The sequence below is a fragment of the Pinus tabuliformis genome, chromosome Q (assembly GCF_031772625.1).
Source record: "Pinus tabuliformis cultivar Carrire ecotype Pingquan chromosome Q, CPIR1, whole genome shotgun sequence".
NCBI lineage: Eukaryota > Viridiplantae > Streptophyta > Pinopsida > Pinales > Pinaceae > Pinus > Pinus tabuliformis.
Genome location: NC_142296.1, coordinates 711,349,923 through 711,422,011, shown reverse-complemented (window position 1 = coordinate 711,422,011; position 72,089 = coordinate 711,349,923). Strand labels below are relative to the sequence as shown.

General features: G+C 36.0%; 2 pseudogenes; both read left to right on the top strand.

Annotated features, from left to right (window-relative positions):
* Positions 1-28,328: 28,328 nt before the first annotated feature.
* On the top strand, positions 28,329-29,194 carry LOC149221521 (putative aquaporin PIP1-4 pseudogene; annotated as a pseudogene).
* Positions 29,195-32,737: 3,543 nt separating this feature from the next.
* On the top strand, positions 32,738-37,724 carry LOC149221520 (putative aquaporin PIP1-4 pseudogene; annotated as a pseudogene).
* Positions 37,725-72,089: the final 34,365 nt, after the last annotated feature.

Below are 72,089 nucleotides of genomic sequence, written 5' to 3'. Positions count from 1 at the left end.
TACACACATTTAAGAGAAAATTAAGAGGAAATATATAGCAACAAGCCTGGAAAATCACCAATTGGATAGTTGTCAACCAACGAAGCATGCTCCAGTGGAGGATGATCCATAGGAGAAGCTCTTGCATATGTAAGATAATAATGCAATTTTCATCAAAGAAAATAATGGCATGTAAAGTAATACACACATCATAATATTGACTACATGAATTAGGAATCCCATCCAATGCACCTTGAATGATGTGATAACTAGATCAATGGTGCATCTGTCTATGTGCTTGAATTGAAGGCACACTGGTGGGATGTTGCACATCTATAAACATTCAGACACTACATTAGAAACATCAATAACATCTAGTACACACATTTAAGAGAAAATTAAGAGGAAAGATATAGCAACAAATTTGGAAAATCACCAATTAGAAAGTTGTCAACCAACGAAGCATTCTCCAATGGATGATGATCCATAGGAGCGAACACACTAGTGGGATGTTGTGCCACTGCAAAAATTTGCATACTACTTCATTAAGAAATGGTTATGTCTATATAAACTAATCTAAACATGTTGATTTCGTCACTTAATGGAACTTACCCAGGATAATAAAGGATGCATTTTTGGAACGAGGATGACCTCGCTTGTTGAGATGTCGAAATTGAAATGGTTCATAATTAGATGCAGGGACATTCAAATCAATTTCCAAGTTTCCACTTTGTTTGCCTCGTTTGGTTTTTTTTAGGTCTAAGGAAACTCTTTTTCCTCTTCAAAGATGACTCATAAGCACCCAACCCAAGGGTGAAGTCATAGTCCATAATATGAAGTTCATTGGCACCATCCATCATTTTTTTAACCAAACCTATCAGTTGTTTTGTCTTGCTCAAAGTAGCAAGAGGGTTATTCCTCAATAGGTCGACGTAGCCAAACAACTCCCCTCTAGCCAACTGAAATTCTTCAGATTTTGGATCTACATTGTTATCAACCAAGATAGATGTGTCGACATATGTATCAAGGTTTGGCACCTCTTTAGCTATCTCAGGAGGGGCATTGAATGTATTGGGTTTGGTATCATGATCCAATAAATAATTTCAATTAATTGAAGGGGAATACAACCAACCTACCTTTATGGCATGCTTGCAATTGTTGCCATGAATAGACCATGGGCAATCACAAGTGAAAAAAATTGTGTGATGTCAAGTAATAAGATATCGCATATCAAGTAATAAGATATCGCATATCAAGTGTACTTTGACTCCTCACCCAATAACCATGATATATGTTGTCATGAGGGCTTCAATCACTATCTGGAGTTCTTCTAGCATTTTCCATTGATGATTCAAGTTGCTTCTCTTTCTTGTGGTTGTTTAAATATCCTTCTTTTCTTCAAAATTTCCTTGAATCAGTAACACGGTTCAACATTTGTGAGGAGAGTATAAAATAGCCAATCCATCCTACAAGAACATTTATTTCTATGATCAAATAGAAAGGAAGCCTTGAGATAATAGTGGTATGATTCCACATCATTATTTGTCTCCTGATTTGCATGAGGAAAATCTCGATAGCCTTTTACCCACATCCCTAAATGTAAAAACTCAATTAGTAAATATATATTATCTTTATGAAACAAAAAAAGTATAAACACAAGAAAGAGTATGTGAACTTACTAAACTTATCACCGACAACCCAATTCTTGTGGAAATAGTCCAAAAACTTCACCTCAGTTGCAAATTTGGTGAAAAATCCATTTATTGCATTAGTCACTTCATCGTTCGAACAATTTTTCATGATATGGCCTAGTTCATTGAACATCTCTTTTCCTTTTTTTGGACTACTAGCTAACTGGTTAACATTTTTGAGCCATGCCCTCCTTACATGCCAAACACACAATATTACTTCACACCTGGTGATGCTCCTACCATATTTAATTCATTTTAAGTGAGAAATATTTAGATTGAATACAAGTTGAAATGTAAAATAAGAAGATTGAAGTTACCTCAAAGAAATAATTTCAGCCAATGCATCATCAATCATAAAGGCAGTGACCTTCCAATCATGACGAAGATGATAATACCTATGAATTGGGTGCTAAAAACATAGTGATATATCTTGTGATGTACTATGTGACATCACCACCCATGCAACTGGGACCCTGCTTTGTTTCTCGTCAAACACCACGAGTGTACACAACTGATATTGTCATATTAAAAAAATGAAGTTAATTTTACACCGTTAATCATATTGAATCATTACAATCAAAATGATTTCACTAAATGAATCATTGCAAAAATACTAACCCCATATTTATTTGTGTTGAATGTTGAATCCATGGCTATTAAGCTATTATGGGATAGCTTAACCATAGTGTCCAACATCCATTTTGTTTGTATTCCAGCTATAAAAGGGACATTTTCACCATTCAACTTTTGGTAAAAGAAGAAATCATTTTGGTGTTTTTCATACCAAAGATTCACACTCATTTCATCTTTTTTATGAAGTTGGTAATTTCCTTTCATCAAATGATTATAGATGTTTGTGACATCTTTTCTGCATAGGAAAAAAACCCTATCCCGATTTGTGGCATCTATGTCAACATATTTTTTAATATGCATTTTACAAACTGAGTCAATTAGCACTTGTAGAAAAAAAACAACTTTCAACATAAGAAATCATGTCCCTTGAAAGCCCTGGCTTATGCAAAGACCTAAAATCACCTGAAATTTCATGTTTCCCATGACAGGGACATCCTTCCCCAACTTCATGATCATACATGTTGTATGTTATTATTTCTATATCAGGGGTTTGAACTGTAACCTTTACAATAAAGTGGCACTGACAGCCCTTATTTTTCACAAATGACTGCTTTCATTTGGTTGTACATTTTTCTCTATTGTCCTATGAAACATATGAGCAAGCATAGCTGCATAAAAAAAATTAAGATGTCAAAACATATGAGAAATAATAAATCACTATTAATGCGAACATCTAAAGAAGGCATTTCTAAAATACTTATAGTTCCCGTCATAGGGTAGCACTACCCCTTAAGCTTGGATCTTCGGTTAAGCCTGAAGTTTTGGTTTTTCATCGGGCAAAGGTACATGGAGCCTATGGATTCATTTCCTCTCCTTTAATGAAGTCATCAATTCTATGTACAAGAATTTTTACAACTCGATCAATACTCTTGTTGACCTTAGATACTTCAAACTAGACTAGATATTTACCAGAAAATATGATTTTCTTTTTAGGGTCTTGCACATCAAGGCCCATTATAGTATTCCATTTCTTTTCCATGTCTCACAATTTGCAAAAAATGTGCAAACATATTAGGAAAAATATTGTCCCAATGAACATTTAGAAGTAAAAAATTCAATAAACCCAACTCCCTCACATCATGTTCAAAATATTGCACTTTAGCTTGCAAAGAAATAGCACAAAGGGGAGATGAATCTTCTCTATTTTCTGAAATGTATGGAATAAGAGAACTCTACATAATGGAAATAGAATCTATTAATAAATCAATATCATGTAGATTTGAATGATGGAGCTTGGAACAACTCTAGAATGTGCTTGAATGATGAAAAATATCTCAACTATCTACCCTATAAACACATATTTCTGAGTATTGTGAACAGATAACCCACTGGAAGGCACTCAGGGCCATGCCTTTGCAAATGGAACTAGTCTTGATCCTTTTGCTAAACATATAGTTTTGTTGATTAGATTTCTTATCGATACTTTTAAGTAGTAATTTGTATATATGGGCCACTGAAATGAAATGGCTATTTATTTTTTACACTACCTTTCCTACTGGGTACCACTGTAGCCCACATTGGTTAGGGTTTTTTAGGTTGCTGAATTTATCTTCCTAAGTTAAGTATAGAATTTTTTTGGATCCTACATATCTTGAATGCGATTATTCAGAAAAATCAGATAGCATTGAGCATAACCGCTAAGATGTAGATTCAAACTACCATTTTTTCCCATGGCTTTTTTTTTAATATTTATGACCCTTTTTTGCCATGGATTTTATAGTTCATTTGAAGGCATGGATTTGCATTAATCCAACATTTTGAATGTAAACACTTCAAGTTTACAATCCTGCCACCTTATAATTGTGATTTCATATGTTCATGAGTAGTCTAAATCTATATTAAAATTTCAATTTGAAGCATGAAAATTACAACCTAAGGATTTCTTGGTTTGACAGATTTCGACGCAAAACTAAAAATATTTGAGTGTCAAATTTAAGTTGGAGAATATCACCTATCTTGAAACTCAAGATAAAGAGTACCATGTAATCATCTAACTTTTGCATATCACAATTTGAAATTTAATGTGTTAAATTTATAAACCTAAGGCATATACATCAAAGTTTTGCAAAATCCGAAGTAATAATCTCATTGAACAATTGTTAAAACGTTATCCAAGAATACTAATCCATCGCAAACCAAACTTTGAGATCTTCAAATATGGGCATGCAATTCACGGGCTTCGTTACTCCGCCAAGCATTTTGTCTTTCTTTAATGGAAACCAAAACAATTTGGATTCAATATTATAACAAGAAACATTATAAAACCAAAGTTTTCACTCCTTTTGAATGGACAACCATAACTAAACATAAGAGAGATCTGTAGATCTTAAGGAAATGAACTTTGTTTTCCATGAACCAAAGGCCAACTTAGTGGAAAAAAATTCTTTCAAGGTATTAAAGTATTTGTGTTACTGCTTGTAAATTTGCAAGGTTTAGGTCATTTCTTACAGTTCAAGTTAGTCAAACATCCATTTAATTTGTAATGTTACAAATTTCACTTCCAAAAAACTTTGCAAGCCTCCTTCAGAAAAACACTGGAAAATGATTTTCTAGTGCCGACAAGAGTGTTGGAAAATGATTTTGTAGCGCCTACAGGAGTGCTGAAAAATCATTTTCCAGCACCTACAGGAGCACTGAAAAATCATTTTCCAGCGCCTATAACAATGTTATAAAATGATGAGATTGAAGTGTCAATGTGAAGTTATAGTTTTAGAACCTTGAAAAAACATTATTATTGAATTTAAGGGGTCAATAAAGTGCTTCTAGGTAACCTTGTCTTGATTTATTTTCGATTATAGTGTTTCAAGTGAGTTGCATCACCCCTCACCAACACTAAGAGAAAAATGAGAGATATGAAGTACTTATATAGATATATTTATTAACTTAGAGGAGAGAGATAATAAAGATTGATCATTTAGAGTATCTACATGAAAAGGCAATGAAAAAAGGTGAGTTAGAAAAAGGAAAATTGGCATGCCAACAAAAGAGAGACAAGGGAAGGATCAACAATGTCCAAAACTCTAGTTTGGATTGGCCACATTTTTTTAAATCTTCGTGAGAATGCCAACTCAAGTCACTATCACTTTGTTCACGACTACTTTAGATTATTACTAGTTCACAACTACAAAACTAGGTTTAAGGAGGGGATTCATGTCCAAAGACATCTCCTATTTATTGGAAAGCAACTAAATTCATCTTGATAAGATAGTATGTCATTTATGAGTAAGCCACTATGTGGTCATTGTTATGCTAGTGTCATGGTGTGTCGAGGAGAGGAACACCCTTAGAAATGGAATTCCTCCTCTCCTTTTTCTCCATAAATGGGAGTTTTCAATGTTAATTAAGTGATAAAATTACAGATATAGGGGGTTATTGAATACATTATTCATTACAAAACCCATGGTCTTATATCCATATGTAATGGATTTTATCCTTTCATAGTAGTTCTTCATGATTGGCTTACGACAACATGGTCCATAAATTTTAACCTTCTTCTATGTTTTAAATATCCTTACAAGAGGGGTTATGGTTTATGGGCAAAGTGGGTGTTTTCATTACACCTAGGTTATCATAATCCAATCCAACAACCATGGCTATAACTATCATTGTTGTGAGGGTGAATCTATTTGATTTACCCCTTTACTTGTGGACTCCACATGTACTTGGGAAGAATTAATGAAACTCAATCAGGAATCAAACCCTTTGTCCATAATCATCTGGATCTTGGAGGTGGTCGACCATCTGTGTTTTTTCACTTAGAGAGGAAGTGCTCCACGAAGTCAAAAAATAATCCTTTACATGCGGTGAGGGGGGAACTGCCCCTGGTTTTCAGTGTAGGGGAATGCTAGGAGAACATAGAATGCTTGAGGAATAAGGCATTGCTAAGGAGGTGGCATCACCTTCACATGTTGGGTGAAAAAATGAAAACATGGGCAGAAGAGCATTGACACCTAATGTTGAAATATTGTCCTAAAATCAGTATTCTATTCAATGGATGGGTGGTTTTTCATTTCTTAAATTCCAAAGATGCAAACAAGATTCTGAAGTAACGTGGGTTAAAGGTAGAGTGTTTTTTATTATGCAATGATGGAAGGCAGGTTTGGACCCCTTCATTAAGACACCGCGAAGAAATTTCATTTGGGCAAAATTACTGGGCCTTCCTCTAGAGTTGTGGAATGCAGGAGAAATCACTGAGATAACTAACAAAATAGGGAGGTTTTACTACTGTGATTAGGGTTCATTTGGGAAATTACATAAGAGGATGGTGTGGGTACTGGTGGAGGTGGAATTGGGTAGGGGTTTGATTGTGGAGTTGGAAATTAAGTGGAGTAGTTTCTCAATTACACTTTCTATTGATTACTGAGGAGTGTGGTTTAAGGCCTACAATGTCAAGAGACTGGGCACCTCATTGCTGCATGTCCAGGTTTGATGAATCAGGGGTACAAGTTCACGGGTCTCGGGAGTTATATAATAATCAACTGCATATTTCCACTGATGGGGGCATGGAAAATCAGGTGGATAAGGGCTTTGAAACAACTTCTTGGGACACGACATTGAGGCTTGTTGCTCGAGTAATAATTCGCGACCTAGACCCAATTATTTGTGTTTCACCAAGTATTTCGTTCCTCCAAGATGCCTTTGATGTTCATAGCTTAAACAATTCTATAGTTGTATCCAATTATTATGATAAACATTTTTCTTTGACTATTGATAGCATGAAGCATAATGATTGCATGAGTCATGAATTTACTGGACTATCGACCACTTCCACATTGTGGAGAAGTGCCTTCTGCAACACATTATTGATTATGTTGATCCTTTGGTATTTGGGGAAGAAATTGACCCTTTTGGACATCCCCATACATTTCTCGATTTGGACTGCCTGGCGGCTAACCCTCCATTACAGGGTCGAGTAGAAGGCCTCAACCCCTCTTCCCTTCCTCATGGGAATGCATCAACATCAACAACTATTTCACCTTACAAAGAGTTGGAAGCTCTAAATGGTTATGCTGATTCTCTCAAACCTATGACCATTAAGAGGTATTTGTACCAGAGTCCTGAGACCCTATCTGGTCTTCTTACCCGGCATAATGTTACTATCTACAAAAAAAAAGGGCTCCTAAATACAAGAAAGTGACTGACTGCACTTCCTCGAATACAGAATTAGGAGGGTATTCTTTTATCATTGACACTGCATTCACCATTGGGAGGATATCTATTATTGATTTCCATGGTTCACGGGTCCTTAGAGGAGATACACCCAAACACGGGGTTCCCCCATGACCATTATCTCATTAAATGTCAGGGGGTTAGGAGCGCCCCATAAAATATGCTCTCTCTAGGGTTTGGTTAGGGTTTGGTTAGAACACATCAACCTTATATGATCTTATTTCTAGAAACCATGACTGAGTGGGAGAAAGCATGGGAGACAATGCTCACTATTTTTCCACAATGGCATGTCCGTGTTACTGGCACTAAAGGAATTTCGGGGGGATTGGGGGTGATGTATAACCCCAAGATATATGATTTAAAATCATATTATTCATGTTCAGGTATCATTATGTCAAGTTATAAATTGGGTTCAGCTCAAAGAATCTACATAATTGACTCTTATGCTCCATATTCCAAATGCAGATTATATTAGGATAGGGTGTCAAATTCTAGACAGCTGGGGATGAGTTCACTTATTATAACTGGTGATTTGAACTTTTATTTGGGTAAGGTGGAGATATGGGGGAGCAGGGAAAAGGAGGATGTTCTCACTACATATTTCATTGATATGATGGAGACACATGCTCTAGTTGACATCGCACCGGAACCCCTTGGTCCCACCTGGAGGAATGGGCGGACTAGTGGGGAAGGTATTTATAAGAAAATCAATAAATTTATGATGAGCCTATATCTATCCCAAAATCTCTTTGAATTGAAATCAATGATAATCCCTGGCAACATCTTAGATCATATGTTGATTTCTCTATCTGGGGAGAGGAGCTCCTGAGGCGTTCATATCCTTTTAAATTCAATCCTCGATGGTTGGGAATGAAAGATCTCGAGTTTCTAGTTAACTCTGTATGGAAAAGGCCTTTGCTTCCTGTTGACCACTATGTGTCAGTGACCCATAGCAGTACACCCCCTTTTTCGTAAAAGGTATAGCACTTGATCGATGTGTCAGTGCCGTCCAACTATCATCATCATCTTGACTTACAAGATGTTATGTAAACCCTTTCTGCATGTGTATAATGTAAATAATCTCAGCAGATTCGTATCATGTATGTAGCGACCTAGGTAAGCTTACTTTTCTAGTGACAATCTCCATTCTGGGAGGTTTTCTGTCTCACCGAGCCATTCTCGGATGGTCAGCAGAGTTTTCCTCCAATGTTACCCCAAAGCTGGAATGGATTTTGTCGCTAGGATCCTAGGCGAGTCCAAGTGTTCTAGATTGAGTCTATGTAAAATTAATTTGGAAATAATCCTAACTATTTGGTTAGGTTATTTTATTACAAATTGCTTGATCTACTAGATTATATTTGTGTTGCAGAAGTGGGTAGTCTGTGAGGGTCTATTACAAATGAGTTTTCCTCCTTATAATGTAAAAAATATGAAAATCATGATGTAAAGTATCTTGAGGGTTAGAAAAATAATTTATCCCCTCATAGGTTAATTAATTAAATTTTCTCACCAAAAATTAATTAAAATCCTAAGCCAGAAACTTAATTAATTCTAAGTCCAAGGTAAATTTAAATTCTCCAAAGGCAAAATTCGTCGATCCTTAAAAAATAAATTTTAAAAGGTCCCGGGACTAAGGTAAATTAATTATTTTTATAAGTTTTAAACCTTTGATCCCTAGGGTTAAGTCAAAGTCAATTTTTCGAGGAAATTAACTAAAATTTTAATTTTTGAGTTACTTAAAATGCATTTAATTGAAAAAATCGAATTTCCTCAAGAATTAAATATTTCGATGGATGAGATTAAAAGAAATTTTAATCTTCATCAACAGTCAAGACTTCTTTGACGAGGATCACTCGAACTAGCTGTTGGAGGATTTATCATTAAATAAGAAGTCATTTGTCAATTGATCTATCCGACCTTTGAGTCGCGTGCTTAGTAAGAATCTCTTGTGTAATCTTTTTATGGATAATAAAGAAAGACTTTGGGGTTAAGTTCTTCTGGTGTTACTCTTCATGGAAATACTATAAGATGTGTTGTTTTCATGCATAATTTTTTCTAAAGCCATTGATGATAGATTCTAAAGAGTGATTTGAGTACATGTATCTTGCTCAGTTGCTGAAGTTTGAATAATAATCTAAATTTTGATCGTAATAGCAGGTATCTCTATTTTTCTAATTATTATTATTATTTTCTTGCTCTATTTTGATGGTGAGATTGAGTTTTGAAAGGAAATTTTGATTGTAGATCCTTGGGCGTTAGGGGAAGTTTTTAGTTGGACCAGCCAACTCCTGATCTGTGTTCCCAGAAGAGCCTAGCTATATTAGCTCCGAGCTTATTATAAGAATTTTGTTGGTATGCACGAAGGGTTTCGAGTTAGCACCTCCTTTAAAATTTAAAAAATTTAACTTTTTGTGCGACATAATGATAGATCTAGCCGATTAGAGCCTGCAGTTTGTAAATTTTGTAATTATTTTTCTAACGTGGTTTTTTCTGGGTTTTAGTTTTTATCATTGTATATATCGTTTGGGTGTTTTCTTGTTGTCATGCAACTACAGATCTTAGGAAGAAATTTGTGTAGATTCCATATCTAGGCCCTAGAGAGTAAGATCTCGATCTCTAGGGTTTTATCAACATAATCTTCCAGAGATATTATTCAAAAAAAATTGCAAACCAAGGGTTAAAAAATTCTTAGATCTGGAAATTTTCATGAGGATTTCAAGGCTAAATTTGAAGCATAGAAAATATGTTCATGTGGAATTCGATTTTTCTAGGTTTATTTTGGATTTCTTTAGGCTACCATGGGCTGCTTGGAAATGCTTCCTAGGTTTTTCTTTTTATTCTTCTTATTGCAGAAAATTTCGGTTTTTTTTTTTTTAAAGAAAGGCCTACATCCCTTTGATGTTGCTTGCATTCTCCATTAAACCTGCAAAAAACCCTCATCTCATTGAGCCACATTTTCTCCTCCATATGCTGCTCCTCGACCTGTCAACCTGCAGCTCCTCGCTGGCTTACCCTCGGGCTCCTCTCCTGTCATAATTGATCCTAGCTCCTGCCATCCGCAGCTCCTTATACACCTGCATTTTTATCTCTGTGTGCTGCCCTCCTCCCTAACGCTGCCGTGCTCCTCCCTTTCTTCCTGCATAAGCTCCATCTCCCTCCTAACCCGCAACTACCTTCCTTGTTGCGGCTCCATCTCTCCCTCGCTGTCATCGCTACCATCCTTGTAGCTCCTCGTTTGTTGCAGCTCTTCTATCATCCTTGCCACCGTCAAGCCCCTGCCAAGCCTGCACACACAACACCAAACGTTCGATTTTTTCTTTTTATTTCATTTGTATTGTGTATGTGTTAAGTTAGGTTTAGGTCTTACTTTTTTATTTTTTTAGTTTAGTTAGTTTCCTTTTGATTTCGATTTTATTTTTTGATTTTTTTTAACTTTGGTTGAATTTTCAATGTTTTATAAAAATAAAAGAATAAAAAATCTACTTTTTGGTTTAGGTTTCATTTTAATTTGTTTTCCTTCTTTTATTTTTGTTTTGTTTTCATTTTAATTTTTTTGTTGTTTTTTTTTTGTTTAAATTATATTTTTGTAAAAACATTTTAAAAATCTAAAAATTTAGAATTTTCATTTATGTGACTTTAAAATTCCTAAAAGAATTAAATCAAAAGAGGATTTGCGCTTTCACATTAAATTTTAATGTGGCCTATGGCCCATTAAAATTTCAATTTATTAACCCTTTTAATTTGTTTTACTTTTATCACATTTAAATTTTTTTTTTTTCATTTGCCACATTAAATTAATTACCTAAGGAATAATTAAATTGTTAATCTAAAGTTCCTTGGTGTCCTTTCGTGGTAGTGATTTCTATATTGTCAGGTGCGATTAATGTTTTAAAATCATTAACTATTGGAGAATGATAAATTATTCTAGATCTGGGTTATTAATAAAAATCATTTTAAATCTGGAATCATTGCTTAGCATTTAAATTTCATAAATTTTCACAAGATTTAATTGCTAGAAACTCTTGCATGATAAAATTTTGGGCATTGATCATTCATGATCATCACTATTTGTCACATTTATAAATTTCCCTGGATAACTTGTTTTTTTATTTAGTCTATGGTTAATTGAGTATAAAGGCATTGGTCTATAATCATTTATATCTTCTGGTTGTGTCTTATTTTATTAAGATTTATCCATTTCGGTTAACCAGGAACTGTTTACATTCATCAAGTTGTCCATCTTTAAGTCTCTTAGAGTCTATGTTCCACAGACTATTCTCATTCATTCACTCTGGGGACTACCCCCCTTGACTTTCCTAGGAGAGAGTCTATATGGAGTGAGTAAGGATTAGAGTGACAACCCTTACTCTGAGTGTTGTCACAGTGCCTAGACACTTTGTGCGACAACTTTTTTTGGCATTGTTGTCGGGGATATAGTTTTTCTTTCCTTGGTCCTCACGACATTTTTTTAATCATCTCATATTTTCCGCCATTCATTAGCCCATCAAGCAGCATAACATTTTTTGGCGCCATTATCGAGGATATTTTATTCTCGACATTTCCTCATCACTCTTCTCATTCCTCATCTTTCATTCGATCCGGCAAAGCCAAAAATTCTTGGCATTTCCACCAAGGACCAATTTATTGGACCTTTTCTTTACGACATTCCATCTATTTTTTCTAACGTCATTTTGTCTCTTCATTTCTCACCATCCTAACTATCGTCATCTCTCTTATCTAATCCTTTCATCTTCACTTTCTTCACTTGGAAATTCTGGTTGGTTTCCTATTTGGGTGGCAACTCCACTTATTCATTCATTTAATCCCAGAAAAGGAGCCCTCCTTGAATATCCATCTACCTCCATCCACTAACTTTTCAGTTTCGCCTTTGGAAACTTTGTGAGAAATTCATGCTCAAGTGGTGACTCCACTTCTTCCATTTCTTACAATAATTTCTGCTAGAAGCTCGCTTCTTGTAGATGTTTTAATTTTCTTGAGCAGGGATCTCTCTTTCTAATATCTATTTGGCTCATCCTTTTCCCGTTAAGAAGATCATCATGGATTTTAACTTGTTTTCTCCTTGTGATTTTACTAATATTCAGGGAGCTCTGCATAGTTATTCTTATGTTTTGGGTGAAGCCATCAATGAATTTCCTCCTTTTCAAGGTAACAATGCTTTTACTGCCGAATCTCACCATTAGAATGCCAGTGTTTGTATAAGCAAGTGTCACCCATATTCTGAAATATGAAGATGTGAAAATGAGTATTTTTGTTCTCACCTTATCTGTAGATGTTTTAGATTGGTTTGTTAATTTCCCTGATAACACTTTTGATTCTCTACAATCAATCATTGATGCCTTTGAAGATAAATAAAAGGTCAAAGTGAAAGGTGAAGTAAAGGAAACTATAGAAGTTGAAAATGATTTCAATGAGTTAATTCAAATGGTTAAAGACACAGTTAAATTAGGGTCAAGTAAGCAAGAATGCAGAAGTTAATCAGGCTCAACTTATTAAAGATATGGAACTTAATCAAGCAAGATTAACAGTTGATCATGCCAAGGAAATTGATTTTATACAAAGCAAGTTATTATCCCTAGAGGAAAAGATGACGATCATGGAATTCAATCATTCAAATCAAGTGACTACCATGGAAGCAAGTTATCAAGAAGAAATAAGTTTGATTCAGAACAGATTGTCAACTATGGATGAAGAAATGACCATCATGAGATTCGATTATAATAATCAGTTACCTACCATGCAAGAAAATCATAAGAAAGAGATAAACTATATGCAAAACTGCTTCATGGGCATGAAATTAAAGAATGATAAAATTATAAAGGACATGGAAGCTGGTCAGATATGTCTTAAGAATAGGTTATTGACCATGGAGGAAAACCATGCCAAGGAGCTTAGTGTTATAAAGGTTGAACACTCTAACTAGTTGGATGTCATAACAATGGAAAAGATACAGGTATAGAAATTTCAGCATCGGTTAGAGGATGAAAGAAACAAGTAAACGTCAATAGATCATTAGCCTCCCTATCTGCGGTAGCAAGCTCAATCTTATTATGAGGAGATCATTTGTTCCTTTTAAAAGTGGCTAATTGAAGGTGAACTGGATAAAATGGAAATTGATAAGAATCAGGTTGATGCATACATGGTTGATCCACCAATCATAACAGATCAGGTTCATAAAGAAGCGCAGGTCACAGAAGTCTTGAACATTCCAAATTTTCATATGAGCGTTTTTTGGATCAAGAAGGAAGTTGTGCGCAGACCACATTATCAACATCACAGCCTGCCAAAAAGAAAAAATGAAAGAGAAAGAGAATGAGAAAGTGGTTTGATCCATCTGATGGTCACGAGCAGCTTGATTTTCGGATAGAAAAAAGTCCTACCGTGTGCAAGATTGGACATGGCACATCTGAGAAACAGCCAACACATTTGGCTGAAAGCAGGAAAATGCTCAATACACACTATATTGAACACATCTTATGCCATGGGGCATCTTTGTATTGTATTTCTAACCTTATACCTTGTTATTTTAGTATTCCATTTTGTAGTTAGATTTTTGTTTTTCAAGTTATTAGGATAGTTAATAAATGAAGAGTTTATATCTTTCTTGTGCGTAATGTTATATGATGATTTTTGGATGTACGCTACTTATGTTATATTGTGTGTTGTGTGGATGCAAATTCTGGATTCTCACATTCCTCCGGTACAACAACGTGTCCCTAAGTAGAGCCAGACGCGTTGTGTAAACTCTTGTGATGGAATTCGATTTTTCTAGGTTTATGTTGGGTTTCTTGAGGCTACCATTGGCTACCTGGAAATCTTGCCTGGGTTTTTCTTTTTATTCTTCTTACTACAGAAAATTTCATTTTTTTTTTAAGAAAGGCCCACAGCCCTTTTTTGTTGCTTGCATTCTCCATTAAACCTACAAAAAGCCATCATCTCATTGAGCCACATCTTCTCCTCCATACGTTGCTCCTCGACCTGTCAACCTGCAGCTCCTCGTTGGCTTACCCTCGGGCTCCTCTCCTGCCGCCATCGATCCCAACTCTTGCCATCTACAACTCCTTATACACCTGCATTTTTATCTTTTTGTGCTGCCCTCCTCCCTAACATTGTCATTCTCCTCCCTTTCTTCCTGTGTAAGCTCCATCTCCCTCCTAACCCAGAGCTATCTTCCCTATTGCAGCTCCATCTCTCCCTTGCTTTCATCACTACCATCCTTTCAGCTCTTCGTCCATCACAAATCTTCTACCATCCTTGTCGTCATCGAGCCCCTGCCAAGCATGCACACACAACACCAAACACTTGACTTTTTCTTTTTTATTTTTTTTGTATTGTGTATGCATTAGGTTAGGTTTAGGTTTTATTTTTTTATTTTTTTTTTAATTTAGTTAGTTTCCTTTTGATTTCGATATTACTTTTTGATTTTTTTTAACTTTGGTTGAATGTTCAATGTTTTATAAAAATAAAAGAATTAAAAATCTACTTTTTGGTTTAGGTTTCATTTTAATTTCTTTTCCATTTTTTTTTATTTTTGTTTTGTTTTCATTTTAAATTTTTTGTTGTTTTGATTTTTTTTGTTTGTTTAAATTAAAAATATTTAAAAAATCTAAAAATTAAAAAATTTGATTTTTGTGACATTAAAATTCTGAAAAGAATTAAATCAAAAGAGGATTTGCGCTTTCACATTAAATTTTAATGTGGCCTATGGCCCATTAAAATTTCAATTTATTAACCATTGTTGATTTGTTTTACTTTTGTCGCATTTAAAAAATTATTTATTTTTATTTGCCACATTAAACTAATTACCTAAGGAATAATTAAATTGTTAATCTAAAGCTCCTTGGTGTCCTTTCGTGATAGTGATTTCTCTATTGTTGGGTGCGATTAATGTTTTAAAATCATTGACTATTGGAGAATGATAAATTATTCTCTTAGTTATTAATGAAAATCATTTTAAAACTGGAATCATCGCTTAACATTTAAATTTCATAAATTTTCAGAGGATTTAATTGCTAGAAACTTTTGCATGATAAAGTTTTGTGCATTGATCATTCATGATTGCCACTATTTTTCACATTTATAAATTTCCCTGGATAACTAGTTTTTTTATTTAGTCTATGGTTAATTGAGTATAAAGGAAATGGTTTATAATCATTTATATCTTATGGTTATGTATTATTTTATTAAGATTTATCCATTTTGGTTAACCAGGACTTGTTTACATTCATCAAGTTGTCCATCTTTAAGTCTCCTAGATTCTGTGTTAACAGACTATTCTCATTCATTCACCCCAGTGACTACCCCCCTTGACTTGTCTAGGAGAGAGTGTAAATGGAGTGAGTAAGGATTAGAGTGACAACCCTTACTCTGAGCGTTGTCATGGTGCCTTGACACTTTGTGCAACAAGACTTCCTCCTCCCATGAACTGTTTGTCGCTCATATCCACTACGCTTTTAATATTGAAACAGAAGGTCGTACATGGATTTCAGGAAAAAAGAGACAGGAAAATCAAACTCTTCTAGAGATTGATCAATCTATCAGACTCTTTCATGATTCGTCTGACTCTCTTTATTTCTTGAAGTCATATAGGGATAATATTATAGAGCTGAAAGGATATAGGAACTCGATTTTGCTGAACCAGGAAGTTGACATTAGGATGAAGAGTTGGGCATTATGGGTACAAGGGGGAGATAAAAACTCTAAGTATTTTCACCGCCAGTTTAATATCAGAAAGAACACAAATTCCATCAAGACTATTCGGGATGCAGAGGTGTAATACTTGTTCATCTCCGAATTCACTGGAACATGTTGCGGTATCTCATTTAAGGAGTCACTATGTAGACAGGGAACATGATATTATATCACAATATGAATTTATATCACACATCTCAGACATGTTTTCGGTGGAGGAGAATAGGATTTTGGGTTGTCCTATCACTAAAGAAGCATTGATGGAAATGATGCGAGAGACTGCAAAAGGTAAGAGCCCCAGTTCAGACACTTGGGGGGTTGAAATTTGTATCAAATTCTTGGAACTGATGATTCCAGATCTCTTGGCGGTTACTTAAGAATCACAAATTTATGGGTATATTCCAGGGACAATCAATGCCACCTTTATTTCTCTCATACCTAAGAAGAAAAATACACAATCCTTTATAGATTTTAGGCTCATTTCACTATGCAACACGGTGTATAAAATGATCTCTAAGCTTATTGCTTGGAGGTTGTGTTATGCTCCTATACCAATAGGTGTCATATTTCATGATTGTCTGTTAAAATGCCAAATATGTTCATCCTTTCCATGCTGCAAAGGTTCCATATTTTCAAAAAATCAAAAAATTTAAAAAATGAAAAGAGGGTATGCCCTAAAAGAACAATCAAAGGGCAAAAATAATAAATGGTCAAAAAAGAAAGAAAATGAACCCCAAAGAAAGGACCAGGAAAGTGTGCTAGTCCAAAATGCCACTACTATCCTATTTTTTGCAAAGAAGTTCATTATGTGTAATCAGTTAGTTCTTGCCACACTTGATGGATGGCCAAACAGCTTAATCTTGGCCAGTCCATGTTTAAATTTCTTGTTTTAGAGATAGAGAGCAAGATTTGTCCAAACAATTCAAGCTTGGCAGATAAGTAGTTAGGTAGAGAAGCAAAGGAGCTCAACAACTAAATCTGAGCCCCTGGAAGAAATAAGGGCAGACTTAGATAGGATGGCAGTTAAAAGAAAGGAAGAGAGCAAGGGTTTGCTAGTTCAAAATGCACCCAAGGAAGAAGGAAGAAAAAATGTTAGGTGTGATAGGCTGGGTAGGCAGTTTTGATGTTGCAGAAGCAGGTTCATAAGCAATTTTGTCTTTTGAAGACAATTCATCTCATGGAAATCATAAGTATCAGGGCAACTATATGGACACAAAACAGTTGAAGCATGACTAACTTCCCTCCATATTTCTCCAAGAGACATTTACTAACCTCTCCACAAGGACATTGAGATCTACTCAATACTCCTAGTTCACTTCATTTCATGGAAAAGACTAAGTGAAACTCTGTTTATACTTAGGGTAATAAAGCCACATTTCTTGTGTAAAAATGCCTCTCTTCCATTTTGCTAGGTTTTCCAAGATTCATAGCTTGGATCCCTTTTCATATCCCTAAGCCTAAGTTTCACTTTTAGACTTAGTGCTCTTGTATAACTATATTTCTCATTTTAACATATTAATTTTATTATATAGTTCCTACATAAACCCCGCCCCTCGTATTATATAAAATGCATAAAAACCCCAAAAAGTTTAAATATCCCGACCCCCGGCTAATTATAGCCATATATTAACGTTTTATCGGGATTGATGGCTCATCCGGGGCCATTAACAACCCTCCACATACACAAACAATGGGATTTGTTTAACATTTGGTTAAATAAATAACCAAACCCACCCAAAAACATTAAGAAATACCCCGCAAAACATTATAAATTCATTGTTTTATCGCGCGGGTCCCACGCCGTAGCCCTCCGCCAGTTTCGTTCGCCGCCAGCCGTCGGATCATAGCCCGTAGATCCGATGGCCCGCAGCAATATCGCGCGCCCTTTTATGCCGATCGATAGTGCCCGGGGGATGGTGGTTTTGCTACCGTACCCTGGGACAGGTGGCAGCCTCCCGCACTGCTCGCTGCCCCCCCCCCCCCTCTAATACCACCATTGCCCAAAGGCAGTGCGGGGGCCAAACTGCTTACTGCCCTGCTACCTCCCTGCTGACATCACCCTTGCATCATCCGCCTATGTCACAACCATGTCAGCACCATGTCACCCCGCTACACGACAAAGCACTATGTCATGCTGACGTCACCCGACCAAAACGCGCCAAAACCCGCCAAAATTAATTTTTTGTTAAAAAAGGCGTGAAAACGCCATTTTTGCTCATTTTTGTTTATTTCCTCTGTGTGACCTGTGCATGTCATTTACGTTCAAACCAGTGTTTAAATCACACAGTCCGCTACCAGGCCAAATCAAGCCCGCAGCCCGGTCTTCCAGCTCGTCCCGCGACCTGCATTTCGCACAGGGCACTCATTAAAACAGGTATTTACCCGAATTTCGTCCCCAAACCCCGTTTTTTTTAGTTTTCTCTGCAAAATTGCCCGAAGAACCCAAATTTGAATTAAAAAACACCGTGCTGCCTTCAAACATATGCACCAGAACCACTATTTTTGCCCATTTTTACCAAGAAATCCTGCAAACTCCATTTTCCTCTACAAAATTCTCCCAGCAAGCTAAGTTCGAATTCACTGTGGTCTGCAATTGCCGGAAAAGAGCCCGAGAGTTGTCATTTTACCTATTTGGCTACAAATATTAAATTCCAAGTTAAAAAATTACAAGAAATTGAGCAATGGAAGCTCCAATTGCCCTGAACATTGCTCCCCTCAATGCACCTCATAAGGACTTGGAATGGTTGCCCTTAGCTGATAGGGATTTTCAAATACAAGACTTAATTGGTGACAAAAACCATCTCCAAGCATTCTGTGAAATCAGGAACAATCACCTAAACAAAACTGATCTCTATGGGATATGGGAATCCAATCTGCCCAGATATTATCTCCCCTCAGTAAATGTATTCCCAGATGTAATTCGCCTGTGCTGTGCCAATTATGAACCTACTCAAAGAGCAGTCATGTCTCCAACTGGAACTGTCCTTTTTCATATAACTCCTGACTCAATCAATGAGATGTTACACTTCAAACCTACTCAGCCTCTATCTCCTCTTACCATGGGACATTTGGTGGATGAAGGCTCTAAACTATCCACTGCAGAAATAGGCCGAATTGCCAAGTTATTCATGAGCCCAGATTGCCAGCCCAGAGAGCCACCTCCTTTTCACCATGTCTGGTTCAATGAAGCTGGAAGATTCATCATTGATATGATATCCTATGTCCTAGGATTTAAAACAAGTGAGTATGTTGATGAAACCATTTTAGCTCTGATGTCCATATTTGTTCCAGGACATCCTCCTGCTGTCAAGTTTGACTTTGCTACCTTCATTACCAACAAAATCCATGAACAATTCATGAGTCTAGAAAGAGAGGGAGTCTTCAAGTACACATCATATATATATCATCTATTTTTGTATTATCAAACAGACAGTTTTCAGTTTCCTATCAGAAAATTGGATACTAAAGGAGAAAGGAGGTCTGTGATATTTTGGACCTCAGTCTTCCATCAAGTCCATATCTCTCCTTACACTTACTGTGAGTTCATTGATCTATTCATACATCCAGTCTCCTCTTTGCTGATGAGAACTCCTCCTCCCAGACTCTCTGGTGACATGCAGAAAATCTTACAGCTCTCCAAAATCTACAAAATAGGTGACTGGTACTTTTACCAGAATCACACTGAGATCAGGATATATGGCTGTGAGCTGTGCCCCTATAAACTGCCAAAATATGTGCCTATGAGATTGTTTGCTCTTGAATACTTCAGGCAATTTATCAGCTCAGATTTGAATCATTTTTATGCTGCCAAGAAAAAGGCTCAGCTAAAATTAAGAAACCAATTAGGCCCTTTCATTATTAACAAAAAGGAAGGATGGCAAGATGCTGAAAAGATATTGGATGAACAACTCAAATTAAAAAGGACCTTTTGGTGGGTACCTTATGACCCAAATGGATTCATCTGTGATAGAAAGGTAAAGAATAGGCTATCATCCTATAATCATTGTAGGATCCCTGAAATAGAAAAGTATGCTAATCAAGATGAGTGGGTAGAGGGCACATTGATAGAAGAATTCACTGAGGAGGAAAAAATGGAGCAAGCTATGAAAAATCTTGAAAATACTCTTGACCTGGACTCTTTTGGACAGGTCTCTTTCAAATTGCCTCAGCAAACCGGAGTGGGCACATCAACTGCTACAACTTCACAGCAACCTGCCCAAGGAAGCACTACACCAGCTACAGGGACATCTAAAGGCAAAGAAGTGCTGCATACAGAGCAACACGAAATGACAGACCAACCAACATCATCAAAACAGCAAGGCCAAGGGCAAATTCCTCCTGCCCAGACCAAAGCACCAGAGGTACCAACATTGCAGACTCCTCTAAATGAGGAAAAGGGCAGAAAAAGGGACCGAGAAGAGACCACACCTGTGAGTGGGCCAGCAGAGCAACCAGGGGCGAAAAGACAAAGGATAGATCCTCTACCTGAAGAGGAAATTATAGAGGAGATGATAGAAAGTCCAAGAAGTGAGAGGGAAACTAGCCCACAGACATCTCCAGTGGTAGAGACATCCACCGGTTCTCATAGGTAGGAATTGGAAAAACATCATAGTGTGGAAATTTCCTCAACAAGGCCACAAAGCAAGCAGGGTTCTGATATTAAAAGAAAATTCACGGACATTAAGGCCCAGAATGAGCCAATAAGATTGCAACTTTATGACCAATTTCTCAAGATGACCCCCGCCAAGCAGCAAAGGTTAATGTTTGCATATGACATTAAAGAAGGAAAGATGATCTTGAGTCACTTTAAGCCTAAAGTGCAGCAGCCACAGTCAGCAGCTGATTATATTAGAACAAATTTGGAGGCTTTTTCCAAAGACACTCACCCTATGGACTAGATTGAGTTGCACAAGCAAACTGGAGAGATGGTCTACTCCACATTGGCAGACAAAGCAATGCTAGCTCAACAATTGCAGAATTCATTGAACAACACATCTGCCCAACTGGATTTGGAAAAGGCATCTTCTTTGGCCAAGGACAACAGGATAAAGTCATTGGAAGAAATTATCATTGAGCTAGGACATGATCCCAAGGATGCCAAGGGAATAAAAGAATGAATGAAGAAAAATGAGGATGACATAGCTGCTCTCAAGAAACAATTGAAGCTGCCAATTACTATGCATCCAGAAACCACATAGGTGATGCAAGAAAAAGTAGAAGAAGACATGATGGATTTGCTAATAAAAATGAATCAAAGGCTAAATGAGACAAATCAGGAATTGGAGAAGGCATCACTGGAAAAGTAGGGAGTGTTGACCTTCCAACCATCTCAAACAGCTCCAACAGTTACAGCTGCTCCTACCACAGTTACAACAGTAGTCCCTCCCTCTATCCCGGCATCAACAACACCAAGTACTTCAGCAACAACAGCAGCAGGCAGCGGCACTACCATGACCACTGAGGAATTAATAAAGGCTCTGGAGGATTTGAAACTCCAAGTATCAGAATTAAAAGAGACTAAAGAGAAATTGTCCAAGTTGGAAGTAAGTTATGACAAATCTAAAATGACTGTGGCGGAAAAAACAAGAGAGGTGAAGACATTGGAGAATAAAGTAAAGGCATTGGAAAAGGACCTCTCTTTAGACAAGCCTTTGGGAGAAATCAGGGGCATTTTTTGGGCTAACATCAGTGAATCCATTAGCAATATCTGGAGATCCATTCAAATTATATATGAACAGATTGACTTGATAGCAGCAGCCCAGGTGGAAATCCAAAGGGCCAGAAATTTATTGGGACATAAGCCTGAACAAGCCAACAGGCTAATCCATTTTTTGAACAATAGAACCAAGGAAGAACTAGCAGCATTGGACATCAGAGACAGGATAGGCACCATCCTAACAATCAAAAGAGTCCTGACCATGAGAACCCTGATGCAGAATTTGGAGAGAAAGAGCCAAGATATGCAGGTGAAGGTAAATTCTTTTGTAGAAAAATGTGCAGGTTTGCAGGAAAGGGGCTTGCCCAGCCTAGTGGGAAGTAATCAATGCCTATTAAGACAAGCTGAGTACCAGATCAGATTGAATAAATATGTTGTTGATCAACAAAATGCATCATCATCAAGTACTCCAGCAGAAAAGACCCTTCCATCTGGCCAATCTCTTTACAACAACTTGGAAAATCTGTTTTATATTGAACATGAAGTACAACATCTTTTTACAGCCCGACCTAACTTCTACAAGTACACAGACGTTGATGAGACATTGATAAAGTTGCAAAGACATCAGTTGCCAGAAGAATAGTGGTGGCAAAGCATGTTGGAAATCTTGTAAGCAGATTTCAAACTTTTGTTTGTTTTCCCAGAACATAACAGATGTCATAAAGTGAAGAAAGGAGCAGATAAGAATCACACTGGGCAGCGGTCTATTAAAGCAAACTTAAAAAACACTCGAGAAAGCAAATCCAGCCGCGCGAAATGTCAGTGAAGCATCCATCGGCCGACTCACCGAGCAAACAGTCAACGCACCTTATCAATTCAGCGGCCAGCACAGCAACATTCACCTCTGCATTTATTTCTTCCTGTTCCCAAGATCATTTACTTCTCCTGTAGAGTAGGTAGAAGAAGTTATTGCTAGATATTATCTCATTGAGATATTTTGTAAACATTTTTGTACAAATACCTCCCCAAGCAAAGTATTAGGGGTTGGTGATACATTTCTGGAACTGCGCTGTAACTCTGAAAACTCTTCTGAATAAAAGGTTGCTGGAATGCGTTGTTGTTGAACTCTCTGGTTATGGAATTGATGGCAGAGGACTATGTTGCAGAATTCTCGAATTATTTCATGGATCAATAAGTCTTTTAACTCATGTTTTACAGTTTCTGCGTTTTTATATATCGTCTATGTTCATAATCTGAATAACAGGGAAAAAGAATAACCCAGAACTTGCTTAACTGTACTCTGTGTTCAATCCCTGTTATTGTTTATGTTTTCTTCAGAATTAGCATAAGCAGGAATTCTTAACTGCTCCTGTTTCCCCTGGTTCTTACATTTTGAATATAGCTAAGGAATTCTTAACTGCTCCCTGGCAATATTCATCCACTTTCCCTCTGTCAGCATGATGAAGGATTCTTAGTTGCCCTTCACCCCCTGACCCCATCTCACCTTATTCCAGCTTACAAATTGTTTCATGGTTGATTACCTTGCTCTGCAGTACCTCCCTCTGTCAAAGAAGCCATATCCAGCAGTTCATTTTCATAGACTCCATTAGCCCAATGGACTGAACTTCTCATATTTACACCCCTGTTCTATTGAATGTCACCATCCAAAAATCAAACAAACCCTTGTACTTCATAACTAGCCTAACATACTGCAAAATAAAGCTAAATCATAAAGAGAGAGCCCTCTCTAGATGCAAATTGGCTAGAACCTACATCTAAAAGATTGGTCTGTGGTTACCTCGGCCGTATTCCCTTTTCCACAACTTTGGGGAACAACCTGAGTGATAACAGGCTGAAACCAATTTTGTCTAGACATATCACTGAGGAGCAGTTTGGGTTTATTGAGGGAAAACAGATACAAGATACCATTGGTATTGCACACGAGATTCTGCACTCTATTAAAACCCAAAAACTTAAGTCTTGCCTTCTCAAGGTGGATTTGACCAAGGCATATGACTGTATAGACTGGGAATTTCTTAAACTGATCTTGATCAAAGAAGGTATGTCACCTATGAACATTCGCTAGATTATGGCTTGCATCAAGACAATGAATTTCATTATCATCATAAATGGATTTCCTACCCATTTCTTCTCCACTCGAAGGGGGTTGAGACAGGTTGTGCACTATCGCCTATGTTGTTCATATTGGTTATTGACAGTCTGAGTAGGAAAGTAAGAGATGAAAGAGTTCAGGGCAGTATTTATGGGATTAAAGTATCACGACAGACTGATATCACTCACTTAATGTTCATCGATGACCTACTTTTTGGAGGACATGCTATTGTTTCTAAATGGACAATATTACATAGCATTATTACATCATTTGGAGAGGCATCGAGACTATGTATGAATGGACCGAAATCAGTGCTTATACATAATGGTATTGCAGGACTGGAGATTATGGACATTAGTCTATTGTTTGGGGTTGGATACAAACACATTGATGAAGGTATCACATACCTGGGTTTCAACCTGAAGCCAAACAATTATTGTAACAAGGATTGGGATTGGCTGGTAGAGAGGTTTCATAAGAAACTTGACTGTTGGAAACACAGATGGTTGACAATGGGGGGTAGGATGATCATGTTAAAAGAAGTACTTCAAAATATAGCAGTATATTGGATGCACCTTTTTCTACTTCCTAAGGAAGTCATTAAAAGGATACAATTGATCATGGGACGCTTTATCTGGGTCGGGACACTACTATCTGGGAAGTTTCACTTGGTAAAATGGTCCCTCATTGCAAGACCTATTGAGGAAGGTGGATGGGGCATCATAGATCCCACAACTTTCAACATGGCACTGATCGTTAAAAACATGTGGAGGGAAGTATCTGGTTTGGGAATATGGTCTCAAATTATCAAGGAAAAATATATGTTTGGGCAAACTTTCACACCATGGATTATTGGAGGGGCCAAGATGAAATCTATTTCATCATACATTTGGAGAAGTATGATGAAAAATATCCACTAGCTCTTGGGGTTGGTACGGTGGGAGGCAGGAGATGGCTCAAAGATCATGATCGGATTGGACACAATCAAAGGTATGGTGGGAAACCACTCTCTATCATTTCAGATCCTTAATTTCCTTCATGAGAAAGAGATAGTTTTCCTTAAACAAATATTCAGCATAATGTACTCTGTATTGACTAACAATCGTGGAAAAGAGCTGGGGATATACAGATGCCTAGGGAGTATATTAGTGAATGGGAAGTTTATATTGCAAATCTCAGAAATGCAGGTATATCACTTAATGATCAGGAGGATCAGATGACATGGGGGGGTAACTTAAAAAAGGGGCTTCTGATGGTAAAGGAAATATATATGTCATTGCAAAAGAAAGAGAAAGGAAATTAGGCACCATCCTGGGTTCAGGTCATCTGGAAAGGGAAACTACCTAACAAGATCAAATGTTTTTGTTGGCTGGCTATCATGGACAGAACCTTGACATGGAATAACCTTCAGCGCAGAGGGTACTCAAGCCCAGGAATTTTTCTACTTTGTAGGAACAACACTGAGAATAATGCTCATCTTTTTCTTCACTACTCTTACACGAAAGCTCTTTGGGAAGGGGTCTTAGGTTTTTTCGGCATTGTATCTCCTCAACATCATACAACATTGAGGCATTGTCTGAGGATTTGGTTCAAATCACATGATAGGTACAAATTTCTCCCATTATATCTTTTATGGTCCATCTGGCGAAGTCGTAATGCACTTATTTTTTATAATAAGCATCGGTTGTGAGGGAGGATATCATCAAAACTATGGCATATTTCAATGAATATGGTCCATCTAAGAATAGCAACAAACCCAGAATTATCAAGCACAAAGATATTTGGAAAACATATCCAGTGGGATTTTTCGATGGTGCTTGCTCCAGAAGAAGATGTGGATGTGGTGCCTATATAGTCATAGAACCGGGGAAATTATTTCACTTCTGGTGGGAAGGAGGACAAGGCACAAACAATAAAGCAGAGATTATTGCACTATGACGAGTACTAATCACAAAAAAATGGCTAGGAATGGATCACATACAGGTCTACAGTGATGCAAAAGGAATTGTAGATTGGATGAAAGGTTATAACAATTTCAATCCTCCCATATTAATCAATTGGATGAAATGCATCAAGACATTGGTGAGCACATACCATCATATAAATTTTGATCACATCTACAGGAACAGAACTGGACAACAGACTTGCTATCAAAGAGAGGTATTGATAAGGAACATGGTAAGTTTTTCTTTTCAGCATATGAACAAAGAGTCATGATAAATGCTAGAAGCATAATTTTTTCATAGATATTGGAAGTATAATAGATTGTACTTTTTTTTTTTTTCTTTTTTCAGATAATACTAGGAATTACAAGGCAATGTAAAGAGAACACTAAATGGACATATTAAGTTAAAAGATAGTTTTTTTCGTTGGTATTTTGAACATTAAATAGGCACATGTAAGATCCATAGGATTAAGTAGTAAAAGAGAAATACATTTATTTCTGGAAAAAAGTTTGAATACACATATTGAAAAACTAAGTAAGATGTACTCTATGTTTTATTAATATAAATTCCGAAGCGCTTTTTTTCCTCTAACAAAAAAGTTGATGTAGTTTGTAGGTTGATGTCCCTTCCACATATTCACGTTAATACTATATGCGCCACCTGTTTTATGTTAGGATTGGAAACATTATAAAGTGTGTCGTATGCGTCAAACTCATAGCACGTTAGAGTGCTATATATATAAATCCCCTTTTAGAAGGAAACTCGTTCTCACAATAGTCGAGTATATTTTTCATTTGACCCCTCATTCTTTTTCTTTGTGTTTATATTTATTATAGGCACATTCTTTAGATTTTGTTTATGGCGTTTTTATTGTGTTTAATATTTATTATATGCACATTCTTTAGATTTTGTTTATTCCGATCCTTTTTATATATACATAGCCTTACAATTTATAACATAAATAATAAATAATAAATAATATATATACATATATTTATTTATTTATTGGGTTTTGTTAAAAAGGTTCACTTTATTTTGTTTTTAAGATTTTTTAATATAGTTACCAACAATAATGATGGTATGAATATGATGTTTTCTTTATCGCGTTTTTGCTTCTGTACAGGAGGGCTACAGGTGGTGGAGTGAGCAATGCTTGTCCCTACGCTCTATGTTTGTCATGGTCATCTGGCTTTTATGGAAGTGGAGAAATAATTGTACTTTTCAAGACCTCAGAACTCCTATTGCTTCTATTCTGCTGCGGATTACAGATTCATCTGTCTCCCCTGATATGTAGGGATCTCTATTCCAACTGTTTCTTGAGGTCGTCATTGCTGCTGCGCATCAATGTTTATTTTGGAACAGAACTGTTACTTGAGGTAGTCATTGCTGCTGCGCATCAATGTTTTATTTGGAACAGAACTGTTACTTGTGGTCGTCATTGCTGCTGCGCATCAATGTTTTTTTTTGGATTTGTCTGATTATGGAGCTCTCGCTCTATCTGGTGCTGTTGGTTACACATGGTCCATATGGAGATTTCTTAGTTTATTGGTCTCTTTCTGCTGTGAGACTAACTGCTCCACCCATCTGATCATCTGTAAACCTTGCACATTTCTCTCATACATGGTTTTTATCTGTTTTTGCCGTGGGTCTCCAGGCAATTCGGTTATGCTGTATTCATGGACATTATATTTCCCGTAATATAATATATATGGTTTTTTTTCTTCTGAAAAATGAATATGATGCATTATATTATATTTAATATATAAAAAGTATAATATTATGTTTTTTTGAATAATATATGTAATATTTAAATAATTTATATGTAAATTATAATTATATATAATTATGTGGTAAGGTTTTTTTTTTAAAGAACTTTCTTACTGTCATAGTTAGACGATTGAAGATTTTTAAGTCGTCGGATTAATAATAGTTATTAAAAGAAAACAAAAAAACAAAAAAACACTAAATAGGTCAAACACTACTGCTTGCTTAACAATTTATTGATGGCTTAACCAGTTTATTCCCCTCTCAGTGCTGCAGAAGAGGGTTTCTCTTGGAGGAATTTGTCCATCCTTATTCAACAACCGTAAGTGAGGTAACGGACCATCTTTTTGGAGATGAAGGAACCGGAGGGCTTGAATTACTTCACGTGCTTCTTTGCTTTGCCGAGGTGCCCAACCTTGCGAGGTGCACTCCCCTGCGAATTGGCGGGAACTGGTCCTATCCCCACTCTGGTAATATCGGCATCATCTCAGAACGAAGAATGCTCAGTGTAGAAAACAAATATGTACATCTCTCTCTGAATAAACTTGCATTAAGCTAATCACACATTGATTCATTCTGCACTTGTTGCGCTATAGTATTTGGCTTTCTTTCGAGTGTTTCAAACAGTCTTAGAATCCTTTGGTTCTTGGTGAGTATTTGTGTTGAAAATGGAAGGAAAAGAAGAAGACGTTAAGCTCGGGGTGAACAAGTATTCCGAGAGGCATCAGCTGGGACTGCGGCACAGACGAGGGAAAAGGATTACAAGGACCCTGCTCCCACTACACTGTTCAAACCCGGGGAGTTCGCGTCATGGTCCTTCTGGAGGACGGGTATTGCAAAGTTCATGGCGACTTTCTTGTTTCTTTACATCACGATCCTCACGGTCATGGGTGTCAAGAGGGCCGACAATGTTTGCACTGATTCTGTTGGAATTTAGGGTATTGCATGGGTCTTTGGGGGAATGATCTACTGTCTCGTCTATTGCACAACAGGAATTTCAAGTGGTCACATTAACCCTGCAGTTACCTTTAGGTTGTTCTTGGCCATAAAGTTGGCTATGCCCTGAGCTGTGTTCTACATGATATGCTAGTGCATGGGAACCATCTGTGGCGCTGGTGTTGTGAAGGGATTCATGGAAGGTGAATACCAAACGAACGGTGGAGGTGCTGATACTGTGGCTCATAGCTACACCAAGGGAGATGGCTTGGGAGCTGAGATTGTGGGAACCTTCGTTCTGGTCTACACCGTTTTCTCTGCTATCGATGCCAAACGAAGCGCCAGGGACTCTCATGTTCCTCTGCTAGCACCACTTCCAATAGGGTTTGCAGTTTTTCTGGTTCACCTTGTCACAATTCCCATCACTGGAACTGGCATCAACCCTGCCCGAAGCTTGGGAGCTGCCATCATCTACAACAAGTCTCATATTTGGGATGACCATTGAATTTTCTGGGTCGGTCCATTCTTGGGCATTGGCTTGGTAGCTATTTACCGCTAGGTGATCATTCGTGCCATTCCCTTCAAAACTCGCTCCTAGAAACGGCCCAGCCTAGTCCAGCATATCGGAGAGGGGGCTTAAACTTTAGGCTTAGAGGTCTGTTAACGCATGTGTATTGTCATCAGATAAATGGTTTTACAGGGTGGATGATATCCATATATTTTGTTAAGTGTGATTTAGGCCAGCGACATCCACTGGCAGATTATGCTCTTGTGGGGCCGGTCATTGTGTAAAATAACGGACCCTTTGCTTGTTGCAAAAAACCCGCATTAAGCTGGGTCACTTACGGGAAATTCCTTCATGCGATTTGAAGCCGAGAGGAAGGAGAAGAGGGGTCCGATGATTGATAATTGCTCACTGGGAGACTAAAATGGATTTTCTTCATATTGGGAACATGCCTTTCCAAAGACAAGTGTTTATGGGAGCATAGCATAGTTATTCATGCAAAAGTTTAACTTGTTCATTAATGCATAAAAATAATGGGAATACTTACCTAAGAAGTAATATACATTATTATGGGTATTATATCAATATTACAACAACTAATCTTTAATTCAATTGATTAATGATTTCTTGTTGATTGTGACCATTAAGAAAGGGAGGATATGATATTTAATATAATTGGTTGTTAAAATGTTGGTTTGAATGGTTTATAATTCTAAGTTTTATTTTTAGATGATTTTAAATGAAAAGAAGTAATATGGAAAAATTAGTGATTGTTATTATCTTGCAGGATAAAGCATTAGGTAATTGAGTTGACCATAATTAGTTTGGTCAAATATATGGAATATGTTTAGATTTAATAAAGTTTAACTATATACTATTTTTTTATATTTTTATAAATAAATAAATAAATAAAATTGTATTTATTTCTATTATTATTGGTTAAGAATTTTAACATCTTATTGTAAAATACATTTTAAATTGGGATTTTGCAATCATTACCTTTTATTAATTCAATGTACTCCATTTATGTCATATCAATACTTTTTATACACTGATAATTATATTTAAAAAAATTAATTGAATTTTTAATTCAAATTTTAATAAATAAAAAAATATATATGTATAACTCATTTGTTTAGATTAAAATCTAAATTCAAATTTTAATAAAATAAAAATATGCATTTTTATAAACTAAATAATAAATGAGCATTATTATTTTTTTCAAATATAAATTAAAATTTTAAAAATAAAATCTATATATTTTTATAAGCTAATAATTATAATAAAAGAATTTTTTATTGAATATTTTAGTTCAAATATTAAGAAATAAAATTATATAAATCTTGAGTTGGATAGACAATCTTGATTTGGATGAATAATGTAGTTCAAATGTAAATGCAAGCATAACATATTATAGCTTTTTAAAGCTATGTTTGCATAAGCATTGAAATTAGGGCCTTGCCCTTTAATTGCACAGATGAGGGACAAGAGTAGCTACTATATAGCCCTTGTTATAAGAAAATTTGTTATTATAAGAAAAGTAGAATAATACATGAAGATTCTAAACTATGTTGCATTGATCACATTTTTTTTATTCATACTTTTCATTATTTAAAATTGAACTATTTTATTTATATTTAACTTTTTTTTTATGCAATTGTTGAATTATACTTCTAAATAACAATTTCTAAATAATATTTTGTATAAATTTAAAACAATGACATTGAATTATCATCAAGTCTAAATCATTGGATTAGCCACACATGATCTTCTATATGTCACAATTCTTCTCAAATTTATACCTTACCAAGTTTCCTTTGAAACATCTGGTGCAATTACTAGTATAACACATTTTTAGAATATATACATAAATTTTATTTTATATTGACGTGTGTTTATATATTTTTTTAAGGCACATAGATTATGAAAGTGTCATTTAGGAAATCAAACTAATGAGGTTATTTTTCCAAAAGATTCAAGCAAAAGAAAGATAAACTAAAAGAAGAGAGTTCAAATTAAATTTCAAAAGCAAGTTTTATGTGGTTGAAATGTTGATGCAGTGGGACAATTGAAATCTATGTGAGAAATGACCTGAGATAAGCAACCAAAGTAGTAACTCCAAAGGATCAACTAAAAAGATGTGTCGAAGACATAATCAAACTCTAAGAAGCAAGAGGGGCAAAAATCATTCAATGAATATAGCAGAATCCATCCATCAATCAAGTGCAATTAGAAGGGTGAATTTATAATTTATAATGGGGCTCCTACATTTTGAGTAAAATGTAAAGGAGTTCTTGACTAGCCAACAAACCCATAAAAATTTGATCCAACATACTCATAAGGATTTGATCCCTCACTGAGTTCTGAGTTAAAAAGATGTAAGCTAGCACATCTATGTGTACACCAAGTTTCTAACACCATGTTGAATACCTATAGAATCACACATCTTCACGAGTTCAAAAGATGTAAGTTAGCACATGTCTGTGTACACCAAATTTCTAACACCATGTTGAATACCTATGGAATCACACATCTTCACCCATGTTGAACGTGTATAAAATCACACATCTTCCATTCATAGTCACATGAATACTGCATTATAAAATATGCATCTTTGTCCAATAAAAATATCTCTATATAACACATTTATTGAATTATATATATATTAAATTCGAATTAAAATGTTTTTCAACACAATAATACTATTTCATGTTGGGTTTCATATGAAGTATAAAATGTAAAAAATGTCAAATTTTGTAGTGAGATATAGGATAAAAGCCGACCTTACCCTGTAACAAAATTGAAACACCACTATAATCACCCTTCTTTTCCATCCATCAAAAATCAAAACAAATGCACAACTTGACTGGTCTTAATTAAGTTTCAAGGATATGGTCAAATGATTAGGTGGGGGAGATTTGGTCTCACAAGTCTTGTGATTCAATTATGAGCAGAACTATATATCTCTCAGAGCTTGTTATCCAATCCTCGCAGGATTATGTATGCTAGCGACCCAGGAAAGACAAACACAACACATAAATGTTTCGTGTTATCTTTGTTATTTGGGTGGAAAATAAGATTTGTATGGGTAAAAATTTGGTCTAAATCTTTGTACCAAATTTTCAGAGACAATTCCCTGAAACTCAGAGTTGCCATATAATTGAGAAGAAGGATAATGAGGCTGAGGAATTGTCTGCTTGGTCAAAAGTGGCTAGAATCTGGGCATTTTTTTTCTTAATTTTGCAGAAAATTTGTTTGAATCATGTTTTCGATGGTAAAAATAGATTCAGCACCAAAAATTTTTGAGGCACCCAAGATTTTTAAATTTGACAACTGTAATTTGGATTTACAAAAATCTCTATCAGATTTTATCTAATTATTGCCAAATTTTCTATGATTTTCCGGGAAAAAACAGCAGGCAATTTCAACCAAATTTAAAACAAAATTGACGAGAACAGTGGTACGATCTTTCCCACGCTATCATTTCAACGAAATTTGACCGCAAGTGGTACGATTGAAATGCTAGATATCCCACCCCGTTGAAAGAGCGGAGGTGAGAACGTTTTTCAGTGGTGACGACGGGGCGTCCCTGCTTTACAGGTGGAGAATTAGGAGTAGAAAATTGAACAGAAATTAATGGAATCCGTGTCAGATTACACGACTATTTCTCTGGACGTTGTAGACTTTTGCGGCTCAGAGTCTACGCTATCTATCTATGGTACTTACTTTTTATGTTACTCTCTATGTCTGAGGGCGACGTTACGCACACTGGTATTTGTTCATATTTATGATTGTCAGTCTATCTGTAGCTTGATGGAATTTTTGGGTTTTTATTTTCCCAAATCTGTTAATAAAATTCTACATGACATCACAATGGTTTTCACGTTTAAACTGGATTTTTGAATGGTTTTCAGGTTTAAATTGGATATATATATATAAAATTTTGTTTTAATTACATTTTTAAAATTAAAAAAATTCAACATTCTTAAAACTCTGGAAAAAGTTTGAATTTTGTATATTCTAATTTAAAATGTCTGTTTCAAGTAGCTCAAGTGGCAATGGCCATGGAATGAAGTTTTATCGAACAAGAAATTTTGAGTTCAAATCTTGTACTATCTTCCCCTTGGCTAGGTGAATAATGAACATGTAAATCTTGAAATAAAAAAATCCCACCAAACTTTAAAAAATTTATAATTTTTCAATTTAAAATAAAATCAATCCAAAATTCACCCAAGAAAAAAGACTGAAAAACCACCCAATTAAACTACTATGACATGTAATATGACATATAAGTATTTAAAATAACCCTGAAACAAACATATGTCAAACCCATGTGGCCATTCAATATTACATATTCTTATATTCTCATCTGATAAGCAATATGAAAATGTAGTAAATTAATGCATAACGCTTTATCTTTATAAACTACTTATAATTTTATGCAAAAGGTGGATTTGAATAATTGACTTTTTTATTAAAAAAAAAAATTCAAATAAAATCAATCCAAAATTCACCCGAGAAAAAGACTGATAAACCACCCAATTAAACTACTATGACACCCAATTAAACTACTATGACATGTAACATGACATATAAGTATTTAAAATAACCCTGAAACAAAGATATGTCAAACCCATGTGGCCACAATATTACATATTCTTATATTCTCATCTCGTAAGCAATATGAAAATGTAGTAAATTAATGCATAACGCTTTATCTTTATAAACTACTTATAATTTTATGCAAAAGGTGGATTTGAATAATTGACTTTTTTATTAGAAAAAATCTTTTTCAATGAAAGTTGAACTTATGATCTCTTATTGTATTTGTGCGTCGGATCTTGTTAGAAAATATACTAGTTGTCTTTAGTGTCAGTTTTTGGAAGTATTTCTAGGATTTCACTATAAATTTTTTCATCGGATTCCAGCATTAGAAACTCCAAAAAGTAGCACTAAAAACAACTCCGAAAACAAATCTATCCATACAATTTGGAAAGACAATTAAATAAATACTTGATTTCAATGACAGCTTGAAAGAAACGGTTTGTTGCACCAGATTTAAAAAAACGAAAAATTTCTCTATGATATGAAAACTTTGTATAAAATTTCATTATTTTGAAAATATAAATAATAATAAAATTTGGATTAAATTTCATTATTTTGAAAAATATAAATAAATATTTGAACTTTCCAATTTGATAATTGGATTTTTTTTATAACATTTTTAGCAAGTGGTTTATAGAGCTTTCTAGTATGTTATAAAAAGGAATAAATTTATTTTCTACATAAATGAAAATCAAAATAAAAAATTATTTGTAAAACTTGGAATGAAAATTATTTCTAATTTTTCCAAGAGAAAGGTAAGGGAATTTTTTTGAATATGTTTTATTTGTCATCTCATTATTATTATTATTATTTACTAATTTTTTTTTAGATTTATTTCTTTTTTTTTTTTTTTCTTTTCATTTTTCTATTATTTCCATTTTCATGAATTCTAGTTTTTTCTCCATAATTTCAATTTAAGATAACTTATTATTATACTACCCATTCAATTTTGCTTTGACTTGTTTATTAGTTTGTCTTTGACCAAAAAATTATGTTGCTTATCCATAGTTTAACATTAGGAATTCAATTTTTGTTATTTTTTAGTATTATTTAAATTTATTTATTTGTAAATTGATTGGTTGGGGTCTTATTATGGGCTTTTTAGTAACTTCTATTTTTGTAAGTTACCAGTTTTTTTGTTTTAAGATTTATCCCCTTTTTATTAAAGTTTTTTATTTTGATTTTTTTCCCCTATTATTTCCATTTTCATGATTTATAGTTTTTCCCCATATTTTCAATTTTAGATGACTTATTATTATATTAAAAACATATTTTACTAAATTATATATATATATATATATATATATATATATATATATATCTATATATATATATAGAAGTGTGTATATGCTAATATAAACAATATTAGTTAATCATATTTCTTAATTTTTGGTGATGACATTCAACAATACAACATTTTATTAATTGTTTTACTTTTGTGATGAATTCTTTATCTTTATTATTTTTTAGTTTAATTAAACTATATTTAGACTAAGCCCCAAGTACTAGCTACTATGTAACTCTTGTTATATTAAAAACAAATTTTAGTATATATATATATATATATATCTATATATATATATATATATATATATATATATCATATTTCTTGATGGCATTTAAGAATACAACATTTTATTAGTTGTTTTATTTTTGTGATGAATTTTGTCTTTATTATTTTTTAGTTTAATTAAGCTATATTTAAGCTAAGCGACACGTACTGGCTACTATGTAGTCCTTGTTATTTATCACAATGATTACCCACACCATTATAGTTCAAAAAAAGAAATGTTATCAAACTTATATAATAAAATCCTATTGTTATGGAGCTAGCTCCTATGTAGCCCTCATTATTTATCACAATGACTACCCACACCATTATAGTTCAAAAAAAGAAATGTTACCAATCTTATATAATAAAATCCTATTGTTATGGAGCTCATGCGATCAAAAACTTTGGTTGTGATGAATCATTTTGCTTCTCACATAGAAGAAACAATTCCAATTGAAATCAACACCAATTTGACTCCCCATCCTCTTCTCCTCGGATTTAAAAATGGTACCTAACAATGCTCCATGGCTCCACCTGAAAATCTTCTTACTTCCTACTCCACTTTTATTTCCTATTTAGCTTGCATTTACTACTTTCTTACATTTATCAATATTACCTTCTTGTGTTCTTTATGCCTACTTATTACTAAGACACTGCAATAGGAAATAGGGATCAAAATTAATTCCACGCAAGTATGGTTCCTTATTATAAATTTGATGCTAATAAGTAGTATTTATTCATTTTTGTTGACAAAAATACTATTATTTCTATGTTCTTTTGCACATGGTGTCCTCCATCATAATGCACATGTGTACTAGTCATTAGGCCTATAATTGTTATGGCAAAACATTGTTGTAAGTTATATTTATTTTATGGAAAATTATGTTGGTCGAGGTTTTAAATAGTTTTTGTTGTTTTCTTCTTTATTGGAGATTACAATGATATCCATAAAATAATAATATACATTGATTTCCTTTAAAGAGCTCATTGTAATTGTTTGAACGATTGACAAGTTACCCTATAAAAATCAAAAGCATATTCAGTGTAGAATGACATCCATGAGATGAGAGAATAACTGATCTTATTGAATTTCTTCCACATAATTCCTATATATATTATAAGTAAATGGTCCAATTGAATTATCTCTACATCATTATATATAGAGTGTAAGTAAATAGCCCTATTAAATTCTCTCTATACCATTTCTGTATAAATTGTAATATTAGTGAACAATGTCGTCTATGTATACTTGTCAAGTGTAGCAATATTAGTGAACAATGTCGTCTATGTATATTTGTCAAGTGTGCCAATCTTAGTGAACAATTTCATTTATGTATACTTGTCAAGCGTACTTGGAGTTTTAGTTTTTTGAACCCAGAGGCTCATTCTACATCCCAACATGAGGGCAATGTGTAACCAATACAATTATTACCTTAGGGCTTTCAAAGAAATCTAAGACTCAGCGAATAAAATTTTCCTTTTCAGAGTACAATCATGAAGTTTTCAAGAATAAGTACATAACCATAATTTTCTAAAACTCAGCATAATCATGAAATTTGCAAGGACAAAGTATCGTGAGAAAGTACAAAAAACTAGAATTCTTTACCCAACCTCAGTGAAACAACAAAGGAACTAACCCTTCAATGGCAGTGTCCCTAACAGGGCTTTTATAATCTTTTGAGGTCAGAAATATACAAGGAGCCTGGTCCCACTCCACTGTTCAAACTCGGGGAGTTCACGTCATGGTCCTTCTAGAGGACGGGTATTGAAAAGTTCATGGCGACTTTCTTGTTTCTTTACATCACGATCCTCACGGTCATGGGTGTCAAGAGGGCCGACAATGTATGCACTGATTCTGTTGGAATTTAGGGTATTGCATGGGCCTTTGGGGGAATGATCTACTGCCTCATCTATTGCACAACAAGAATCTCAGGTGGTCACATTAACCCTGTAGTTACCTTTAGGTTATTCTTGGCCGTAAAGTTGTCTCTGCCCTAAGCTGTGTTCTACATGATATGCCAATGCTTGGGAGCCATCTGTGGTGCTGGTGTTGTGAAGGGATTCATGGGAGGTGAGTGCCAAACAAATGGTGGAGGTGCTAATACTATGGCTCATGGCTACACCAAGGGAGATGGTTTGGGGGCTGAGATTGTGGGAACCTTCGTTCTGGTCTACACTGTTTTCTCTGCTATTGATGCCAAACAAAGCGCTAGGGACTCTCATGTTCCTCTGCTAGCACCACTTCCAATAGGGTTTGCAGTTTTTTTGGTTCACCTTGTCACAAGTCCCATCACTGGAACTGGCATCAACCCTGCCCGAAGCTTGGGAGCTGCCATCATCTACAACAAGTCTCATATTTGGGATGACCATTGGATTTTCTGGGTCGGTCCATTCTTGGGCATTGACTTGGTAGCTATTTACCACTAGATGATCATTCATGCCATTCTCTTCAAAACTCGCTCCTAGAAACAGCCCAGCCTAGTCTAGCATATTGGAGAGGGGGCTTAAACTTTAGGCTGAGAGGTCTATTAATGCATGTGTTTTATCGTTAGATAAATGGTTTTACAGGATGGATGATATCCATATATCGTGTTAAGTGTGATTTAGGCCAGCGACATCCACTGGCAGATTATGCTCTCATGGGCCCGGTCACTGTGAAATAATGGACTCTTTGGTTGTTGCAGAAAACCCGCATTAAGTTGGGTCACTTATGGGAAATTCCTTTATGTGATTTGAAGCCGAGAGGAAGGAGAAGAGGGGTCTGATGATTGATAAATGCTCATTGGGAGACGAAAATAGATTTTCTTCTTATTGGGAACATGCCTTTCCAAAGGCGTGTTTATGTGAGAATAGCATAGTTATTTATGCAGAAGTTTAACTTGTTCATTAATGCATAAAAATAATGGGAATACTTACCTAAGAAGTAATATACATTATTCTGGTATTATATCCATATTACAACAACTAATCTTTAATTCAATTGGTTAATGATTTCTTTTTGATTGTGACAAGTAAGAGAGGGAGGATATGATGTTTAATACAATGAGTTGTTAAAATGTTAGTTTGAATGGTTTATAATTCTAAGGTCTATTTTTAGATGATTTTAAATGAAAAGAAATAATATGGAAAAATTAGTGATTGTTATTATCCTATGGCAGCAGGATAAGGCATTAGGTAATTGAATTGACCACAAGTAGTTTGGTCAAATATATGAAATATGTTTAGATTTAATAAAATTTAACTATATACTATTTTTTTTTATTAAAAAAAATTGTATTTATTTCTATTATTATTAGTTAAGAATTTGAACATCTTATTGTAAAATACATCGTAAATTGTGATTTTGCAATCATTACTTTTTATTAATGCAATGTATTCCATTCGTGTCATATCAATACTTTTTAATTCAAATTTTAATAAATAAAAAATTATATATGTATAACTCATTTTTTTGGGTTAAAATCTAAATTCAAATTTTAATAAAATAAAACATATGCATTTTTATAAACTAAATAATAAATCAGCGTTATTATTTTTTTCAAATATAAATTAAAATTTTAAAAATAAAATCTATGTATTTTTATAAGCTAATAATTATATTAAAATAATTTTTTATTGAATATTTTAGTTCAAATTTTAAGAAATAAAATATATAATTCTTGACTTGGATAGACAATCTTGATTTGGACAACTAATGTAGTTCAAATGTAAATGCAAGCATAACATATTATAGTTTTTAAAAGCTATGTTTGCATAAGCATTGAAATTAGGGCCTTGCTCTTTAATTGCACAGATAAAGGACTTTACCAATCAATAAGATTCAAATTGATGGAATTCTAAACCTTAACACTAATTTGAATTCAATATTTTTACTGTAATTTAGCTATGTTTAAACTAAGCAGCAAGAGCAGCTACTATGTAGCCCTTGTTATATGAAAATTTGTTATTATAAGAAAAGTAGAATAAAATACATGAAGATTCTAAACTATGTTGCATTGATCACATTTTTGTTATTCATACTTTTCATTATTTAACTTTGAACTATTTTATTTATATTCAACTTTTTTTTATGCAATTGTCGAATTATACTTTTAAATAACATTTTCTAAATAATATTTTGTATAAATTTAAAACAATGACATTGAATTATCATCAAGTCTAAATCATTGGATTAGCCACACATGATCTTCTATAGGTCACAATTCTTCTCAAATTTATGCCTTACGATGTTTCCTTTGCAACATCTGGTGCAATTGCTAGTATAACACATTTTAGAATATATACATAAATTTTATTTTATATTGATGTGTGTTTATATATTTTTTTAAGGCAGATAGATTATGAAAGTGTCATTTAGGAAATGAAACCAATGAGGTTATTTTTCCAAAAGATTCAAGCAAAACAAAGATAAACTAAAAGAAGAGAGTTCAAATTAAATCATCAAGATCATTTTCAAAAGCAAGTTTTATGTGGTTGAAATGTTGATGCAGTGGGATAATTGAAATCTATGTGAGAAATGACTTGAGATCAAGCAACCAAAGTAGTAACTCCAAAGGATCAAAGAAAAAGATGTGTCAAGACATAATCAAACTCTAAGGAGCAAGAGGGGCAAAAGTTAGTGAATGAATATAGGAGAATCCATCCATGAATCAAGTGCAATTAGAAGGGTGAATTTATAATTTATAATGGGGCTCCTACATTTTGAGTAAAATGTAGGGGAGTTCTTGGCTAGCCAACAAACCCATAAAAATTTGATCCAACATACCCATAAGGATTTGATCCCTCACTGAGTTCTGAGTTAAAAATCAAAACAAATGCACAACATGACGGGGTTACAAGATTGGTCTTAATTAAGTTTCAAGGATATGGTCCAATGATTAGGTGGGGGAGATTTGGTCTCACAAGTCTTGGGATCCAATCATGGGCAGGGCTATGTATCCCTGAGAGCTTGTGATCCAATCGTGGCAGGATTATGTATACCAGCCGCCTAGGAAATACAAACACAACACATAAATGTTTGGTGTTATCTTTGTTATTTGGGTGGAAAATAAGATTTATATGGGTAAAAATTTTCGGAGACAATTCCCTGAAATTCAAAGTTGCCATATAATTTAGAAGAAGGATAATGAGGCTAAGAAATTTCCTGTTGGGTCAAAAGTGGCTGGAATCACATTTTTTTTAAATCTTGCAATGAATTTTTTTAAATCATGTTTTCGATGGTAAAAATAAATTCAGCACCATCAAAAATCTCTGAGACACCTAATATTTTTAAGTTTGACAGCTATAACATGGATTTAAAAAAATCTCTACCAGATTTTATATAAATCTTACCAAAATTTCTATGATTTTCCCAGAAAAAAACAAGCTGTTGAGACTACGGCTATAATTTCAACCAAATTTAAAGCAAAAATTGATGAGAACAGTGGTACGATCTTTCCCACGCTATCATTTCAACCAAATTTGACCACAAGTGGTACGATCGAAATGCTAGATATCCCACGTCGTTGAAAGAGCGGAGGTGAGAACGTTTTTCAATGGTGACGACGGGGCGTCCCTGCTTTACAGGTGGAGAATTAGGAGTAGAAAATTGAACAGAAATTAATGGAATCCGTGTCAGAATACACAACTATTTCTATGGACGTTGTAGACTTTTGCGGCTCAGGGTCTACGCTATCTATGGTACTTTACTTTTTATGGTACTCTCTATCTGTGACGGCGACGTTACGCACACTGGTATTTGTTCATATTTGTTGGACACCTAATCCTCAATGGGTTAGTGTGGAAGCCGAATAGACAAAAGGAGTCCAAGAGACCTTGGGATGTGGAACCCAACGGTCAGATATTGTACTATAAATGTAAATCAATTGTTAACAAAAATTGTACTCTCTTGATTATCTTTCATATCTCTATTGCTGTCCATGTGTGTTTAACATGGTATCAGAGCAGGCGATTGCTGGTCCTGCTCATATTTGAGCCACTAATTTTTGTGGTTTTTGATATGAATTGGAATTGATATTTCTTCTGGGGTGTTGGCCATTTTATTTCAATTAATGAATCCTTGTGCACTCTCCATTTGAACGCTGGTCTGAATTTGCTTCTCAAATTATTCCTTGTGTGTATCCCATTTTTGTCTGAGGGAATTAATTATCTGTCACCGCACTTCTGAGATATGTTCCCGGAATTAATTTATCTGTCGCTGCTGCTCTTTTAATACATTTCCCTGCACTGAACCTGTGTAGAATGATTTGGTTTTTTCTTGTGAAATTGGTCGAGGGTTTTTGCCTGACAGTGAACGCTGCCCCACATTAAAAACTGTCTCAGAACGTGGCTTTGAAAATGATATGATGGATGGCACGTGTGCTCCTGTGAATTGTGGAAGCCGTGTGATTAAAGAGACCGTAGCATAAGCACATGAATCGTTATATTTTCTGAAAAAAAAAAAAAAAAAAAAAAAAACGCCCCTCTGTACATCATATTCGCATTATGTCTATGCCATTCTACACTGCTCCTCTGTCAAGACACCTGTTGCAAACACTGTCTCACTGCGTCAGTGTCATAGACGTTTTATATTCTCCTATACTCAACTGAAAACGTTGTCTCCGGCTGTAATCGGGACGCTTCCAAAACTGAAGAGACTATCTCTAAGTGGGAATAACTTATCGGGTCTGGTTCCATTTTCGATTCACTGTCTCTTCGTTTCTTGACTCAGGTCAATATCCTCGTAAATATTCCACTGCATGAGCCCTGCTTGATCACTCCGAATTATGTTACTCAGCTCTCTGATAGGGGTTGTATCTTCAACACCATAGCCACCAAAATGCAGGTATCAGTTCTTGTATTTACACTTGTGTATTACATTGAACGCAGCATATATTGATCGCTGCCTCATCCATCGAACGGCCTCCCATCTATACCTCGGCCTCTCCATCAAACTCCGGTATCCCCGCTCCTCTGGTTGACATAACACCTGTCTCATTTGAAGGACCTCAGTCCTGCAGCCGTCAAAGTCTTTTGAATGCTGGAGGAAAGAGTACATTGTTTATTTGATTATTAACGCAAGCATGTGTGTTTAACACTGCTCCGTTGATATGCTTTAAGTTTAACGCTTCTCTGGAGCGCTGTCCCATATATGCTCTAGAGGCTGGGTTTGAGAAATAGGAGTTTTTTATTTGTATAGTGAGTGAGTAAATGGGGTACCATTAGAAAGGGTTCCTAGAAGACCATATGCAACGAGCCGGTGATGTTTGGTATTCTCAAGTTTTTCGTGACAGCAGCGGCATGTCTGGAATTGTGAATTACACGAATTATGATCACATGAAAAAATGCTATCACATATCTTGATCACTCTGAGGGGCTGCTTTTATTAGGGTTTGTGAGTATAAGTCTGAGCCGAAGAGAAGCATTTCCAATAGTCCCACCTATGGTTATGGCCGTAGCCGCAGCCGCAGCCGCTCAAGGAGTCAAAACTAAAGTCCAAGGCGAAACCCCAACTACAACACAAGCGGAAATAATTCTATGATGCATGGATCAGTTTCACGCTCAATGGATAACATTTGAAGTCACGGGTGCACAGTGGCTCATATAGTGCACGGTGGTTTTGGACTGGTGCGCATTGAGGCATGGTGGAAAGACGAACGAGGAATAAGGAAAGCTGCCATCCGTTGGTATACACGCGCATTGCTCCTCCCATCAAAGTCTGTTGAAACGAGGAAGGAGGAATGATGAAATTGATGCACTGCCCATTGAATGTTTGTTACAGTATGCATTATTTTTGTGCTGTCCATGTATAACACTATGGTGAATGTTTGCGCTGTCTTGCATTGCGGTCCTACACTCAGAGCGTTGCCCATATATTTATATGTGTTCTTTAATGATGATCAGTTTTGAGTATTACGTTGAATGAAACGTTGAATGTGTTGAATGCCTGTCTAACATGGCAGCTTGAAAGCTCGAGCGGGAATCTCACACTGTTTGGTAGCTCAACAACACTTATAGAGCCTTGGCCTGGGCTCCCACCTTGCTCGTCTCATACTGATTGCAAAATTTGACAATAAAACCAGCAAATGCCCTGGCACATTTGGTAACGTTACAGAGTGCCCTGTTTCCTTGTGTAGAATTGTTGGAGAATTTGATCAGATTTGTAAGCTGCGTTGCTCTCATATATTTCAATATATGATGAAGTCCTCAATAGAAAGAAACTGTGAAATATAGAATAGCGGCAGAGGTTTTCTGATTCAAAAGGGAAGGAGTATTTGAAGGATCCAAGCAAGTTTGCAGTTGCTGCTGCCCCAGTTGTGATATTAAAACTCATTATAGTCTCTGTCTACATATATATACATTGATTCCTTGATTCATTTGCTGCACATTTACAAAGGATTTTTCTGTGTCTTTGTACTGTGAGTGGGTGTTACTTTTACTCATTGGGTCATAGTTGTAATCAGTTTTTTTAAAGGGGTGTAATTTTGACAATGGAGAATATGCCTCGAATTACTGAAATATTAGAGTTCTTAAAAACTCTGATACATTCTTCTTATCATGGTACAGTGAGAATAGGCAAAGCTTCTCTGGTTGACATTAGAACCTGTTTGTATAATGTACAAGAGAATATTGAGTTTTTGCAGCTTGAGACAAAGCTACAGCATGAAGAATTACAGCAGTGGAGTCATCATTCTGAACCTGTTTCTGTTCAGAGGATTGAAACAGACTCCCATAAACAGCAAGACAATAATATTACAATTCATTCAGATTTAGTACCCAATAAAGCAACTGTTGTACATGCAGATGCAGAAACTCAGTCTGCACTTTCAAAACCCATCATCAGACCTTGGGAACAGCTTGTCCACAACAACCACAGAACTGGTCTTGGATATGACAAGGACTTGTCCTTTCATATTCCAGACTACTCAAAGCCCATTCAGTTTCAGAGTGTTGGATTCATTCATGACAGTTCACCTGCTCTTCATGATAGTTCACCTCCAGCTGTTCCAGATTCTGCCCCTCTTCCACAACAACAACAACAACAACAACAACAACAGATCGTGAAATGCCAACACTGTGACCGAGTTGGCCATTTGAAAGATCACTGTTTTGATCTTCATCCATGTAAGCACTGTCATAAAACTAGCCATTCTTCACACAGATGCTTCAGAAACAAACGTCCTGCAAGAAAAAAGATTCATCTTGGATGGATCGCTTCTTGGCAATGGGCATCAACAGCTAAGAAGATATTCTAAACACATGTCAGAACTTGTTCCAGAATATTGAACAATCTTGCAGTTGAGTTTCCTCCATCATCTCACCTTGTATCTGACAGGGGGGGAAATGATGGTCATCTACAAGCTTCAAAGTCACATCAAGCGAGCCTGAGCCACAACCTGCCACACCAGTTTTAGAGTTGTAGCCAGAGACAAAGATGCCCGTGAACATGCCTTCAGTTGGCAATCTGGGATACTTCCTCTAGCAGAAGACTTCAGCTTCTTGCCAGCTTTGGAAGAATTCCAGTATCAAAATTGAGGACACTTCCTCTAGCAGAAGACACCAGCTTCTTGCCAGTTTTGGAAGAGTTCCAGGAATTGCATTAAGCATTCCAGAGTTGTTGTTCATCCTTAAACCATCACAGGTTGAGACTTCCCTTTTCAGGTTGAAGTTTTACCTTTTATGCGGGGTGAGACCTCCCTTTATGGTTGAAGGTTTCCCTCTTTAAAACAATAGGATCACTTCCTCTAACAGAAAACTTCAGTTTCTTGCCAGTTTTGGAAGAGTTCCAGGAACTGCACTAAGCGTTCCAGTGTTGGTGGTCATCCTTAAACCACCGCCCTCTATACCAACATTTCATAGAGCACATTCAGCCTAGTGCTGCCATGCATTTTTTGCACATTTTGTATTACAGCTCTCTTCTTGGACTCATACATAACCCTTCAGATTAAGGGGGGGAATGTTGGACACCTAATCCTCAATGGGTTAGTGTGGAAGCCGAATGGACAAAAGGAGTCCAAGAGACCTCATTATTTATCACAATGATTACCCACACCATTATAGTTCAAAAAAAGAAATGTTATCAATCTTATATAATGAAATCCTATTGTTATGGAGCTCATCCGATCAAAAACTTTGGTTGTGATGAATCATTTTGCTTCTCACATAGGAGAAATAATTCCAATTGAAATCAACACCAATTTGAATCAACTCCCCATCCTCTTCTCCTTGGATTTACAAATGGTACCTACCAATGCTCCATGGCTCCACCTACAAATCTTCTTACTTCCTACTCCACTTTTATTTTCTATTTGGCTTGCATTTACTACTTGCTTACATTTATCAATATTACCTTATTGTGTTCTTTATGCCTACTTATTACTAAGACACTGCAATAGGAAATAAGGATCAAAATTAATTCCATGCAAGTAAGGTTCCTTATTATAAATTTGATGCTAATAAGTAGTATTTATTCATTTTTGTTGACAAAAATACTATTATTTCTATGTTCTTTTGCACATGGTGTCGTCCATCATAATGCACATGTGTACTAGTCATTAGGCCTATAATTCTTATGGCAAAACATTGTTGTAAGTTATATTTATTTTATGGAAAATTATGTTGGTGGAGGTTTTAAATAGTTTTTGTTGTTTTCTTCTTTATTGGAGATTACAATAATATCCATAAAATAATAATATACACTGATTTCCTTTAAATAACTCATTGCAATTGTTTGAATGATTGGCAAGTTACCCTATAAAAATGAAAAGCATATTCAGTGTAGAATGACATCCATGAGATGAGAGAATAAATGATCTTATTAAATTTCCTCCACATAATTCCTATATATATTATAAGTAAATGGTCCAATTGAATTATCTCTACATCATTATATATAGAGTGTAAGTAAATGGCCCTATTAAATTCTCTCTATACCATTTCTATATAAATTGTAATATTAGTGAACAATGTCGTCTATGTATACTTGTCAAGTGTAGCAATATTAGTGAACAATGTCGTCTATGTATATTTGTAAAGTGTGCCAATCTTAGTGAACAATGTCATTTATGTATACTTTTCAAGTGTACCTGGAGTTTCAGTTTTTTGAGCCCAGAGGCTCATTCTACAACCCAACATGAGGGCAATGTGTAACCAATACAATTATTACCTTAGAGCTTTCAAATAAATCTAAGACTCAGCAAATAGAATTGTCCTTTTCAGAGTACAATCATGAAGTTTTCAAGAATAAGGACATAACCATAATTTTCTAAGACTAAGCATAATCATGAAATTTGCAAGGGAAAAGTATCGTGAGAAAGTACAAAAAACCAAAATTCTTTACCCAACCTCGGTGAAACTCCAAAGGAACTAACCCTTCAATGGTAGTGTCCCTAACAGGGCTTGTCTAATATTTTGAGGTCAGAAATATATAGTAATCATGAGCTTCTCCATTACCCTTGGCAATACAAAAGCGAATGCTAATAGTTGGCTAGAGTGGGGATGTTGTCCTCCTTATGAGGCAACAAAGAACTCGCTGCTCCAGCGCCTGATTCATTGGACTAAACCTCTACTTTATTCTAAAAATTCACCATTTATTTCTCTTAGATCGAATTGAACTTAAATTGAACTTTTAAAATGAAACTGAAACTTAATTATGATAATCACTTGTCTAGATATCAGGGCCTTCACTAAAGGCTTCAAATCCTTTCATGCTTTTGTCCATAGCTGCAATTGCTTTAAATAAAACGAATATGTACAAATGGAAAGTGGAAAATGTCCTTTTAAGACAAATAAGGTTTTAGAAAACGCCCATTCACTGGGCCTCCTTTGATCAGCTCAATGTTTAGATCCTGCAGAATAAATGTATATTTACCATGGAATGCAACTATTCTATAGGGATCTTTCTAGATGTGGTTGAACTTCTCGTGTTTTCCATTATCCTCATGTAACAGCCCTGGTAAAAATTCCATGTAATAAATGTTAATAAAGGCAAATAATAACCACGGTTGGTGGGACACTTATTCCAAGTTGAATGTTGGACAAAAGCATAGTGATGGGGATCACTTGTGGCTAATTAATGGCTAAGGAAATTGGCAAAGGCATGGCAAAGGCTTTGGACAGGAAAAGTGGCGTTTTGGCACATTTATTTATGAAAATAATGGAAATTAGGAGAAAAGGGAGGTGAAAGGTCACAAGTTTCATGAGAGGATGAAAATGAAGGAAAATAATGGAAAATGAAGAAAATAGAGGCCTCATTAATAAAAAAGCTTATGAGGATCAGTTCACAGGCTTTTGTCAATTCAATTTTGGAGCTCTCTCTCTCTCATACTCTTGGACACTTAGAGTTTTCTTGGAGCACTTTTGGAGGAGTGTGACATACTTGGATTTTTGGAGAAAGAAGGAAAAGGAAGAGCAGGAAAGCGCAAGAGGACATCGGGATCAACAGCTACAACGGGTTTCACTTGCAGGTACCAAGTTGCATGTATGTTTTCCTCACTAGTTTTGGCATGCATGGCATATACTTGTGCTTTATTAGTCATGATCTTTCATTGGCATGGAGGATTGCCTAGATTGACAGTGGATTTTCCTAGCCTTGCCATTTCCTAGATAGCCATGGTATTGTGGGTTCATTTCTATGTTTTCTAGTTGGTTCTCATGTTTCCTTTAGCTTGGGTTGTGTTACTAGTCCTAGAAGCCCTGGTTGGACAAAGGCTCTGGATGCCTTGTAACAGCTTGGGTTGAGTTACTAGTCCTGGAAGCGTTGGTTGGACAAACACTCTTGAAGCCCTTGGTGGGTTGAGTTACTAGTCCTGGAAGCATTGGTTGGACAAACGCTCTGGAAGCTTGGCACAACTATGGGTTGAGTTACTAGTCCTAGAAGCCTTGGTTGGAATAAATACTCTAGAGCCCTGGAAGGCTTGGGTAGAGACTGATTTGATGATGGTTTTGTGATGTTTTTCTATGAGGTGGAATCATTGTTTGATGGGTTGAGGTGGTTTGGCCTCTGAAAGTCCTAGATGGTTTATTTGATATGTTTTATGAGATCCCACATGCATGCTTGGAATATGGCACGAGGGTGGCTGGATGAAGAGATATTTGTCAAAACCATGTCTATGGTCGGGTGGTTCGTGGAAGTCCCAAACCTGGTTGGCCTTTGCATCATTAATATGAGGTTATTTCTCCTTGTTATTTCATGAGTATTATACCGGTTCATATGTGGATTATATGGTTGTTGTTTCCTTAGTGTTTCTATTGCTATTATGTTGGTTATGAACATGTACTATTACAATGGATGTGTATGGATCTCATCATGTTTTTACTTGTAAATGAATGAACAATGTATCTATGGCCTAATGGATGAAATTGCAGCTAATGTGTTGAGGCATCAATGCTTCTTAGCGATTCTCAAATGAGTATGAGACCCCTATGCTCAGATATGTTGTTTAAACCTGTAGATTACATAATTGTGACATGTTTGACGAAATGCCTGTCATGGCTAGTAGGGGTCTAGTCAAGTCCTTGTTCAATTAATTGTATTTGTATCATTATTCTATTGTTATCTTGCAAGTTTCAAAGTGTCATTGAGTTCTAGGCAGTGACCTGGGCTCTGAGCCTAAAAAAGTGGCTCAAATCTCAGAGACCTGGGCTCTGAGCCTAAAAAAGTCCCTAGATGCATGCATACCCATGTTGTGGGATTGTCTGGAGCCTCTTAGATGTATGCTTGTCCATATCAAGGGAGTCTCCAGGGGTTTAATAGTCTAAAAACATAGTGGGACTGAGGGGTTGTTTCCTTGAGTGGTTGGGATGCTTTGTGGGAGTCTTTTTGCTGATGTGGAAGGTATGTATGGTGTGTTTCCTTCGGTTCCACTTCCTTAAGGTGACTTAGGAGGTCGAATCATATCATAGTAACTTCTCGTCACATGTTTACCCTAGTTGGCCGGCTACTTGGGTAGATGTGGGAGGAGGGTGTTATAGAGTGGTATCAGAGTGGGTTCGTTCTCTTTAGGTGGTTTCTGGTTTACGTTCTCCTTGTGTGATGCCTAATACCACAGAGTGGTATCAGAGCATGGTTCACCCCTCAGACTAGATGGCTTGTGTGTTGGTCATGCATTCATGTCGGTTTCATATAAGTTTCTTGTGTTGTAAGGCCATGAGCTTGTTGCATTTGTATGGTATGGGTTATGGTTGCAGTGAGGTGGCCATGGGAAGTTGATGGTGTTGTTGTGGAGTGCGTTTTCATGAATGTATGGTTGATTATGCATTGGTTATGCCTGTTAGTATTCACATGTGGTCAACTGTACAGTGATGTGGTGGTTGTTTTCATGCACGAGGCCATGGTATGTGTAGTTGATACGGTCATGCATTAATGACTGGACTCTAGCTAGAATGATGGGTATATGGTTATATCCTTATGTCTTATATTTCTATATGTTGTAACAATTATGTTATACACGTATTACGTTGATTTGTTGATCTTGCAAACGAGGTATCCTCACTGAATTATGCTAAGGTACATTGGTTTATTGTGATTTGGTTCGGTTGACATGATATACCTTGCAGGAAAAATATCAAAGATGACTAGCAATATGGATGACTACATTTCTTGAGATTCTCCCTATGGATCAGATGAGTAGTGTAGTGTTGGGAACTCTTCTAATTTGACAAACACATTGAGAAGCTTAAAGACATAAATAAAGAGTTGTAAGGCAGACAATGATAGAATCATACAGGCATAGGAGAAACAAGCAGAGGTAAATGCAGTGATACTTCAGATTTTATCAAAATTGTAGTGACAGGGACCCCTTCGTATCAGCCATGAGAAGGAGGACAAAACTAATGGGGCATATGGAAGTAGGCCTCATGGTGGTCATATGTCAGATAGAGATGACACAGTGAGAGATGGAAGGTTGTTGGATACTCTGGATATGAGAGGTGATGGATACAGGTACAACTCTAGTTCTGGTTTTGATAGGCATTATGGTCATCATTGTTATCATCCTTACAGGAGGAGTAATAAGGGATACTTTCCAGATGAATTTAATAAATAAAAGCCAACTACATTTGATGGAGAGATGAATAAATCACAGGATGTAGAGGTATGGTTGCTTGGTATGAGAAAGTTCTTTAGGTTGCATGATTACTCAGACAACATGAAACCCAGAATAGCTACATTCAGTCTTGAAGGTAAAGCGGACATGGTGGGAAGATGTGAATAATGTAAGAGGTATTCATGAGGAGGAGTTAACTTGGAGTGAGTTTGAGAGACTATTCAAGAAGATGTACCTATCAAAGAGATACTTTGATGACATGGAAAAATAATTCTATGAGCTAAAGATGGGATCGATGACATATGAGGAGTACACTAGCAGATTCTTGGAGCTACTGAGGTATGTGCCTTACCTCAAGGAGAAGAAGGCCAAGATTCAAAGATTCATTAGTGGATTACCAATTACATTCAAAGAAAAAATTGAGTTCAATGAGCCTAGATCATTGGAGGAGGTCATTCGAAATCTGAAGAATTTCTATGAGAAATCGAAGTGCAGATATGAGACTAAGCCGAACTGGAAAGGTAATGCAAAGAACACAGGAAAATGGGACAAGAAGCAAGAAATACCCCAAGATGCAGGTAATAAAGAGAATGCAACACCATCTAAGAAGTTCAGTGCATCTGACAGAGGACAACGACTTTGATCTGAGGAGGAGAAAAAGGATGCAGGCTGTAAGCCTATATAGTGTTGGACTTGTGGCAAAGATCATCGTATGAGAGATTGCCCACAACATCGGGGTGGGGGACCACAGATCTATAGTGCTCAGGAGGCACAGAAAGTGGGATATGTTTGACAAAGTGTTCCTAGGATCTATGTAGTGCTGGATAACAGACATGTTGATCATCAGGCATCTATCATTGGGATGGATGGTAAGATTTGTGATCAAGTTATTTCTATTTTGATTGAACCTGGATCTAATTATATTTATGTTAATCTTCGCATGGTGGATAAGTGTAGTTTGATTAAATAAGTGCATGCAAAGTCTTGGTTAGTGCAGTTATCTACAAGTACAAGGATGTAGGTTCATCATTGGGTAAGAGCTTGTACATTTGATTTGAATGGTATGCCTACCTCAACACATTTGAATGTATTACCATTGGGATCATACAATATGTTGTTTGGAATGGATTGGTTGTACCTTCATAGAACCAAGATGGATTTTTATGAAAAATCTATTGAGTGTTTGGACGAAAATAAAGAACAGAGAGTCTTGCAAGGTAAGAAGAAAGAAACATTAGTTAGAATGGTGACAACTATGTAGGCCAAGCATAGTCATGGGAAAGGGTGTGTGTTATTTACAGTGCACATTTCTAATGACAAAGGTAAGAAAGTTGAGGATGCATATGTTTTGAGAAGATACCTAGTTCTACAACAGTTTTAGGATGTATTTCCTGCGGATATTTTAGAGTTTCCACCTCACAGGGAAGTAGACTTTTCTATTGATCTCGTGCCAGGGGAAATTCTGACATCAAAGACACCTTACAAGATGAGTACACTTGAGTTGGTAGAGTTGAAGCTGCAGTTGAAGGAAATGTTGGACAAGGGGTATGTTAGGCCAAGTGTATCACCATGGGGCACACCGGTATTGTTTGTGAAGAAGAATGATGATACTTTCAGGCTATGCATTGACTACAGGAAATTAAACATAGTGACAATCAAGAATAGGTATCCGTTACTGAGGATTGATGATTTGTTTGATCAGTTGAGGGGTGTAACAGTGTTCTCGAATATTGTTCTGAGATCTAGATATCATCAGGTACACATTAAAGAAGAGGACATCTATAAGATAGATTTTCGGACCAAGTATGGGCATTATGAGTTTGTTGTAGTTCCATTTGGTTTAACTAATTCTCTAGCTACCTTTATGTGTTTGATGAATAGCGTGTTGCGTCTATATTTGGACAAGTTTTTTATCTTTTTCGTTGATGATATATTGGTATATTCAAAAATAAAGAAGAGCATGCCGAGCATTTAACAACAACGTTGAGATTATTGAGAGAGCATCAGTTGTATGCTAAGCTCAGCAAGTGCAGTTTCTTTCAAACTGAGGAACACTACTTTGGACATGTGGTTTCCAAGGACAACATAGCAATGGACCTAGAAAAGGTAAGAGCTATCATGGAGTGGGTATCTCCTAGGAATGTGGATGAGGTGAGATCTTTCATCGAGTTAGCGGGTTATTACAAGAGGTTCATTAGGAACTTCTCGAAAATTTATTATCCGATCACATCATTGCAGAGGAAAGGTAAGAATTTTAAATGGACAGAGGAGTGTGTGGTAAGTTTTGAGCAGCTCAAGCAGTTGCTGACACATGCACCAATGTTAAAGATTTCATATCCAGACAAAGAGTTTGTAGTAATTACATATGCTTGCAAGAGAGGACTTGGTGGAGTCCTTATGTAGGATGGACAGGTGGTATGTTATGATTCACGGAAGCTGAATGAGCATGAGTAGAACTACTTGAAACATGATCTTGAGTTGGCGGTGATCATACATGCGTTGAAGATGTGGAGGCACTATCTTCTAAGCAGGAGGCTTGTATTGATGAGTGATCATAGTGGGTTGTGGTATCTATTTGACCAACTGAATTTGAATGGCAGGCAGGCTCGGTGGTTGGCCACAATCAGTGAGTTCAATTTTGAGATTAGGTATACCAAAGGTAAAGAGAACAGGGTGGTCGATGCTCTTAGAATGCGGATACAAGTAAATCACATAACAGCTATGAGCTCCTATGGGACAAATTTACATGATATGATCTTGTAGGCAGGTCAACAGGATGTCAGGTATATGGAGATTGTGCACAGGTTGCAGTAGAGTACAGGTACAAGTACAGGTAGTGGTACAGGTACATGTATAGGTAATGGTACAAGTATAGGTACATGTAGTGGTATAGGTAAAGGTACAGGTAGTGGTCATTAGAGAACTTTTGAGGTCTAAAATGGGCCTCCTATGAAAAATGTACAACCAAAATAAAATTTTAAGAACCAATAGGATTCAAGATGATGATGTCAACCATGGGGGATGATTCACCATTTTTGGGGTCAAAAGGTAAAAAGATTAAAAAATAATAAAATAATAAAACTACTTTTTCAACTTGTATTTTCACTTTATTTGGTTTTACTCGAATTTCTAGGGGGAGTACTCATTGGATGCAAAATTCAATTCCTCATCCAAGGAGTACCCATGTTTCATACTTTCGATGGACCCTGCTACACGAAAAATGATATATACATGAAAAAACATGATTACAATCATGTTTTTCATGTATTTCTCATTTTTCATGTAGCAGGGTAATCATGTTTTTCATGTATTTCTCATTTTTCATGTAGCAGGGTCCATCGAAAGTATGCAACATGGGTACTCTTTGATGAGGAATCAAATTATGCATCCAATGAGTGTTTCGGCTCGAAATTTGAGTAAACCCGTAGGGAGATAAGTTGAAAATACGAGTTGAAAAAGTAGTTTTTCCTTTTTTCCCTCTAAAATTTTATGATGTAATCTAATCTTATTTTAATATTTCCACTATTATTTTATAATTTCCTTAGGAGGCCCATTTTAGACCTCAAAACTCCCCTATTGAGAGGTACAGGTTTAGATGCAGGTGCACAGGATGTCGATTATCATCTCATAATAGATGAATTGGTTAGATTTAGAGACATGATATATGTTCTAGATAACAGTGAGCTCAAGAAGGTGAACTGGAGGGAGCTTCATGTGAAACCATATTCAGGTCACCCAAGCTATCAAAAGACACTGACAACAGTGAAGAAGTTTTACTATTGGCCGAATTTGAAGAGAGACATGGCAGAGTTTGTGGCTAGGTGCTTGGATTCTTAGGAGGTGAAGGCAGAGTGTAAGCATGCAGGTGGACTGCTATAGTCGATTCCGATTCCAAAGTGGAAATGGGAGGTCATTTCGATGGACTTTATCACAGTTTTTCTGAGGACAGTGAGACAAAATGATTCCATCATGGTTGTGGTGGATAGGTTCACGAAGGTATCACACTTCATTGCAGTGAAGTCTACATTCTCAAAGAGTGATGTAGCATAGGTCTTGATTAGGGACATGGTCAGACTGCATGGTGTTCTGAAGAAGAATGTGTCAGACAAGGATGCAAGTTCACTTCCAAGTTTTGGAAGGATTTATTTGCAAGTTTGAGCACAAAGTTGGCCTTCAATACAACTTATCATCTGTAGATAGATGGACACATAGAGAGGGTCAACAAGATATTGAAGGACATATGTGATGCATCAGCAGTGGAAATGGGAAGAATACCTTCCACTGATAGAGTTCTCTTACAACAATAGGTACCATGAGTCATTGAGGATGAGTCCATTTGAGGCATTGTATGGGAAAATTTGTAATACTCCCATCAATTGGAGTGATCCAATTAACAGGGTGTTGATTGGAATGAACATGTTGGCAGACATGGAGCAGGAAATGCGGGTAATCAAGAAGAGTTTGAAAGAAACACAAGATAAGCAGAATAGCTATGCATATCAGAATAGGTTATTCAAGGAGTTCCAGGTTTTGGAACAGTTCTACTTACACATCAAACCGAAGAAGAGCCCTTGAGGATTGTATTATGTTCCAATCTAGCACCCTGATTTTTTGGACTTTTCAAGATTATTGAGAGGATTGGGCCAGTAGCCTATAAACTTGCACTACCTCCGAAAGTGAAAGACCGGGATGTTTTCCATGTTTCATTGCTTAATAAGTATGTTAAGGATGTTGATCATGTGATTGAATGGTATGTATTGCAGGTGGAGCCAGAAGGAGAGATCCAACCAGAACCACAGTGCATTTTGCAGAGAAATATGCTCATGCTCTAGAGCTGAGAAATAGAGCAATTTAAGGTGCAATGGAAGCACTTTGGGCCCAATGAAGCTACATGGAGATGGAGGATCAGATGTGGGCTATTTATCCTTCCTTATTCATTGGTCGAGTGGATGTTTTGGTATGTGTCTTTGGTATATGTTTTTGGTACATGTTTTGGTGATGTTTGGTATATGAGCATATGTATATGAATGTAAATGCTACCATGAGCTATGTTATAAATCTTCAATAAGCGGTATGGGTGTCATTTCATTATGATGTTATACTTGTTATGTTGTCGTGTTGGTTTGCTTCTCAGCAAGATGGTCATTGTAAATAATGCAACGAGCTAAGTTATAAATCTCCATGGGTAGTATGTTTTGCTTACAACAACCTTTTTGGTTATAGGTGTTGTTGAACACCAAGGATAGTGTTCCCCCAAGGGGAGGGTTCTGTAACAACCCTGGTGAAAATTTCATGTAATAAAAGTTAATAAAGGAGGATAATAACCATGGTTGATGGGACACTTATTCCAATATGAATGTTGGAAAAAATCATAGTTATGGGGATCACTTGTGCTTAATTAATGGCTAAGGAATTTTGCAAAGGAAATGGAAAAGGCTTTGGGAAGGAAAGGTGGCATTTTGGCACATTTATTTATGAAAATAATGGAAATGAGGAGAAAAGGGAGGTGAAAGGTCACAGGTTGCATGTGAGGAGGGAAATGAAAGAAAATAATGGAAAATGAAGAAAATAGAGGCCTCATTAATAAAATATCTTATGAGGATCAGTTCACAGACTTTTGTCAGTTCAGTTTTGGAGCTCTCTCTCTATTCTATCTCTCTCATAGTCTTGGAAACTTATAGTTTTCTTGGAGCACTCTTGGAGGAGTGTGACATACTTGGGGTTTTGGAGCAAGAAAGCAAAGGAAGAGCAGGAAAGCATAAAAGGACATTAGGATCAACAACTACAACAAGTTTTGCTTGTAGGTACCGAGTTGCATGTACATTTTCCTCACTAGTTTTGGCATGCATGGCATATGCATGTGGTTTATTATTCATGATCTATCATTGGCATGAAGGATTTCCCAGATTGATAATGGATTTGCCTAGCCTTGCCATTTCCAAGATAGCCATGGTGTTGTGGGTACTCTTTTTATTTTGTTTTGGTTGGTTCTCATGTTTCCTTTAGCTTGGGTTGAGTTACTAGTCCTGGAAGCCCTAGTTGGAAAACACTTAGGAAGCCCTATAATAGCTTGGGTTTAGTTACTAGTCCTGGAATCCCTGGTTGGATAAATGCTCTAGAAGCCCGACGACAGTTGTGGGTTTAGTTACTATTCCTGTAAGCCTTGGTTGGGGCAAACACTTTGAAGCCCTAGAAGTCTTGTGTAGAGACCGATTTGATGATGGTTTTTTTATGTCTGACCATGAGGTGGAATCGATGTTTGATGGGTTGAGGTGGTTTGGCTTCTAGAAGCCCTAGATGGTTTAAGTGATGTGTTTTATGAGATCCTTCATTCATGCTTGGAATATGGCATGAGGGTGACCGACTGAAGGGAGATTTGGCTCAACCATGTCTACGTTCTGGTGGTTTGTGGAAATCTTGAACTTGGTTGGTCTTTGCATCATTAATATGAGGTTATTTCTCCTTGTTATTTCATGATTATTATATTGGTTCATATGTGGATTATATGGTTGCTGTTTCCTTGGTAATTCTATTGTTATTATGTTGGTTATGGACACATATTATGACAGTAGCTATGTATGGCTCTCATCATGTTTTTACTTGTAAATGAATGAAAAATGTATCTATGTCCTAATGGATGAAACTACAACTAATGTGTTGAGGCATCAATGCTTCTTAGCGATTCTCAGATGAGTATGAGACCCCTATGCTCAAATATGTTGTTTAAACCTATAGATTACATAATTATGACATGCTTGATGAAATATTTGTCATGGCTAGTAGGGTTCCAATCAAATCCTTGTAATTGCATTTGTATCATTATTTTGTTTTTATCTTGCAATTTTGAAAGTTTCATTGAGTTCTGGGTAGTGACCAAGGCTCTAGGCCTGAAAAAATGGCTCAAATCCCAGAGACGTAAGCACAACACTGGGTAGAAAATTCCCTGGACACTTGCATACCCATATTGTGGGAATGTCTGGAGCCTCCTAGATGCATGCTTTTCCATATCAAGGGAGATTCTAGGGGTGTAATGGTCTAAAAACTCAATGGGACCTAGGGGATGGTTCCTAGGAGTCTTATTGCTGATGTGAAAGGTTTGTATGGTGTGTTTCCATCGGTTCCACTTCCTTAAGGTGACTTAGGAGGTTGAATCATATCATTGTTACTTCTTGTCACATGTTTACCCTGGTTAGATGGTTACTTGGGTAGATATGGGAGGAGGGTGTTACACCTCAATTCTAGAATCCACTTTAATACTAAATCTTGCACTTTGAAATTATCTTCCTTCAGCTTTTTGTCAAAAACCGTTTTTAGTGTTTCCTGGAATTACTGTACTTGGTTATAGGTTTTTTCTCTCAACTCTTGGACTTTTGTGTGTTGATTGATTCATCTATCAAGGTCGTTGGGTTAAACATCATACTCCTGCAACAATCTCATCATTGGTACATTCAAAGACACAGGAAAACATGCCTCAATGCCATCTAATAACTAAAATGGTGAAGTTCTAATTGATTTCTTGGTGTCGATCCTATCTGCCCATAAAGAGAATTTCAACTCTAGGCCATGCCTTTTTATTGTTTTCAAACAACTTTTTAATGATTCTAATCAAACTTTTATTAGATGACTAAGCCGAGCCATTACCTTGGAGATAATAAGTTGTTGAATGGCTCAAAGTAACATGATACTCCTCATAGAATTTAACCATCTTATGAGATGTGAAAGCTTGAGTGTTATCTGTTATGATCCTTCTAGGACAACCAAATCTGGAAAAAATACTTTCTAAAAACTGAATCACTACATTATCAATAGCTTGCCTTCTAATCATAGCCTCAATCTATTTAGTGAGGTAATCTGTAGTAGTCAGTATCCACCTATGTCGTCCTGAAGAATATGGATGAATATCGCCGATAAAATCTAATCCTCATTGTTGAAAAGGAGTCTCTACTGAAATGGGCTTCGAGGGAAATGAGAGTAGTTTCGCTTTCCCTTTAAATATCTGATATTTGAAACAAGTTGTTACTTCCTTAAGGAAATTAGAAAAAATAGTTGGACAGTAGTACCTTGCTCTGAGAATCTTATTTTTCATAGCTTTTCAATAGTGATGGCCTCCACAAACACCCTGATGAAATTCCTTTACAACTTCCTTTGCTTCATTTTTTAGTAAACATTTTAGGAGGATTCCTAATGGATCTTTCCAATACAGATGGTCATCAAAACAACAATACTTAACAACCTTCAATTTCAGAGACCTCGCTCGAGTTTTGTTCATTCCTGATGGAGCTTCTAAATTTCGCAGTACATAAATTATGTCATGATACCATGGGGAATTTTTAAGTTCATTAGACAACTCTAAGTCCATCTTCTCTTTTGTATCATTTAAACATATTTATAATAAATCCATACCCAAAGAATCAACATTTGTTTCTGTCATCAACTTTGCCAAGCCCTGGCCTTTAATCAGCCTTCCTGGATTGATCTCTAAGTCATCCTCCAACAATTAGTGATCCACTTACCTCTTCTTCCATCATTGTCAGGTTGGCTTAAAATATTTTTAACTACGTTGTTAGGGAAAAAATATTTAACATGAGAATGAAAAATATACAATCTAAAATATTTCAACACCTTAACAAGTGTGAATGCCTGCTTCTCCATGGTATTGTACTTCAATTATGGATCCCTTAATGATCTGCTAAAAAAATAAATAGGTCACTCTTGGTTGTCACCGTTTTTCTGCAGTAATACCCTGGAAATAGTGTGTTCATATGCAAAGGAAAAAACCAGAAATTCCTTTAAGAAATATGGAATTATTAGAACAGGTTCATGTGTTAATGCATGCTTGATCCCGTCAAATTCTTCTCTAGCTGAAACTGTCCACCTAATTTCGCTATTCTTTTCCAACATACTGGTAATTTCCTTTACAATTTCTGCAAAATTCGACACAAATCTCCTTAGAAAATTAAATTTACCAAGGAATGACTATATGTCCTTTTTTCTTTGAGGAAGTTCAAGATTTTCGATTACTACAGCTCTTTCTAGATCAATTTTAATGCCCTCTTTAGAAACAATGTGGGCCAATAATTTACCCTCCATAGCAAAATGTGACTTTTTGGGATTGAGTGAAATGCCAAATTTCTTGCACCTTAAAAATACATGTCTGAGATGTTTTAAATGATACAAATTAGATGCATAATATATTGTGATATCTTCTAGATAAACCATTAAATACTTATCCTTTTCTCCTGCAAAATTTATGTCCATTGCCCTTTGGAATGTAGCTCCAACATTCATCATCCCGAAGGGCATTTTTGAATGCATAAACATTACCCACATCGTAGTAAATGTTGCTTTATCTTGATCATTAGGATGCACAAGTATTTGGGTATAACATGAAAGCCCATATAACATGGACATCCTTTGCAAGCCCACAAGACTCTCCAAAATCTGCTCCATTTTGGGTAGGGGGTAATTATTCTATAGGGAAACTTTGTTTAGATCTATGAAGTTGACACGTGGTCTTATTTCTCCACTTTTCTTTCTCACGGGTACAATATTAGCTATCCATTTGGAAAATATTAAGGAGACAATTATTTTAGCATTAAGAAGCTTTCTTCCCTCCTTCTCAATCAAAGGCAACAAATTTTGATTAATTCTTCTGAGTTTCTACTTGAAGGGTTTATCATCGTCCTTGAGTGGTGTGGTATGTTGAATGATACTTCTATCATATGCCTTCAAATCATCCTACTTCCATGCAAATACATCCACAAATTCCCTTAATAAATAAACATATTCATATTCATGTTTCTCATCCAAAGAATTGGAAAATTGAACAATTTTGGGCTCTTATTTAGTTCCTATGTCAAATTCCTGCAATTTGTTGCTATTTGGTTTGATCTTTGACTTTACTACAACATCCTTACTCTTAAACAATCTCTCTAATGGAACTAAACCGTTGGGAATCAAATTATTATTAAGTTGAATAATGGTTTGATCCCCAAATGCATCTAAAAACTTCCTTGAAACTGGTTCTGATTCTATATCTTCATCAATCTGGGTGTTGGTAAACTCATCGGTCATCTGTAAAAATCTCTTAATATGTTTTTCATCTTCGAAGACCTACTAGTTCCTTGTGATATTTGGAATAGATGGTCTATGCTTGATCTCTATTTGATAATTTATGTTTGGATATATAGGAATTTTGAACATTCTAGTTGAATAATCAAGAGAATCAACACTAGAATTTTCTTCTCTAAAAATTGTTGAAATCTTAGGTCCAGAGAAAAATTTACCAAACAAATCCTAAACTTCATTTCTATAGGCTCTCATCCTTGGTTGCTTTGTCTAGTATCTCTCCTTGACCTGATTTATAATTAATTCTGAGTCCCCAAAAACACAGATCCTTTTAGCCTTTTGCTTCTTGAGTATGTTTAAACTAATGATAAAAGCCTCATATTTGGCTATGTTATTAGTGCATTCAAAATATAACTTGAAAGAATGCAATTGGCTACCTCCCTCTTGTGTAATGATTCATATACCAGCCCCTGCTTCATCCTTGTAAATAGATCCATCAAAATGCATGTTCCATGTCTCATTCTTCTTAGGCACTCGATAATTTTTTGTTTGAACTTGATCCTTCGCTTGTTGTTGGTTCTCTTCCTCCAAATTTAAGTCATTATACATAATTCATGACCCCAAATCAGTTTCTATAACATAACTAGGATGATTCTTTGGCTTAGCTTTTCTAATCACCACATACTTCATCTGGACTTCCTTGTAAAGTCTCCTTATTTTTCCAAAAACAGGGATGGAAGCATAGGACATGTCCATTTGAAGAGTACCACCCACTTTATCTAACCAGGATGAGAAAGAAACATTCTGAATCTTGATGGGATATTTTCCACCTCCAAATCCATCATAATTCTTTTGCGGGTATTTGAGTCAAATTTACAACCAGGTCTTTAATCAACCCCAAACATTTGACCTTTCTTGAATCAAAGGAAAATAAATCTTTGTAGGGTCTAGTGATGTCAAGTCCTAGGTTTTCCATAATAGTCTTTAGCATCAAATTATGTGATGCTCCTTAGTCCAACATGGCATTATGTAAAGGCCATATCATGAATGTTAAGGATGATATAAAAGGGGGGAACATCTTCATTTACCTCAGTTACATGGGGACCAAATAAAAATTTAGGTGATTCATCCTGTATACTTCAAGGATATTGAGCATTGATGTTTATTGTCTAATTAGTTTGTGAGCCATTTACTATTTTGATAATATGTTCCTTATATTGTACATTCTTTAATAGCTCAAAAAAAGGCATTGAAATATTAATCTTTCCTATTTATTTTTCCAAATTGAAAACATATTGAACTTTCTCCAACTCTTTCACATTTCTTATTTCCTTCCTTCATCCATTTTCTTAGATGCATATTTCTTAGAATCATCTTGTTTTTATCTACTGTAGGATTTGCTGGAGGAATATTGGCCACAACATTTCTGCCCCTGAGATTATATTGTCTTTGAATATCAACCACTACATTATTATAAACTTGCTAATATATCTTTGCATCTACTATCAACTGAGTGTTATTGTTTTCTTGTGAAAACAAATATGATTTATCATGAAATTCCTTGGTAAAAAATACACGAGTCTCCTCCTCATCAAGACAATTAATGGGTTGATCCAAACTTTCCTCCTGGGGCTTTCCTCAAGAAAAATTTCAGGAAAAGGGCCCCTTACTTTTTGTTAATATTCATAACCTTTTTGACGATTTTTGGGTACTAGGGGTCTTCTAAAATTTGGATTTCTAACCTGAGGTTGAGGCTCAGCACTAGGAGGAGTTAATTTGTCAACAATTTTCCCCGTGGTTTTCAGCATGACACCAAACTTGGTATTTGCTGATAAATATGGTTCATCCTTAATTGTTTTCCTTTCAGCCCTTATTTTATCTTTTTTGGCTAACAAATTAGTTTCTACTGCTATGGAATTACTCTGCATATCTGTTAGTGTAGCATAATTTATTTTTCGTAATTGAAAATCGAAATCAACATCAAAATCATCATGATAGTGAAGCAAAGCTAATTTAGGAGGGGGTTTGATGTCAACTGGGACTGTATTATACAACTTATTAACCTAGCAGAAAATTATTGCACTGTCTCTCCTGGCTTTCTTTCCAAGTTATCATATTCTACCAAAATTTTTAAGGGAAAATTATTCTCTTCCCATCGTGCAAGGAAAAGCTGCTCAAACTGTTGAAAGTTTGCAATCCCTCCTGTTGGTAATCCCTTGAACTATTTTTTAACTTCTCCCAAGAAGCTTTGTGAAAATAACCTCATCTTGACATCATCATCATCCACCTCTTCTAGATCTATAAAATCATTAAACTTATCTAGATGATTTTGAGCAGTGAAACCTCCCTAACCATCAAATTGTATCAAGCATTGGCCATAATTTTGAGGAAGATCATGCAGTTTCCCTAACAAAGCAAGAGGGGCATATCTAGCAGCCATAGTTCTTTGAAATAAATTTGAGGTGACTACAATGCTAGGGATTTGAATAGTAGTTGAAAATGGAATGGAAACTGATGTGGTTGCAACTAATGAAACATGGGTGTGAAATATGACAGAAGTAGATAGTGTAGAAAAAGGTAGCGCAAAAAATTGGAAAGTAGGAAACATGGAGATAGCCAATTGAAGCTCATGAACTAAATGCTCAAATTCTGAAACTAGAGACAAATATATTTGTATTTTTGTGATAACCTTACTTCTTGAGAAGACACACTTGGAATATAAGGCTTAAACTTTGTCTCATCAAAAATACTTCTAACAAATCAGACTATGGTTTTGACCTAAATAAAGTGTGTTCAAACTTGATATCAAACTAAATGTCTTCAATGGATTTAACCTCTTTAGGTAAAGACAAATATCTTTCTAAGTGAATCGTACTTGACTCCTTTGCATATTTCCTCTTCCTGAAATTTTTTTTTGGACTTGAGAGAGGCTTTGGTGAATTTGGATCTGGGTGTCTCCTTGTATAAACCCCTTTATGAGCCAGATCTTCCCAGTGGAGTCACCTTTCAATCAATGGAGTCGCCAGGTGAAGCACAACTTGAATTTTTCCGATCATTTTTCACCATCAATGATAAACTCTAGATCTTTATCGTTCTTCCCAGGGATGATTTAACCTTCGCTCCTCGACAACGACGCCAAAATTTGATCTTTCAGATTTAACACTAGTTGTGAAAGGGAATATCTAAGGTAACCTTTGAACCAAAATTACTGATTGGAGGCTAGCCCCTCCAATCCAAAGAGGTCTCTCTGTGAAAACTTAATCGCTAAATTCTTAGCAACTAGATGTGTCTTGAAAACAATGGCTAGATCTTTAGTAAGGTGGTTTCAAAGTAGGGTTCGATTGGGTATAAGAAAATTAGTCAATTGGGAAATGGAGTCAACAAAGAAAGATTTAGATAAAATTACCAAGACATTGGCTGTGTGATCAAGATGGACAAAGGCATGGTAGATGGAAGACCTTAGACCTATCAAATATCTTTTGAGATGGCAGCTTAATATAGAAATACAAACAACTACAACATGGCATGAAACATGAATCCTATAATTTGTAGAAGAAAGAGTGTAGATGTTTAGAATAGATGAAATAAAGCAGTAAATTAATGGATTTTGTTACATTACCTTTATTCAAACATTAGAATAAAAAAATTCAATGAGCATCACATAGAATGAAAATTGTAACTTGCAGGAACACGGTCTAGGAAAACCATCCTAGGAATCTCTATATCAAAAATCGCAATATTATGGTCTTGGAACTGTAAAAATCATAAAATTTGACAAGCACACAATAAATAGACTTCTTTTGTTCAGAATCCAACCTTTTTTCCTTATTTTTCATATATTATATAGAATAGATTCTAACTGAGATCCATAGTATTTAGAAAGATAAGTCTATTTTAAATATTACAAAATATGTTATGTTCTTGAGATAAGTCTAATTTAGATAAAACCCGGGCATATAATTTAGAGAAAATATTAAGAGTTCTCGAGATGTTTGTTGTCCTTTAGAGGAAAATCTGGAAACGATCACTAGAAATCCGGTACTCCTAGAAATTTGCAAAATCCCTCAATTGTCTACATGAAATCTCGGGATTTATGGGCACCGAAATCTGATCCCTTATTTGTCTAAGTGATTAGGCTACGATAGATCATAGGAATGCTATTTATTGTGCATTTCTTCTTGAACGGATCCCAAAATATTTTCATAATATCAAATTGTTATATGGCTTGGCAGAAACCCCAGGGTTAAAAAAAATCGAGCTTCCCCTGTTGAGAATGCACCAAAAAAATCCTAATTTAATTTTTCCTTGATTAAATTAGGAGAAATTTGAATTTCAATAAAATAAAATACTTGGAGGTAGTTAACTCAGGTGACACCGGTCTTGTCACTCAGTAACTTGGTAAATTCAAGTTGGAGACACTTGAGTTTAGTTCTACATGATTGATTGCTAATTTGTAGCAATCTATTTCAGTTAATTTGAGTTATTGTCAGTGTAACTAGTTCTCACTGTTAGTAGAACTAGTGGAGGTTTAGTCAAGGGTGTGTAACTTTTTTCACACTAAGTGATCATCCAGATAAACTGATTAGTTAGCCTTAATTAACTCATGCATGCAAAGAGATCGAGTGACCGAGTTGATATTGGAGTTCAAGGGACATGTACTATCAGTTGTAAACTATTCCAAGTTGTACAAGTGATGCATGTAGTCAAAGAAGGACCTAAAGGAATTGTGCAATCCAAATTGGTGAATTTCCTAATTAATAGGGGCCTAATTCCCAAGGGAACAATGCAAGGAAATAGGAGCTTGGAAGGCTGAGAAATTGGCTAAGTATTGGCTTGAGTTAGTCTGTGAGGTAGTGAGATAGATTATACTAGTGCAGAGGTTGCTTAGGCTTGAGCAAGCATTGTATTTCTTCTCTATTCTTTGATTAATGCAATACAAATAGTAAGGGGTTTTGAGTAGTTGTTTTCCCCTAGATAAATATATGTGTATGTGTGTTGAATCTTGATGCATGTTAATGATTTGTATTCTCGATCGTGATTTTCTTTCCGCAGATGAGTAGAGTAGCTTTAAGTCTTGTGTTCTAGTAAATTTCATGAGCAAATGTGAATCTACACATTAAATTTCTACATGGTATCAGAGCATGAATCACAATAGATAAGAGAATTCAAATATTTCTTTGCAGGTGGATTGAATTTGCAGAATCAATTCTTTAGAGCTAGCAGGGTGGTTTTCTATGGACTAATAATCGAGTATGCCCTTGAGGATAGCTCAAATTATGTTTCTTGGAAGGACAGGATGGAGGCAGTGTTGGAAGATAATGGGTTGAAGGAATTCATAGAGAATTATATCCTGAAGCCTCCAACATATGATGCTCAAGGTCTAGCAGAATGGAGGAAGTGTGTAGCAAAGGAGAGGAGGATCATATTGGAAGGAGTTTGAGACCATATTGTCTCGAACCTTCATGGGAAAGAGACTCCATATGCAATTTGGTAGGCCTTGAAAGATTTTTTCTAAAACAATAGTGACCACAGGAAGCTGGCATTGAAGGGAAAGCTTCATAATATTAAGATGCAAAAGGGAGACACAATTCCATAGTACCTCAGCAGGTTCACACAATGTCATGATGAACTGCGTCAAGTTGGTATTATTGTAGCATAGGATGATTTGGTGAGCATAGCCCTTCTAGGCCTTCTCAAGAGCTGGCACAATTACCAGGATTCAGTAAATGGGAGGGAGAAGCTACAAACTTGGGAACGCCTTTGGTCCGATTTGGTACATGAGGAGATAAGGTGAAACACCATAAATGAAACCTCATCTAAGGGTGATGATGAGGAGAATTCTTCCTTCGCCGAAAAGGAAAATAAATGGAAAGGGAAGAAATCCCAATCCAAATTAGAATCATGTCAAAGGGGCAAGAAGAAAGATTTGTCCAAATTCAAGTGCTTTCATTGTCATGAACTCGGACACTATGAAACAAAATTTCCACACAAGAAAGCAAGCAAGAAGACCGAGGAGGATAAGTAGGTGAAGCCTTAGCTTCACAGTTCAAACTTGATTTTACCCTCATTTCATGCATGGAAAGCACAATGATGGGTAGTGTGTCGTATCTCGACATTGGTGCCTCATTCCACATGACAGGCAAAAAATAAATTTTCAGTGACTTGGAGGAGAAGGATCTCTAGATGCACATCAATATGGGAGATGATGGAAGGTATAACATGACCAATATTGGTACAGTTACCTTTCAGAGGGAGTTTGGCTCCCCTCTCAGTCTCAAGGATGTGATATATGTACCAGGTCCGAAGAAGAATCTAGTTTTCGTCGCAGTGTTGGGAGACCGTGGCTACAATGTGATATTTAGCAAAATAAAAGCCTTCTTAAGACACATCACCATGGGACAAGTGAAGCAAATCATGGTTTAAGTGAATAACCTCTACAAATTAGATTTAAAATATTGTGAAACATTGAGCATAAAAGCAGAGAAAGTGCAGAGCCGAGATGTCAGCAAATTATGGCATAGAAGACTTGGCCATTTACATCATGGCACTTTGAAGATCATGTAGTATATTTCTGCAGGCCTTCCCAATGGAGCACTAGGGCAGTAGGATACATGCAAAGGTTGTACATTTGGGAAGTAAACAAAATCCACCTTCAATGATCGGGACAATAGAGTGCATGCAATCCTTGAAAGGATCCACTCTGATGTATGTGGACCTTTCTTTACAGCCTCCACTAGCAAGAATAAGTATTATGTTATTTTTGTCGATGATTTCTCATGGAAGTGTTAGATCTACTCCATGTAGAAGAAATACCATACATTATCCAATTTTTTTGAGTTTAAAGCACTTATTGAGAAAGAGACTGGCAGGAAAGTGAAGGCTCTAAGAAGCGATAACAGTGGTGAATACGTGTCGAATGAGTTTAAAAAATTATGTTAAAAGGAAGGCATTTGACGAGAGTTGACAACACCTCATAACCCACAACAAAATGGGGTGGCTGAGAGGAATAATAAAATTATTGTGGGAGAAGAACAAGCGATGTTGCAAGGACAAAGCCTACCTCTACGCTTGTGGGTTGAAGCGTGCAACACAGTGGTATATTTTCAAAACAAGAATCCTCACAAGATTCTTGGCATGAGTACACCAAAGGAAGCTCTTTCAGGGAAGAAATTAGATGTGTCACACTTCAAGATCTTTGGATCATCATTTTACTATCATGTTTCCAAGGAAGCAAGGAAAAATGTAGAGCCGACAAAAGAGTTGGGAATATTTGTGGGTACAATGATACACCTCACAACTATCAAGTGTACTTTCCATCCCTCAGGATGAAAGTGGTCAGATGGGATGTGAAGTTTTATGAGGAGAAGGAAATGAGGTGTTCTCTTGAGAGGGAACTTTAGTTGCAGCCTGATCATGAGATTTTGGCCCCAAAGTAAGAACCTTAGGAAGTTGTGGAGCAACCACAAGCAAAGGAGAGAGTGCATACATCCACTCAAGCAGAGACCTCCAAAGAAGGAAGGAAGTCGACCGGGGAAGATAAAATATTATTTCAGGATGCTAGAGAGAATGTGGGAAAACCCACATCACAATGCAGGTAGAGGAGGTCACCAGATCGGTACACTGGGTACATGGATCTGATGAGTGAGCTAATTGAGACAGAACTATCCTCATTCGAAGAAGCAATGCAACAACTAGTATGGGTTGATGCCATTGTAGAGGAATATGATTCCATTGTTAGAAACAGTGTTTGGGAAGTTGTCCCAAGACCAATAGACAAATTAGTGGTTGGTTCAAGATGGATTTACAAGGTAAATAATGCAGCAGATGGGAGCATAGAGAAACACAAGGCTAGATTTGTGGCCAAGGGGTTCTCTCAAGTGGAGGAAATTGACTATGAGGAGACATTTTATCCAGTAGCAAGGTACTCATCCATCAGGTCAATTCTAGCACTATCAGCGCAGATGGGGTGGAAGACCCACCTTATGGATTTGAGTACAACATTACTCAGTGGATTTATTGAGGAGGAGGTGTATATTGAGCATCCAGAGGGGTTTGAGACCTTTGACAGAGAGTCACACGTGTGCAGACTCAAACGAGTGTTGTATGGACTCAAGCAAGCACCCCTTGCTTGGTATACCAAGATCAATAGTTATCTCACCGGTTTGGGCTTCACCAAAGTGAAGTAGATGCAAAACTTTATCACATTGTGGTAGAAGGTAAATGATTGATTATTGTTTTATATGTCGATGACTTGATCCTCATTGGTGATGAGCAGCTGATTAGATCTTGGAAGGATGACCTTGTAAGAGAGTTTGAGATGAAGGACATGGGACTCCTGCATTATTTCCTCAGTTTGGAATTATGGCAAGGAGATGGGGAATTGTTTGTCTCTCAAGGAAAGTATTCCAATGGGATACTGAAGAATTTCTGCATGGAGAATAGCAAACCCACGGACACTCCTCTAGCAGGTAATTGGAGGAAAGAGGATGCCACTTCAGGTAACTACCATCTATAGGAAACTTGTGGGTTCACTTGACATGTATTTGGTGAACAAATGATCGGACATGTGCTATATGTAGTTAACCATCTTAGCCAAGCCATTTTTAAGCCAACCAAACTATATTGGAAGGAAACAAAGCATGTGTTGAGATACCTCAAAGGCACTAGTCAGTTTGGTATTTGTTACAGACAGAAAGAGGGAGTGAAGTTGCAAGGATTCATAGATGTAGATTGGGCATGGAGTCCATTAGATAGAAAGAGCACTTCAGGAGGAATTTTCAGTGTTGGTTCAGTAGCAGTTTCTTGGTACAACAGGAAGCATAGATTTGTGGCACTAAGCTCAATGAAAGCATAATACAAGTTGCAATTCAAGCAACATGTGAAGCTATCTAGATGAGAAAGATTATTGTTGGGTTATTTGGTAGCATATGGATCCTAGAGTGATTTATTTTAACAATCAAATTTGTATGAAACTCTATAAGAATCCAGTATTTCGTGATTGATCCAAGCATATCGACGTTCGGTATCACCATCTACGAGATTGTGTGTAGAGGTGGATTATGTTGTTGAAGTACATTCCGACAGAGGAACAAGATGAAAATATTTTGACAAAGACTTTGTCAAGAGGAAAATTTGAGTTCCATAGAAAAAATATTGGAGTATCTGATAATCCCTTTCTTGTTGAGAATGCAGCAATAAAATCCTTATTTAATTTTTCCTTGATTAAATTAAGAGAAATTTTAATAAAATACTTGGAGGTAGTTAACTGAGGTGACATGGGTCTTGTCAATCAGTTAATTCAATAAATTTGAGTTGGAGACACTTGAGTTTAGTTCTACATGATTGATTGCTAATTTGTAGAAATCTATTTAAGTTAATTTGAGTTATTGTGAGTGTAACTAGTTCTCCTTGTTAGTAGAACTAGTGGAGGTTTGGTCAAGGTTGTGTAGATTTTTTCACACTGAGTGATCATCCAGTTAAAATGATCAATCAGCCTAAATTATCTCATGCATGCAGATAATTTTAGTTACACAGTTGAGATTGGAGTTCAAGGGCAATGTATTTTCAAATGTAAACTATTCCAAGTTGTACCAGTGGTGCATGTAGTCAAAGAAGGGCCTAAATGAATTGCACAATCCAAATTAGTGATTTTCCTAATTAATAGGGGCCTAATTCCCAAGGGAACAATGCATGGAAATAGGAGCTTAGCAGGCTGAGAAATTGGCTAAGTAATGCCTTGAGTAAGCTTGTGAGGTAGTGAGATAGATTATACTAGTGCAGAGGTTTCTCAGGCTTGAGTTAGCATTGCATTTCTTCTTTATTCTTTGATTAATGAAATACAGATAGTAAGGGGTTTTGAGTAGTTTCTTTCCCCAAGATAAATCTTTGTGTATGTGTGTTGAATTGTGATGCATGTTAATGATTTGTATTCTCGGTCGTTATTTTCTTTTTGCAAATGAGTATAGTAGCTTCTTGTATCTAGTAAATTTCATGAGTAGTTTTGAATCTACACATTAAATTTATACATCCCCTGCTTTAGTTTTCAATAACCTCTGCTACTTTTGCAAGGGTCCTCAACTTGTACTTCTTGGCATTGCTCTGGTAATTTTTCTACCCTTTTTTTGCATGGTTTCGGCAACTGTTGGAGCTTGTGGTTCATATTCTACTTGAAGCCCCTTCCCACCTCTAGCAGACCCTGATTCTTCCTATTTTTTAATGAAAATTGGTTCCTTTAGTTAGGGATTTAGTTTAGCCTTCAACCCTAGCCTTAGTTTGTTTGTGGGACTAGTTCGTGGCCTCTTTGAGTATTTTGTTCTATGGTGAAATTCTCTAATATCTTTATCTTGCTTTCCACCTTCTCCAATGATTTCATCTTTCTTGTTCTCTTATACTTATGTTTGGTGTCCTCTAGTCCTCCTGCTATAAACCCTAGGGATTTTCCTCTTGTTAGGGTTTTCTATGGCTTTTGCAATAGCTTGCTGACTCTCGGCTTGTGTAACCAGAGCCCTTTCCTTCTTATGTTTTCTAGGAAATTCTTGTCCCATTGCACTCTTCCTCGACTGTTGTGTCTTCTTGTTTAACTCATGTAGGTACAAGATTTGAATAAGGTCATGGTGGTAGATATCATAGAGATAAAAAAAACCTTCATTTTTCTTGCACAGGCCACTATTTTAATTAAGCTTTGATGCAGGTAAAAAGGGAGATTCATCCTATTGAAATCATCCAGGTGTACAAAAAATCTCATTTGATATAAAAATACCTTAGAGAATTGACCATCACATGTGAGAAAAACATGAATCATTCACATAGGTTGAACCCACTCTATTTTGAAAATGTTACAGTGGAACCCAATACTCTAGTAAGGGTCACTACACTAATTCTCTAGAAAAAAAATTAAGATTCACCCCCAGTATCGGCTTCATTTTGAACCATATCTCCCCCTCAGTCAATGTTTTCATTGCCTCTACAATGATTTCCTCTGTTATTGGAAAATCTAGCCTCTAAACCTTACAGCTAGTACCATCAAAGGATTCAATGAAATCAAAAGTGAGTTTAATATTATACCCAATGAACATGTGAAATATAGACTCCCAATCCGCTTCTCTGAAAATTTGCAATTCATTAGCACTAGAAATATCAAACAAGGCTGCTCCATCCAGCTCATAAGTTTCCACTCTTTCCCATATGTCCAATTATTGTCACATCCTAAGAATTGACTGAGTAATTTCCTTGCTATCTACTGTAAATCAGCCTTTGTGTGCTCCACCACTTCGAAAATGGTTACACCTCCTTTGAAAATAATGACCACCACCTCAAAGTCTCGTTGGAACAAAAACACCCTTTGGACTATCAAAACATTATTTTACACATGCACTTTTCTCATGAAACTTTAATATCCATGTATTTCAAAGTTTTAATATTTAATTTATTAAACATTATTTTATTCAATTTTTCACCTTTATGATAATTCTTTTCAACACTCCAAGACTAGAAACTCATGTAAATATTTGAGCTTCATCATTTTTCAGCAGTCCTGTAGGCGCTGGAAAATGACTTTCCAACCCTTCCTGTAGGTGTTGGAAAATGATTTTCCAGTGCTTTTCTGAAGTAGATTTGCAACGCTTAGGGAAAGAAAATTGAGATTGGACTGACATTGCCAACAAGATACATGATTAATCATCATGAAATGAAATAAATAATCTAACCCTTGCAGCCTTACAATTGGTAACCCATACAATTA